Source organism: Coffea eugenioides, chromosome 2 (assembly GCF_003713205.1).
Source record: "Coffea eugenioides isolate CCC68of chromosome 2, Ceug_1.0, whole genome shotgun sequence".
In the NCBI taxonomy this organism is placed as follows: domain Eukaryota; kingdom Viridiplantae; phylum Streptophyta; class Magnoliopsida; order Gentianales; family Rubiaceae; genus Coffea; species Coffea eugenioides.
Window position 1 is genome coordinate 59,112,027 of NC_040036.1, and position 51,487 is coordinate 59,163,513.

At 35.4% G+C, this 51,487-nt stretch overlaps 2 protein-coding genes across 2 annotated transcripts; both read right to left on the reverse strand.

Annotated features, from left to right (window-relative positions):
• Positions 1-7,097: 7,097 nt before the first annotated feature.
• Positions 7,098-13,646, reverse strand: LOC113759969 (AP2-like ethylene-responsive transcription factor At1g79700). The gene is made up of 7 exons (XM_027302549.1): positions 13,459-13,646; positions 13,101-13,183; positions 12,836-12,844; positions 12,591-12,679; positions 12,278-12,402; positions 11,599-11,675; positions 7,098-8,095 (listed from the first exon to the last, which is right to left on the reverse strand). The coding sequence occupies exons 1-7, from the start codon at positions 13,644-13,646 to the stop codon at positions 7,419-7,421; spliced, it is 1,248 nt and encodes a 415-aa protein (XP_027158350.1). The 3' UTR covers positions 7,098-7,418.
• An 8,413-nt stretch (positions 13,647-22,059) lies between these two features.
• LOC113760465 lies at positions 22,060-35,804 on the reverse strand. The gene is made up of 8 exons (XM_027303047.1): positions 35,375-35,804; positions 32,552-32,740; positions 32,367-32,465; positions 32,079-32,183; positions 25,772-25,903; positions 25,192-25,329; positions 23,092-23,328; positions 22,060-22,854 (listed from the first exon to the last, which is right to left on the reverse strand). The coding sequence occupies exons 1-8, from the start codon at positions 35,789-35,791 to the stop codon at positions 22,447-22,449; spliced, it is 1,725 nt and encodes a 574-aa protein (XP_027158848.1). The 5' UTR covers positions 35,792-35,804; the 3' UTR covers positions 22,060-22,446.
• Between the last annotated feature and the right edge of the window lie 15,683 nt (positions 35,805-51,487).

Here is a 51,487-nt window from a genome sequence, read left to right on the forward strand (position 1 = left end):
TGGTACCTTGACCTTTTTATTGTTTTGAAGCCATTTTTCTTTCATTTGGTCACCATTCAAAGGGGGCGGTATATTTTCTTTTATCCCTTTTTGTATCTCTTCTATGTGATCCAACGTGTTACGTGGAAATTACATGACTATTTGCTTTCATTGCCTTTCTTTAGTTCTTTCATTTCATTTACTTTTGCTTTTATTTAAGTTCTTCTTTATGGGGTATGTGTACACCTCTTGGCTTGTAATAGATAGGGCTTGGAGGAGCATTCAATGAAGACCTATCGAAGACGTGTGCCTAGCTAGCAAATGTAATAGTTAGGGCTTTAATTGCCTATGTGTTATGTGTTACTTGCTTTAATTAGGTTCTTGCATCTAGTTGAGCATGCTAAGTGTTATGTGCTATGTGTTTATAAGTGTTTGGCATGTCTACTCGCTTTCCATGGTCATGAATGAATGTGATGGACGAATGTACGTTTCCACTAGTCCAACGCTAGTCGGAATTCATAGAATGGGCTAGTCCAACGCTAGACCCTTAGGGATTTCCCCTCGTTAGTACATGTTTGCATGTTCATTACATGTCATGCATTCTTTTAGTTTTATCATTTTGCATGCCCCTCGACCCCCTTTTCCCTCCATTTTAGGATTTTTGCATTTCATGCTAGTTATAGGGTTCATTTGCTTGAGAGTCCCCTTAAATATGGGATATAGACGAGTGTGGCTTTTTCTAAGCCTTAGCACGCTTGTATTCCCTCTATAAAAGGGTAAATTGAGTCACGATTTAGGTCTCCCCGTACCCAATATGCATGCGTTCCCTAGGCTCATGCATTCTAAATCCACTCTATCATTACACTTTCACTTTTCATTCCATTTGCACACATACACCTTTTATCCCTTCACTTGCACACGAACACTTTTGTTCCATTTTGCACACGTGCACCTTTATGTTTCTTCACTTGCACACGAACACTTTTATCATCACTTGCACACATGCACTTCATATTATCATTTCACATACCGTACCTTGCCCACTCACGTGCACATTTTCCTTTACATATTTATTGTTTTTTTATTACTTTTTCAAAACTCATGTCCTCACATTGCATACATGCATTCCATTCATTTGCATCCCACTCGCATTATTCGTGACTTCTTCAAAGGATCGTCATTGGGCTTCACAATTAATGTGATTGGCACCACTCAACCTTTGAAGAGAAATTTCCCCCAATACCCCTAGGTCTAGGGTTTGCATTCATGTAGTACATCCAAATGTAATAAATTCTTTGATTAAAACAAGAAAATCTTTGATTAAATCAAGCAACTAGCCTTGGCTAGGTCGAAGGGGTGCCTTGGATTTTATCCTTGCCTTCCCCTTCGTCAAATGTGACTCCCGAACCTTTTTCGTTGGTTTACGTGGACTAGGAGTCGTTTAAAAGGGGTTTCTTACTACTTTTTCCTATTTTTCTTTAAAAATTCATTTTTAGGTGACTTGGTACACCTTAACTCATTACCAAGTGGCGACTCCGATTTTTTATTTCAAAAAACCCTTTTTAAACTATAATTTTGGGTCAAATCGTCGCATTCTCAAACCCCCATTTAGACCCATTTTTCTTTTAAATCACAATTCATTTTCCAAATCACAAATTGAATCAAAAAATACATTTTTAAACCATTTATTTATTTTATCAAAAAATGGGGCGCGACACTCCTGACGTTTGGTTTTCCATTGTCTAATTTCATTACATGTGTCCTGGAACCATCCCGCAACTCAGCCTTGGGCAGAGAGTCATTTAAGTTCCCTTTCCTCCCCGAGGTTGGGGGGCTTATTGTAGGCGCTCACCTCGACCCTCCTTGGCTCGTCAATGTTGAGGCGGTTCAATTCTTCATGATGCTCAAAGGCCGAGTTGATTACCACGACTCCTTAGTAACTCATCTCCACCTTCCCGAGATGATCCCACCTCGGATGTACCCCCAAGTCTAGTCACTCGTCATTTGACATCTACAGGCATAGCTGATTAAAGCCAGGCAGGTTGACATGATCACCGCCATCGTCTTGCACAGACCTACCTCTGACATCGCTGCCCTAGGCTGACGCCCTACAGGTGACAGGAAGTAGGTTCTATCATTCCTCCTGTAGGTCTTCCTATTATAAATGCTCTCCTCCCTTTTTGTGGCCACAAGGAAGAGACTCCCAACTCATTTTAGTCTGATCCTTGCTCATAACTCTAGTCCAATTAGTCTTGCTTTTACTCTTGATTTCTTACACAATTGACATTAGCATCGGAATTAGATCAGGGGCAAGACCCCAGTTGTGTCTCTATCTTGGCAGGTGTGCTTGTGCTGTCAACTCGGTTCGTCTGTCCAAAAATCACCTCATCACTAACCTTGCAATTCATTTGGTTTCAGTTGATATTTCAGTGTCAAACGTTACTTTCCCTTAACACAATCATGCACTTGACCTTCAACTTATGAGTCTTTCACATCATATGAAAGACAATTGAAATAGTTTAGAGGCTTCTGCGTAGTTTATCTTATATATATATATATATATTTGTCTAAGTCCTTGGTATCTAAATATTTCTTATATATATATATATATATTTGTCTAAGTCCTTGGTATCTAAATATTTGAAATAGTGATATTGGATTTGTACTCAACTATAGTGTTTGCTTTATGATATTATTTGCCGCCTATATTGAGTATCAAGTCTGGCTGCTTTTTAGGGATTTATGGATTTTAAATAGAGATAACAAAATGGGCGGGATGGATGGGATTTGCTTGGATTTAAGATGGAACCAAATCATGAGTTTGGGTCCAACCTTATCCATATGTGTTTGGGACTAACTTGGGCAGTATCACTTTGGGATGTATTTAGATTGATCCTGCCCAATATCTAAATCTATTTTCCATATTTTTTAGTTTTATTCTTTTTTTATATATAACTTTAACATTTTTATTTATTAAATTTTTTTGATCTTATTGTGAATTTATATTTTTCTGAATTCATTTTTTCATCAAATTTCCTTTTATTTATTTTCTATTTATATATCTTTTTAATCTTCTCCAATTTGGTGCAGCGTTCCAGGATCAACTTTTCCAATTTTTCATACGCAGATAAAGCAGGGATCTCAGTAATGTTGTTGCAGCCGCGAAGATTCATAAGCATTAAGTTATTTGACACCTATAAAGAAATAGATTGCATGTATAAAGGAAAACAATGACAGGTTAGTGTCGGATGGAGATCTGAAAGTTAAGCAAATGCACATTCGCATCAATTTCCAAAAAGTTAAAAATATCAAAATATTTCATCATTTGCATCATTCCTGAAAACAGAAAAACCCAGAACATATAGACTGTCGTCAAAGAAACGGAACGAGACGCGCAATGAAGAACTAAATGTGTTATAAAGGTTTGCAAATCTTTTGGAAGAGAAGAATTTTTGGATAAATTAAATTTTTTGGTGAGATATTTGAGCCCAATTGGTATCCCAGTATTTTCCAAAATTTTCCAATAATTAATGGGTATAATTGAGATTAGTCTCATTTGAAATTCAATATCAAAATTATAATATCCATCCCGCCCAAAGTCTCTCTGGGCATGGATAGCTCATCAAGATTTGGGACAAAAGTGCCACCTCTAATTTTAAACTTACATAGCATTATGGAGAAGATTAGAGACCATATCGACAACAGTGTCTTGCCGAACCTTGTTTGGATCGTAGTTTTTCAAAGAAAAACTTTTACTTTTTTCATGAATATATTTTTAAATTATTTTTTATTTCATATACATCAAATCGTTACAATTCATTTTTTTTTTTATAAAAATTCCTAAAAATAGCAATCCGAAGGGATTAAACAACTCAAAACTATAGAAATTAGTTAGTGAAACATAAGTGCTATGAATCAACATAAGGATTTCAGGTTCAAACATTATCGTATCTCAAAACCATTTAGATTTGTTCAAATATAATTCACTAGCTAAAGGTTCAAACTGCTGGATGCCTTAACTAGGCACAAATTTCTCGATTTGTCAAGTGCATTCTATTTTGAAAATGGTGGGAGATTATTGGAGAACTTTTTGAAAGCAAGAATGTCACAATTGTACATGAAAAATTGTTCGATGATATCTATTCAAATTAATAAATAAGTCTATTGAATTATCGAAGAGGTTTTGGCCTAATGATTAAGGTTGAAATTTGAGAAATTAGAGGTCAGGCTCAATGTTGAAGAGATCAATGATGTAACTTGTAGAAGGAGATGATTTTTGATAGAACTATTCTCTTATTCTTCCTTTCTCTCCCAAAAGACAAAGGGCCTGTTTGATAACATAAAAAAGTGCTGAATCTGAATTTTTTCAGACATTCATATGTTTTGAGTGTTTGATAAATGAAAATCTATCTGCTGAACTTGTTAAGCAGTGCTGAACCTGTGTGTATTTTTTTCAGCACAAGAATCCTAACTGAATGCTTAATTCTGATAAGAATCAATAGAATTACTTCAACTATCTTATCTTATCTACCAAATCTACCCTTATTTGTTAATTATGTTCAAAATTCTTATTTAATTAAACAACCTAATATTCTCTATCTAACGATTTTTAGTTTCTCTTTTCTCCCTTTTTAATGACTTTCACATCTTCTTCATACTCCTCATATAATATATTTCATCTTTTATATTAATTTGATTTAAAAATAAATATTGTCATTTTCATACCTTACAATTTTAAACTAATTAAATCATAGATTCTATTTCTTTTTTGAATGAAAGAATATAAGGGCAAAATTATCAAATTAAACTTACTAAGCATTCAGCTATAAATATTTATCAAACAGTATAAATAGGTTTAGCATTAAAATTCAGACATTCATATATTTTTTTCAGTGTTTAAAATTCAGCAAATTAATTGTTTCAGTATTCAGATTTCAGAATTCAGACTTCAGAATTCAGATTCAGTTTTATCAAACGGAACCAAAATCTGTTGAACTTTTGACACAATTATTCTCTTATTCTTCCTTTCTCTCCTCAGACTAAGACAAATCTCTCAAATTTTTGACTTCTTATTGAATTTTTGATACAATTATTCTCTTATTCTTCTTTTCTCTCCTCAGACTAAGACAAATCTATTAATTTTTTTTTAACTTCTTATTGGATTTCATCAGTGCAAAATATAACCAAATCTGTCAATTTTTTGACTTCTTATTGGATTTTTTATACAATTATTCTCTTATTCTTCTTTTTTCTCATGAAACTAAGACAAATCTGTTTAATTTTTTTTTTTTTTACTTCTTATTGAATTTCATTAGTGCAAAACATAACCAATCATAGGTTTCATTGCATCATGGAGGTTAACTAGCAAGAATCTGTTGCACATCAATAATTGAGACGTAAATTAATCATTAAGGAAAGCGCTATTAACTTGCCTAAAAATCATCTCTTTACCCTAACAAGGGTTATTGAGTCTGTTTTTGCTTTTGTGCCAGCACTAGTTTCACTCTCGTTTCATTTGTAGAAATTTTATTGTTTTAGAAAACCAACACTATATTTGCATTCTCGAGTCCTTTGCTTTCTCTCTTGTTTAACATAAAATTGATGTGGTCTTCAAAGTAAATACCAAAATAAGGATGCACAGAAGCAAGAGGCGTTTCTTCTATACCAATTTCCTCTTTCCAAACAACAAGAGGCAAGAAAGAATGGGCAAAAAACCTCAGCGGCCATTAAACTATTGGCGGGATCATGTTTTGACCATCGAACTATTTTTTGTCAATAATTGGCCACTAAACATTTAATCCGTAAACTCGTGACCATTTCGTCGTTAATTGCTCTTTAAGTTCTGAAATTAGCATTACACGTGGCAATGCCCGAGGGCAATTTTGTCCAGCAACTATGCGACCTTCTTCTCCCCTGAATTTCTTTCCTCAAACAATCACCGAAAGGAACATTATGTGGAGGAAAAAATATGGACTCAATTGGGAGCCCCAAATCTTCAACCACAAATCAAAGATATTAGGAAGGCCGTATTTTTCCACTGAGGGATCTGAGCACTATTTTTCCATTTCCAAAAGTAATGTTCCGCTAATAACAGTATGCATATTAAGAAGAGCCGTACCAGTCCAAGATTATCAGTTAATGCATCCAGCACTTGCTCAGCTCCGTCGCATCCGGCTGCTATGTGCAGAGGAGTCAAGCCCCCAGGGCCTTTGACATCGGTCTAAATACATAGCAGATTGGACTTAATTTTTTCAGATATGCATCTGGATGGTATCTTAGGAGGACTTCAACCATGGACCTACAATTTCGTCGAACAGCTCTATGGAGCAACCCATTTTCCAGCAGTGCATCTTCAATTGAAGAGCGCTTTTCTTCACCCATGAGTTTGTTGACCAGAACATTCAAAAGCATCTTGACCATTGCACACCAGTCATGTTCGACTGAGAACTCTATAAGCCATCTGAAACGCTGGAAGGGAAATGTATCCAAGTTGGGATCTTGAAGACCCAATCTAAACTTCAACTTACTGTTCGACTGAGAACTCTATAAGCCATCTGAAACGCTGGAAGGGAAATGTATCCAAGTTGGGATCTTGAAGACCCAATCTAAACTTCAACTTACTTCTACGGAGGAGCCAACCAATTTCATGTATGAAGTCCAGAGCTTGTTTGAGGAAAGAAATTCAGGGGAGAAGAAGGTCGCATAGTTGTTGGACAAAATTGTCCTCCCATTTTGCCATGTGTATAGCTAATTTCATAGATTAAAAGCAATTATCGATCAAATGGTAACGAATTTATTGATTAAGTTGTTTAGTGGTCAATTATTAACAAAAAATAGTTCGATAGCCAAAACATGATCCCGCCAATAGTTTAATGGCCGCTGGGATTTTTTACCCAGAAAGAAAAGAAGCACAAAAGGGGTAAATAGACTATTGCTACTTTATAAGCAAGACCAAACACAACCAAGCAACTAGTAAAATGACACAAAAGAAACCAAAAAAAATAATCAATAAAGAAACTACTGCTGGAATTTCCAACCGGAAAAGCCCAAGCAAATTTTAGCATGCTGATGAACTTATCCAACTTCTGAACCTATGTTGTTAGAGAAAGTTAAAAAACAGTCAACAACTGTAATCTTGTCCCCTATGTATTTGAAAGGCATAAACTACAGGATTTAAGAATATGTTACAGATACCTATCAGCCTATGCCAAATTCTAAGACAAAACCAAAATTTTCACAAGGATACAAAGTTAAAAAAAAAAAAAAAAACACAGTCAACAACTGTAATCTTGTCCCCTATGTATTTGAAAGGCATAAACTAAAGGATTTAAGAATATGTTACATATACCTATCAGCCAACGCCAATTTCTAAGACAAAACCAAAGCTGCAGGTTGAGAATGATTCCAGATTTTTTAAGTTGCCAAACCAAAGAAGCAGCTTAGATGTTGCTACCAACAGATGTGATTGTTGATGATGATGATTGAGAAGGAGAAGTGGTTGCTTCTGGCTCTTTCTCCTCCCCCCTTAGGAATGAATCGACATCAATTTCGAATGCTGGGCTGCCTGCTGCATCTTCCTCAATAAACTCATCTATATCAAATGGAGCATCAAAAATAAAGTCAATGCTAGCCTCAAACCCTGCATCAGTGAACAAGTTTGGTAATTCTGCAGTTTTCTCGAAGGTTATGTCCGAAACTGGAAGTGAATTGAGTGCAGTATCCAAGCATAGGTTCCAATGATCCTCATGCTCATCAGCAGGGTCCATCATGACAATTTGTTCTGGCTCAGTAGCAGCTACGTTTGAAACTGTTGGTTCAGCCACAGGTTTTTTCTGTTGCAAATGTTGTCCAAGGTTGTCTTGTGACTCAGACTTAGTAGTAGCTATATTTGGAACGTTTAGCTCAGCCACAGGTTTTTCCTCTTGTACTTGTTCTTCATGGTCTTCCTGTTCATCCACTTGTTTTTCAGTGGAGGATTCAGGATTTTCTGTATGCATTTTCTGGAATGTCTTCAGCTTGTCAGCATATCTACTTATATCAAAGTTGGTTACTGCATTAGGACCTCTGTACTCTAAGGCTGCCAAGTCATATGCCATAGCTGCTTCCTCTTGAGTGCCTTAAAATACAGTTAAAACGAGTTAAAGGACGTATAGAAAATTTTGCTAAAAAACAATGTAGACCCTAAATAAGCCAAAGATAGTTAGAAAAAGAAGATGATCCTATCTATGAAATTCTTGACATCTGACCAGGCAAAATCCTACTTTACACGTGACCAGGCAAAATCTTATTTTATATTTCAAATTGCATCTTTCTTCTCAAGAGCCTGTGACATTTCAATTTAGCAAAAACTGAGATGATCCCCAAAAGATTTGATAGTACAGTTTATGACTGTCTCCATTTGAACAAGTTTAAATCTCAGTAATCAACTAAACATGCATCATAGGACATGTGAAGCTAAACTGAGACTTCATGGTTCAGACCCAAAGCCTTTTATTGAACAATTGAAGCAGATAAAGGACATTATACAGATCAAAAGATATGCACTTCAATTGAGTATTGTAACAAGGTGTAGATAAACATGGGAGAGGGAGCATTTGCAGACAAGTTTTTTATATGCCAATATTTCCTTACAAAAATGTTTAGACAGACAATCCAAAGAATTAGGTTCTCCCTCCTCCACAACCCACCTCCCCTACCAAAAAGGGAAAAAAAATCTTTAAAAAAAAATTTGAGCCCTCTAAAACACCTCTGTGTATTGATTTGTCATTCTTCTAGAACTGTAACATCTGATGACACTTTGCAATTTCAATTGTGTATGGCATGTCATGTTATATGAACCATTTCAGTTCAAAATAGGCCTGTAGAGTTAATTAACACTGAATGAAGGATGAGTCTTAGCTAGCCATAACACATGATATATACTATTGTGGATTGACACCCTAAATTTGATCAGTTCAAAGTGATTACAGAATGCACTAAATTTTATTTGGAAAAACAATTTTCTGTTCATGCCATTAGTGACTAAGTTCACTGTTCCAGGAGTAGGAAATGAGTCAAGCCAAAATGTGATTTTTTTCCTCTTTGTTTTGATTAATGTGTCGTTGATAAAATAAATCTGATAATATAGTAATATAGACTTTGTCTGAGACTGAAATAAAAAAATTATGGGCTTATTGTGCACAAAGTAAGTCCTTGCAGCCAGGTCCGACTATTCCTCTAACTCTTGTCAACCTCACTTACAGAACACCCCAAAAAAAAACTCCCACTTCAACAGAACCGATAGATGTTGACAGATTCACGGCTTGCCTTATACTTAGCGTCTCATATCTTTCTCACACTCCATGAAATAAGTGAAGAAAAGGTGTTTAAGGCAAAATGACTATTTTACATGTGCGCAGACAAGGATGTATTCTCAATAATTAGAAAAGCAGGCGCTACAAACCAGGCTAACAAAAACTTCCTTAAAGTGCCTGCTTGCTGTCCCATGTTCTCCAATTTATTAACAAACAAGAAACAGGAAAAAAAAAAAGAAAAAAAGATGAGCAATTCTTTTGGACCGGTATTTCCTGGCCTTAAGCGTCTTTGGCACTTTGTCGCAGGACAAAGAGGACAGTCTTATAGGCAATGGGGAAAGAAAGGATGGAAGCTGTATCAAATGGTTAGGTTATATTCCCAATAGATGCAATAACACTATGCCTAAAACAAAGCATAACGTTATTTTAGACGAATTTTTGGCTAGGTTCAAAGAAAAGGTTTTAAAAGATAATAAATGTATCTGAAATACTACAACCTTCTAATCGGTTATTAAATGTCCAAGTCACAATATTGTTGGCATTTCCCTGCAATTGGTACTTAACTCCTGCAACAGCTGGTGGCTTACCTACAGCCACCACAAAATCACGGTCATTGCACTTGTGTGGCAGGTGCAATTTGTAAACTATCATGTGCTCAGAATCATTTCTAGTTTCTGTGCAACTACATAACATTATAATAATGAGCAAGAAAATCCTAGTTTCCAGCAAGCTATGATAGTCGGACTTAATTTTAGACCTCAAAACATAATTCCGTGAATTCTTTCAAACTAAACTTCCCTGTCAAGCTTGTCGAAATGGATTTAGCTTACTAATCAAGTGGCTATTTTTCAGTAGACTATGTAGTTTCTAATGTTTTGCTACGATTTAGTTAACTCTCCTTCACATAATGTTCAAGTAGATAGATCGAACTCGTACTTTTCTTCTATAAGAGCACTTGCATAATTCTTCCTTTGCCCTCTCTCCACTTCTTAAATCCAATCCCTTCTTTGCATAAAAAAAATTTTTTAAACAAATTCTCCATTAGCACCTTCATCATCTGAACTGGAAATAATAACTTCCATAATGCCTGCAAGTGCAATTTGTACTGTGCAATCCCTTCGAATAATTTAAGACACTTACCCTAGAGGCCATTAACATTTCTACTGACAAACACATAATAAACCATAATGGGACGAGTCAGACTTAGGCAGATTCGAAAAATTGCTTAGCCTTCTCGGGAAACTAATGCCTTTGTTAAGTTATCAGTCCAGATTGGCAGCTGTAATTTAGTTTAAAAAAAAATGGAAGAGGGACAAGATACCCACTCCAAAAGGGAATATTTCAGTTTTATAAATTTAAAAGCGTTGAACTGTAACTCAAGTGTGTGGATACTCAACTCCGAGGTGTGTGGATACTCACAGGCCACAAAGACAAAAAGATGGATTAAAAAAATCAAATCAAATTAGCACGTGTACCGTCAGCTTTAGGACTACAAAAAATGTTGTACATGACTGACCAAATGTATACATTAATTTTGACTTGTTTCCACGTGAAAAAACAACAAATCTTTCCTCTGAACAAAATAAGCGCAGATCTCGTAGTCTCATTATTGACTAGGCTTCATTTTTTAAAATAAAAGGTTTGCTGTTAGATTTATAGGTTGGATTCATTATAATTTTCTTTTCCTATGTCACAATTTGAAAAAGTTAACGGCTTGCATTGAGCGTCACCTCAATCGACCAAATCAGGTTAAACTAAGCAACCAATAACTATCAACACTATATAAATCTCTGATTTCTAATTGACAACATAGAAATTGTTGTGATGGATGGAGAGTAAACCACTAACTTTTTGTCTCTCAATGGCCACGGAGCAGCCTCTTAGATTCCCATCCCAAGTTGAAGGTTTGACTTCTGCTTAAGCTCATTGCTTTGCGGTCAACGACAAATCAAGAGAGTCCAACACTGTACCAGTATAGCATGAATGTGCGTTCTCGCGGCCTAGTTTCGCTCATTTCCCTTCCTTGTATTAGAGCAAGTTAGCATGATTACTATCAACTAAATGGCGCGAGTAATCTAAATCCTACCCTTTCCGCTAGACTAAAGCCTAACACACAATTTTAATGTTCTCTAAGCAAAATACTTCTTTATATTCTCGAACAAACCAATTAACCATGCAATTGGTTTCCAACAATTACTATTAATGATACGAGCAAACAACCAAAACTAAGGTTAAAGATTTAATGAATAAAATACAAGAATATGAAATATTTTATTATTTGTATGAATAGGTCAAGGAATTCTTTTTAATGAGAAAACTTAATTACCGTAAGTTCCCAAGTACAGATATTTGTTCCCAAAGACACGTCCAATTCGCGCCTCCCATCGACCGTTGTGATGATGCCTGTAAGAACAACTTTAACGTAATCAAAATTTTTCGTTCATAAAAAAAAAAAAACCAAAACAAATTAAATCTTTTGCTGACGACTTCCGCACGCAAATCGCTCACCGAACGAGTCTGTCAGAAAAAACAAAGAAAAAGAATCGTGCACCGAACAAACGAGAACTCCATGAAAATAGTGGTCTAAAATGTGCGGTGCAACGTAATCTTTGACGGTCCGCACAATTTTGGTGCTTTCACCCCAACTTGAATACGTTAAAAATGACTGCCGAAAATGTGAGTTAAAAAAAATGACTGCCGCAAAAAGTGAAAAGAATATACAACATCAAAATAATTTTGGTTCTTTTTTTTTTCACCCTCCTATTCATCCTCTCGCTTCTCCCTGTACCCTTTCCACCCTCGAGCGTAGACCTGGAACCTAAACCTAGCAGTGGAGAAGACCCTGAGAGGCTTTCCGGCCACTGGAAAAATAATTCTGGTTATTAACTCATTTCTCCGAAAAGAAAATCTATTTGGCCAAAAAAAAAAATTGATAGAAATAAATAAAGAAAGACAAGTCAAAATTAAAGATAAAAATAATTTAAGACATCAATTATTTATTATACCTAGCAACTCCACGGTACTTGGAAACACCTCTAGAAAATCCACTGCTCCTCCTCCTTAGTGTGGTTAAATATTCCTCCTTAGTTAATTTCTCCATTTCTTCAAGCTCTTCCGAATAATTTTCAAGCTGCATAAATAAATTTCCTCAAAAATTAAAATTACAACCATAGATTATATATATAAAAAATTATACATTAATCAATGATAATTCATTTTAAATTGGAATGTGGGCACGTGCAGATTGTACAATTTTTTCTGCGTGGGGTACAAATTTATTTTGGCACCTGAGTTTGTGAAAGGACGAATATTAAATACCGGAAAATTCAGTATGGTTCCAGGTCCCCAGTACTTGAGGGCCGCAAGATCATAAGTACGGGCAGCAGCCTCCTCATTATCATAAGCCCCTGCATTTCATCAATAAATACAAAAACGCCAAATATCATAACTCTACTAATTATTCAGTCATTAGTAATATTAAATATAATAGAAATCATAATTCTACTTAATTTTAACCTAAAGACTTATTAAAAGGAATAAAAATATTGGGCTTGTCGGCTTACCCAAATAAACTAAGCAGCGACAAAAGCGATTGTGAACGTTGAAAATGACAGATATTTGATCACCAAACAAAGAATAAAACAGAGTCAGCAAAAGACAAATCCAGACTTAAACTTAATTAATCATATTTTTAAACAGCAAAAGGACTAAGATTTGCAGATCTCCCTGTTTTCAGATGAATTTTTTAATCTGAAAACAGAAAAGTCATTAAAAAAAATTAAAACCCAAAATGAAAACAAAATGAAAAATTTAAAAATAAAATTTTACTTTGTCGTCCTTTCTTGGTTTGAATGGCATTCCAAGTAGTTTTGTCCCAGAGATGGGCTTCGAACCGGCCGGTCCATCTGTGCCTGATCATCAGAACAAATTCCATGGTTTTTTTTTTTCCGAGAATTAGTCACAAATTTCATGCATGCAATCGAGAAAGAAAATGAAAAAGAATAAAAATAAAAATAAAAAAACCGTCAGAGTACAATGCCATTCATGTTTTGTTTCACGCTTTGTTTGTCTGCTTGCTTCCTTGTGTGTTTTGTTTGTTGGTTAGTGTGTGTTGTGTGTGTGTGAAACCGAAACCATATATAAGAAAAATAAAAAGAGAAAAAGTAAAAGTTCATTAAATGCTTGCCTGGTGACTCCTCTGTAAATGGAGCTTCTTCTTGCAGCAATGGGGGAGGAAGAAGCATCAGCACTGATCTGGGATTTCTTCTTGTCCCTCTTGGCTCTGGAGGAGGAAGAAGCATGTTTGGTAGTCCTAGACTTTTTGAGCTCAATGCATGAAGAGGAAGGTGAGCATGAAGAATGAGGCCTCTTCATTTCTTCTTTACTTTTCTTTTTTTTTTCCTCCCTTTTTCTTGATGGTGGAAAATGAAAATGATTAGAGGCTTTTTCCTATTCAATGTGTGTTTTTCTTGAAGGGCTTTGTCTGTTGTGTCTCAAAGACAGGGAATTGTGAAAGGGAGACAGAACAGAGCGAAGAAAGAGAGATGAATGGAAGGGTGGGTTGGTTTGGTGAAGAATACTGGAATCAAAAGGGGGAAAAAACAGGCTTATTTTCTGGCAACCGAAAGTGGTTTACCAAATTGAGAAGAGACCATGGGGACAGTAGGGAGCCATTAGACATATATTTGATGAGAAAATGATAGTAACACTTTAGTGCATCCGCCTGGAAATAGTACAAATGTTTAGGATCAGAGGGTTGTTTTTATAGGACTGGGAAAGAAAGGAAGTGGAAAATAGCTGAGACATTGAAGAGAAATGAAATACTACTACCAAAACTAGCTAATGGTACAAAAGTTGATGAGATGGTGTTTTACTGTTTTATAGCTTAAACCCTGTAGACTGAAAAGGGAGTTAGTTAAGGAGAAACCATGAATTTAATGTCAAGGTTTGGTTAGCTAAACTGGAGTTAATTAGCACTTTGAACACTTGGCTACAAGTATCAGCCATGCAACTACCAATTGGCTGTGCTTTGGACTGCCTACACATTTGTTCATGCTGGGAATCTATCACACTCTCTTTCTCTCTCCTCAGTTATCAGATTTAAAAAATTAAAACTAATATTATATACACTATCAACGAAGCAGATATATAAACAAAAAATGAATTTAAAATTTATTATATATATGTTATAGACAAAAAGTGAATTTAAAATTTAAATAGTGATGAATGTTTAAAATTTGTCAGATACATGATACATAGTTAAAAAGTGAATTTAAAATTTGAACACTTATGATGTGGTATTCATCTAAATTTCCTTGTGTATAAAATTTTTACACTGACAATATATAAAAATTAATCTCGAAAAATTATAATAGAGCGTGTTTGGATATCACACAATTTTTCTAAATAATATTTTACTTGTATTACAAACATGTTTTCTAATTAATTTTTATTTTACATATATTATATCACAAAAAATTTTACAATAAATATTTTAAATATTATTTCAAATAATCTTCCATTCAATTTATTTTCTTTGGTCGCAAGTAGCAACATAATAGGCAAAAAAAAAAAAAAAATCGAGGAGTGAATTACGTTTAAAGATTTGGGTTTTTGGTTTCGTGACAGCTACTTTGCGGAGTTGTGTTTATCTGGGGGAACTTGACACGTGTGGCGCTGCATGTATGTAAGAGAATGGGGCTGCATTTGGAAAAAGCTTAATTGATGGGCTTCATTATGGGGTCAATTACGAGTCAAACCATCAAGGGAACAGTGCCAAGCAATTAAGGTCTAATTTGGGGTTGCGGTATAAAAAAGTACTTTTGATACGTTTGGTGAATATCATTCTATAAAATTAGGAGTAGAGTTTTTGGTATAAAAATACTTTTAACAAAAGTTTAAATTTGGTGTTTTTAGAATAGCTTTTGTGTTTTAAAAAATAAAATGTTAAATTTAATTATTTTATCTTATTTTATGAACTAAATAAAAAAAATAAATATATTTGAAAAATTTCAAATTATACATTATTTAATACAATAAGTACTTATTGAAGTATGTATCTAATGAATATACTTTATATATATATATATATATATTGTTTTTATTAAAAGCTGCATCTGTGAAATATTTTTAATATAATATCACGATACCAAACGTGGCTAAAAGTGAATTAATGAAGAAAAAGATGGCACCGTGAATAACGTAGGACAAAGGCCATTTTGTCTATTACGCTGTATCTTTGTCGATGGTCAGACTCATGAGTGACTCATGAGGTGATGCGCAGCCGGTGGTGAAATAAAGAATCCGCTTTGATTGCTAATTTTTTAAAATTTTTATAGAAAAATGTGTTGTGATAATTTGATATATTAGATAAAAATAATTAAAAAATATGTTCACTAAAAATGTAAAAAAAAAAAAATTTTAGAAAACTGCAATCCAAACAAATTCAAATAGCTTTAGTAGCTGAGAAGTGAGAAATGAGAGCCAAAGTTAATCTTATATTATTTTGTTGCATTTTGAGAATCTGTTCAAAATTAAGAATTATAGGGATTATAAGGAACTGAAATATTTTTTTTTCAATTTATTGGAAAAGAAAGGAAGAAGTCATGCCTAAGAAAAATGACTAAGTAATTTACATTTACAAATATAATAGGAGAGTATGGTTGCTTCCAGAGTTATGCCCTGTTCCCTATAGTGAATAGTAATTGGCTTTTTAGTGTTTAAAGCTTACTTGGATGCAAATATGCATGCTGGAAGCCGTGCACTGTGCAAAATTTCCATTTTAGTCACTATTGAACTAAATAAAATTTCTATTTCTAGTTACTATGAAGTTTACATTTGTGGACCCGGTAGACTGGGGTGAGCAAAACTTGGTAGGGTTATAACCCACAGCCTACTTGGACCAGATGCGGTATTATTCGTGTTATAAGCCAATTGCAAAGTACTGAACTTAAATCTTACATTTACTGTTTGGGATCTTGATATCTGTTTTAGGGATAATTTCAGAAACCTCCATTGAGATTTCTAACTATTTTACTGCTTCCTTTCAAGTTTTAAAAATTATACTGACCACTCTTGAGATTAATTATCTTGTAACATTTAACCCCAATGGATAATTAGAAAGTGATATTGGGAGAGAAAAGATAATATGATTCTACTATTGCTCCTCATCTAATAAATTATTTAATTAATCTAATTCCAATCCAAATATTAAAGAAAATACTAGAATTTGCTGTTTTTATCATCAAGGATTAAATCACATAGGGTATCAAAAATAGTGCATCATTCTATATATTTCACTTAATGTAATATCCAAATTGTTAATTTCAATTACAAATCCATTATCAAATATGATCAACAACATATAATCAAAAAAATCTGTAATCAAAATATTATAAAAAAAATGAACTTTGATACCATAAAAATTTCAGTAACTAACCTTAATATGTTGACAAGAATATTTATGATGTTAAAGTTTGTTCTCTATAATATTTGGTTGCAAATTTTTTTGATTATTTGCTGTTGATCATATTTGACAATGGAGTATTAAATTAATTAAATAATGTAGTAGATGACGGGCAATGAGGAAATCATATTATTTTCTATATCCTAATATCACTTTTTAATTATTGATTAGATCTAAATGTTACAAGATAATTAACCTCAAGGGAAATGAGTATAATTTTTAAAACCTGAAGGGAGGCTAGTGAAATAGTCAGAAATCTCAGGAGAGGTTTCTAAAATTATCCCTGTTTCGTATGATTTTAACTTCTCCCGTTTCAACGGCTAGTTTTTCAGATGCTTTCTCTCAAAGTTTAAATCAATTGGTATAATGCCATTCACCATCCCTTTCAATTGTATTCCTGTAGGTTGGATGGTAATTCCAATGCTGTGGTAGCTATTTAGGACTAGATATTTAGTGCAATGCCAGCCGACGTAAACGCTAGAGCCGTGGAGCATGATTGATAGTCATGATCTAATTGCAAGGTACATGACTTGCATTTCACATCTGAAGTATGAAATTTTGACGAGGGGTTGCCAATTGGTTTTGTACTTCTCCACCTCAATTGTTAGCTTTTGAGACGAATTCTATCGAAGTTTATATCAATAGGATGGGCACAAATTTTCATAAAGCAAAGGTAAGGTTGCAAAATATAGGAAACTGCAATTGAACAGAAAAAGGTTTGGGCTTAAACTTGCAGGGTGCAAGGTATAATGAGAGTCAGGTAGGGAAGGGCAAGAATCTTTCCTCATATAAATCCTTAAAAGTATTTAATCATTAGAAAACACATTTTTGTTACTGGAATAATTGATCTCTCATTTCAAAATAGCAATATGAATCATTATTTTTTACATACTGTTTGATCAACCAAATTACTTTGAATGTTTTAAAACTACTAAAACTATTATAATGGATTAATGTTGGAGGTGATTTCTAACAAACTTAATAAGTATATGGTGCTGTGATGTTTTCCCTTTTTGTTTAATTAGTTTAAGGTTGGATTTGCCAATAATTGTCCTGTAGCTCTTTCTTTTGTATTTGATAATATAAAGCTTGTGACTTAGTTGTTATGCTCCTATATGAGTCAGATTTCGAGTTGCTGCAGTTTGTTTTGAAGACCTTAAGGTCCTATTTAAGTTCTTATTTTGATGAATAATAATATTGGTGTAAAATACTGATAGTTTTAATTAAGTGATTTATTAGATGGAATAAACTCAAGTTTGAAACTCATAAAGAGTGCATGAACATAATTTGCGAAGAAGTAAGCAGTTAATAAAGTTGAAATGAAGTTTCGGATGGATATTTGAACATGCCAAAAATCATAGCAAAATAACTCACCAAAAGGTAGCATCAAGGGACTAAGAAATGATATTTGTATCAAACAAGATGAACAAAGTCTCTATTCAAATATTCCATCAAACAAGGAAACTCAAACGAAGTGAAGAAAGTCTTAAAGTGGCAACAAAATCAACCAGGGGCAGATTTAAAGTGGGGCTCCATTGTTCCCCTTAAATTCCTATAATACATCTACAATTTTGACATAATTTTAAAGGTGCCCCTAGATTTTTTTTTTTAGAAAAAATCTGAAAGAATGGGTCACAAAATTTATATCATTCACTTTCCTCCTCTAGTCCCCATTTTCCCTCCAACAGAGTCAAGTATCAATTATATAGGTCATTCCTTTTGGTCCCCACTCCCCAAGTTCCCTTTACTCCTGTGGTCCCTCATTTCCCTTCACAACCGGCTCCTCTTCTTCCACACCCAAGCCAACTACTCTTTCTTTTTTAGGGTTAATTCCACTTTGTCCCCCCAAACTTTGGACGATTACCCACTTAAGTCCCTAAACTTCAAAATGAGACACTTAAGTCCCTAAATTTATAAATACCTCTCACTTAAGGAAAATTGTTAACAAATCCTGAATGCTGTTGGTGGTTGAAGTGTCCCATTTTATAAGGGTTTAGGGATTTAAGTGTCTCATTTTATAAGTTTAGGGACTTAAGTGGGAGGTATTTATAAGTTTAGGGACTTAAGTGTCCCATTTTGAAGTTTAGGGACTTAAGTGGATACTCGTCCAAAGTTTGGGGGAACAAAGTGGAATTAACCCTTCTTTTTATCACTTCATCCAATTATCATTTACTTCCTTTGTTCCCACTCCCCAATTTCCCTTTCCTCCTCTGGCTCTCGGTTGTCCCCACTCCCCAACATACATACGAGAGCCACTTTTTCTTCCACAACCAAAGCTTGTTACTCTTTCTGTTGATCACTTCATCCGATTTAGAGATTGCACCAGAATCAATTGATCTTCTAGGACCTGAGTCCGCCACATTTTGCAACTCTTTTCACCAACTTTAGGAGACCATCAAAATCAGGTTCTAAACAATTACTTCTTATTATTATTATTTTAAATTTGTTTGCAAATATATTTCTAGAGCATGAGATTATTACTGTTTTAAAGAAATTTGAAAATTGATTAGTTAATATAATAACTAATAAATGGGTTATTTGATAAATATTTTAACTTGTGAAATGGTGATTTTATGCATGAGATTTTTTTTTTGCTTAAAAAAATTAGAAAAATAGTAGATAAAAAATTTTAGTGTTATTTTTGCCCCTATTAAAATTTTTTTCTGGCTCCGCCCCTGAAATCAACTCAAGTGACAGTTGCAGAAAGCCAAGCAAAATGAACTACAAAACCAACCTTTCACTTTCAGCCGTCCTAAAGATGTCTCGCCCATGGAAAAGAGTTTAGGACGTTGTCTCGAGCGATGCAAACCTCTCCGGGCATCTGAATTTGGCAAGCCACACAAGCCAAAAATCTCTGATCAAATTCACGCATGAGTGTCTTCTACAATACTATCTAAAGCAATTAAAGTGAGACTTTTAGACATCAATCATATTGCAAACCTATTAAAAAGGGATAATTTCAGATACTTCCCTTGAGTTTCTGATAATTGTGTTTAAATACCCTCTAAAATTAAAAATTACACTCACTTCCCTTTGATGGACACATTTGATAAATATTGTAGCCCTTGTCATTAAAAGAAAGTTAAAAGGGTGGGAAAAGGTACTGACACACAAAATTTTGTCAACTTTACCCTCTTTATGTTCCGAACGAAACATTTGTCACTTTGTTTATAAAAATTAATTAAAAAAGAGAAAAAAGATATGAAAGTAGTAGGGATCCTCTCAATACAACAAAGTGTACATCTGCAATTCTGCGCTTTTGATAGTCAGAAGTAAGAAGAGTTGGATAGGTTGCAATGGCTTTATCTTGGCAGCATATAAGTTAGTTAAAGTGTAAAAAAAATGCATACTATTTTCAACTCTTGGCATTCTTCCTCTCCATGGTAGTTGAGGAATAATAAAATCAATTTTGCTTCTTGGAATGACAAAATCAATTTTACTTTTGCATATGCTCGCACCAAGAAGCAAATAAAAAAAATATTATTGACGCAGGCAATTTTTTCCTCACATTTTTGCAATAACATTAGCCACAACATTTTGAGGGCAAGTTGGTCATCAGGAGGCTTTTGGTGCTGGCATGTTGTCATATCCGTCACAGAGGGGAGGTGAGTGTAATTTTTAATTTCAGATGATGTTTAAGTGCCATTGTCAGAAACATTGAGGGAGGTATCTGAAATTATCCCCACTTAAAAAACAGTAGTGTTGGACTTTGAAATATGATTTTACTTTTGTTTGATGTTCCTTCAAGTGAAGCTACTATTTCGCAACAAGTTTCTTTTCTTTTTCAACTACAATAAAAACCCTTCTGAGATCAAATTTTGTTAATTCTCTGACTCTCGTTGAAAAAGTTACTTTCTCTCTGTAAAGACTATAGAGAATCAATATGACAACCAAGTATAATTCATGGACATGTGAACCTTGATATTATTCCAATAAATGACCTTTTTCCTTGATCGTCTTGTCCTCGTAGATTCTCTATTAACCCAACTAAAAATTTCTAAAGTCAACAGCAGTTGCCTGTAAGCATTGGCAAGGTACAGAGAATCATGGATGTACTCAAAAGAGCATCCTGAAAGTCGTAGATGGCTGATACTAGGAAACGATGATACGTTCTTGCTGCCAACTTATTAATTATTATATAACGACAAAAATATGCATATGTAGTAAAAAATTAAAAATTTTTGTTTTCTCTAAGTTGATCACCCATAATTAATTCCATTCGACAAAGAAAGAGTTCACAAAGATTACGTCTAAATTGATGGAAATTTCCTGAGAAACTCAAGTTGGTGAAGATTATATCCTTTTTGAAAAAGCACCAAGTAACTTGCCTTTAATGGTAATCACACAAACTTTCCTCGCGGTATTCTTGAAAAATAGATATCCTTCTTATCTACAAATATAATTCTTATGCCCCCTTCTCCCCCAAAAATCCTTCGGCATAGTAGGTAAATGTAATCTCAAATTGATTGGAAAGTTGAACAAAGGACAATTAAAGCTAATGGTTGGAAGCACGGAGAGTAGACATTGCTTTCATGTGTGATTTCTATATTTGTGCAGGGTAAGCATCAAGCCATTGACAATTATGAACTGATTGAGGTAAAGGAAACTGTTTGGACACTATTTTCAATATTTTTGAAAGAACAGAACATGTGCTCTCAACCAACGATTTTCTTCCAATTTATTTTGCAAACACCATCAGTTACATCAGGATGTATACAAGAAACCTTAAATCACCAAATAATTACGAGTTCGATTATGTCCTAATTTGAGAATCTACATGACCACCAAAATTCAATTCTAACTGGCATCATAATTGAATTTTCAACAATATTTCACACTAGTTTGTCCACAAAATCGTGCATTGTTAAAACTAATGAAGAACCATTCGACAGGGTGGTCGAATTTTCTTCCCCTTGATAGTGGTGATTGAGTTGACAACTCATAAAAATACAAACTACACACACACACACACACACTGGGCACCAGTTAATTTTTAGTCTTTTGCTTCAATGACGAAACTATGAGAACCCAATATGTAGTTGTCTGATAGGAAGTTTAACACAACGAGGACACCAAAAGGGGAAAGCTGCGAAACAGTAATTTCATTTCAAACATCGAAGCTAAAACATATAGTCCATATGTGAATTTTTTGTTCTGCAGTACAAATATTAGTAGAAAAACAAAGTTGGATAAAGGAAAAGGCACGGAATGAATGAAAGGCCCGGACAGAAGAGGTGCTTCCCCTACACTTGAGATTAATTTTAGTAATCACTCTACCTTTTCATCAAAACAAATAGATACAACCACTTGCGAATGGCAGAATGTGATAAAGAGTGTATTTCCAACCCTTCTTATAAACTGCTTGCATTGCGGAGTCATCTCCAGCATGGCGACATAAGCCAAATAAAGACATCGTATCTACACGATCCACAAGGAAGTTTGAAAACATAATCCTGTATAAGGAAGTTAATAATGCAAAAACCCCCAATCCAAAAACATCTTTCCTTTTCATATGTTTCAAAAAACTGCAATCAAACAGGTTTCCATTGTCTTTAAAAAACTAAAACCATTTCATAGCAACAATCCCGACTCCTCATCAACTTTTCCGAAGTCAAGAACTGCCACTGAGGGAACCCCAAAATGAATTTGTCAGCCGCAAGCCAAGCAGGCCCATGGCCGCTTAAAATTGAGTTTCCCAGCTTCCAAGATTCACGGGACAGAACCAAAAGAAGAAAAGGTGACTGAACCACTTCCACCACATAAATGCAGGCTTCCAGATTCTACTCTTTTCCTGAAAAACACCCTTTCGAACAAGAAGCTTTCAAGACAACCATGTAAATCAAACTCACCAGTATCATATACCGTTCTTGTATAATCTGAGCCTGCTGCCTTTGTACCAAGGCCTCTTTCAAAATGCTTTACATAATTCGTGATGTTGTTTTGAGGTCCCGTGTTTTCTTTTGGTTTTTGAGCAAACGAAAACCGATAAGGTTCACTGCTTCCTCTGCTTTTGCTCCTTTTATCTACTTGGTCCACGGTGAGCGCATTGCTACTACTATGTGCAGTTAAATTAGAATCCTCACGGCTTTGCATCAGCTGACCATGCCCCCCCAGTGTCTGTTACAGAGAATAAGAATCAATCAAATATCTACTCGTATATAAGGTAACGATTTCAAGCTACCGCTGAAACCGGAAATTTGGATTACAGCAAGTGAAACAAGTGTATCTTCTAGCAAGCGTTACATGAGGAAACCTCTTCAAACAACATAACTGGCAACGAGTCACAACCAGAAAAAAAATGATCTTGGGAAAAAAAAAAAACAACAACAGGACATAGTCTGGATGAACAAATACCTGTTTTTCCTTCGAGAAACTATCATGTGCATGAAGAGGTAGATTGACGCTCAAACTTCCTTGAAGTACAGGCACAATGTCATGAACTGCAGTCGAGGATCCAGCAGAGATATGAGATGGATCTTCAGATGCAGAAAAATCTGAACTATCAAAGGTTGATATTGACACGCATTCATCGAAATATGCCATAGCTTCTTCTGCAAGACATTTTGATATCTTTTTCCTTTCAGTGCTTCTCTGTAATCAAAACATGCCAAGACCATCTCAAAAAATCAGAAACAAAGATGAATATAAACATATACAAAGAAGACCAAATTACAAGGAAATTGTTCCTTTTTTTGCCAGCAATTCTTTCCTGCCCTTTGTGATTAAGGTTATAGCTTCAAGAGTACCACAGCTCTTAGCTTTTGTGCCTGTAAATAACTAAATACTCCTAGCTAAAAAGGAATAAAATAAAGAAATAACGCAGATCTTCTACAAGCTTGGACATTATTGCAAAACAACTGACACATGCACCATCTCTTATTGGCAATCACCAAGACTTTCCAATTGGGATCCGTCGAGAATAAGGCCATTTTGTACGAGGCATCTGAGAAAAACTACATCTCAAGTCCTAGAAATAAGTACAATGAGCTGCATGTTAGCTAAAGAAGACTACGACTAGCACTTGTATAGAAGATAAAGTTGCTTGACCTTTAAGAGGCTACACAATTGTTCAGTTCAGTTCCTCAGGGAGGGAGAAGGATGCTCTAACATATTCTTAAGGTTGAAACCAACCAGTCACCTTGAAAAGAATCAGCATTATTAATGACCGAGATTACAGCAAAGCAAAACAACAAAAAAATTACACGTTGGACAAGAGGGATAGAACTGCAAAATTCAACCTGCATGCATCTACAAGACCTCATGCAGTTCACATGCTATTAAACCAACAGACTGCAACACATTTATTTTCCACTACTCCAAAGTCGATTTAATCTACAGTTCCTTAATACTTTTTGACAACTCTACGGTCAACCCTTATCATCAGTAAGTGCAAAGAACCACATAAAGGGACATCTATGTCTCCACGAAACAAAAATTTTTGAAGGAAAAAAGGAGGAATCTCTTATGTTTCCTTCCTCTCTTCTCTCTCCCTTTCTTTCATCGGGCATCTGTCCAGACAGCTCCAGGCTACCCACCTGACATGGTCTTCACCCCCAATCCCACAAAAGACACCAGCACTGCCTCCCAGAAAGCACACCAAAACCAGCAAGGTCCCCTGGCTAATGCCAGATGCTACAGGAATCTTGCCATTTCCTAGTTTAAATTATTATTCAATGCCAATGGTACATGTAAGGTACTAAGCTTTGAAGATGAATATTGGTACCAACATAAAAATTATTAATTAGATTACAGATTCTCTTGCCAATTTTTATTTTGTACCAGTCTGCAGATAAAATAGACGGATACAAAAGAAGAAAACTGGACTAGGAAGTGGTGAGCTGGGGTGTTAGCATTGCAGTTGACTTTGAGTGTGTAGCTGACACTTATTTACCAGTATCTGAATGCAAACCAAAGGCAAAACAATTATTACCTCAGTCCAAGACAAAGGAAAATAGATTCGTCTCAGAACATGGATATCCCAAAGTTCTTTCCAAAGGTAAAAGGCAACCAAAGACAAGGCATTGAGAAAGGGCACCTAAAAGAGGGGCTTTGGGTGAGTTGGCATGGCAGGTCCAAGGTGGCAAAAGACGGTGGTGGTGCAGAGACTAGATTTTACAGAAAGGTAGATGTGCGAAAAAAGAAGGGAAAGGACAAAGAAAAGGGAAAAGAAAAAAAAATAACAAAATGACTGTGCTGGACACAGTATGACCAAAAAAAAAAAGAATTTTCAGAGTTCCACAGACCGAAGGAAAGAGTTTTCTTCATATCAAGTGTTTATAACTAGGCACTACGACTACAACTTTAACAGTAGAAAGAAGTTGGATTCTCTGAATCACTGTTAATGGCTGAAACTGGTATAATAAACTATTAGTCAGGAGAGGCGTGATTTCCTGTCTCACACCACATAAAAATTCCATACGTTCAGAAAATGACAGGCAGAAAGTGAAAACATACTTTTCTTCCAGCACGGGATTTCTGAGGATTAGATGTTCTTGGATCAGGAAGTGTCTCCTTAAGTATTCTACTAAACTCCTGCCCACGGTGCTCTTCTACAGCCAGATCTGCTCTAAGTTTTCTTGCTCTTTCTTCAGACTGCACCATCAAATATATATGAGTTGGACAAAGTTATTCAGCTCATGATAATTTTCTCAAAAATGTGGAAGAAAGAGGGACTAAAATATATACTATCCAGAAAAAAAAAAAAGAGAACCATACCCCGTAATTACTAGACCTCATGATAGTTATACAAAAATCCACTACAAAGCTCAGAAAAGTCCAGAAAGGCCCTCTAAGTAAAGCGTCCATAGGTGCTACAAAATAAGGTTCCAATATTGATAAACTTGGATTCTTATCACCATATTACAAAAATCAAGATACAGTGACGAACAGTACAGCATTAAGATGCGAAATTCCAGATATAAGCTAAAAGCATTGCAAGATAATTCTTCATTTAGATAAGCTTCAAGCACTAGAAAAATTAACAGTGTCCTACTTCACCATGGCATTAACAAAGGTTAAAAAAAAAAAAAATCACCTCTTCAAGTTTTTGGGCATATTCTCTTCTGATGTCCAAGACCGATTCAACAGAACCAGAGTTGACACTGAGTGGAGGTATATCAGCAATGTCTGCAGTCACAATACCATTAACATTACCCCGTCGAATAGCCTGGAGTGAAAGGCATATAAGCAACTCTAGATCAATAAAGGTCCAACAACAAGAGCAAAGCAAATATACATATATTGGACAAAATGAGGAAAGAACATTCACCAAAAGGTGGATTTGTCCAAGCATTTACAAATTGAAAGTCTATTCTTCACTCAGGGGATAGTTTAAGCCCGTGCAATGTAATCAGAAATTCATATGGTAAAGTCCTAAATATCTCAAACTGAGTAGTATTTCATCCATGGAACAAAATTCACTATGAGCATGAATAAGCCATTTGGATTCTGTAGTCTGGTCCTACCTATTGCACTCACACTTCTTGCCTATTAGCTTCCAGAAGTCAACAAATCATTTTAGCTTTATAATCAGATGGTAAACCCAAGGTTTTGGTCATGAAAATACAGCTCTAGAAAGGACTAATGGTGTTTAGGTTCACTTAAAAGCATTAATCGAAGACACAAGTAAAATGGTCTGCTAAACTAGATTCCATACACTATCTGGACCAAATAAAAAGAGTAGAAAAGATTTTAGAGCACTGTGAGGTCACAGGAAAATATGCATAAGAACCAAATCAGATAGGAGAAGGTACCTCACAACTAGACAAGAAGCATTTTGAAGTATTATTGAATCCTGAGTAACAACTTGCAACTCAAGGAATGGAAGCTAATTGTCTAAACAGTATAACCGAATATAACCCAATGTATTATATAGACAAGCTGCAATCCTCACATAAGGTTGAGATTAGCCAAAAATTGGAAGCAGTAAGGACCTAGAAAGATGGAAATTGTGAGGCAGAATAGTTCTCGCACATTGAGATTAAAAATAATTTGGAATGACCAGTATGTGAAAGCTATACAGCTTAAACATATATCTTCACAAATAAGAATAAGAGCCAAATTCAAATGCACCCTTTGTGGGGCAGCTCATTTAAGGCATGAGAATTGCAAGAGAAAGAAAAGGGAGATAGGAGGGAGAAGAGAGGAAAGAAAAGTTGTTGGATATTGTCAAATACATGAGGATCACTTCTGTAATATAAAAGGGATAATTTCAGTCATTATGATTAATGGGGGGACAAAGAGCTACAACCATTACAAATCGTGAGCCCTTAACATTTACAATCAACATGAAGAGAAGAATAAAGAAGCTGACAAGTTACTAACTGTGAGAATAAATTGTAATTCACTAACACCACCATGAGAAAAAGAAAATGGGAAAACAGACAATGCTATCGCTCCATGGTTTGGAAAGATAAAATTATCTCCATCCCTAACATTCAAAATCAACCAAAAATGAAGTCAAAACCAAGTTCTATGCTGAGTCACAGAAAGACACTCAATTTGTTTGAAGGCTGTATTCTATTTATTTATTTATTTATTCACAGATACAAGAGAAAAGCATAAAATTAAAACATGGACCTCTTATTCAATTTAACGTGTCTAACTGGAAAGAAATGAACTTGTTACATTACAAAGATGAATAAATCAAGGGAACAAGGAGAAGTAGGTGAAGTGCCTAAAAACAACTCCTACGATTCCAAGGGAACAGCCCTCACATAATTTATGTCACAGAACCGGAAAAACATTAAAACAACCAAAATTTTTTTTTTTAAATTAAAAGAAAAAATAAAAAACCTGATCAAGCAGTATCTGTATTCATGACATAAGCAGATGAGATGTTAAAAATAAATCATAATCCTACTAAATAAAAACTGAACCGAGAATTAGATCATATGGATCATCGTTAAACCTCTTACACACGTTATTACACTACATCAAAAGTAATTACACACAGTTCTCACTCAAATTCAGTTTGACTACTACTGACACTTCTACGTAGGAATAAAAAATGTAAACATTTGACAAATGCCATAGAATGGAAAGACAAGAACATGGCTGTTCAGAAAATTCCTGAAAATAACAGATTTCAGGAGTTCTATCTGTTTCTTCACTTAGTTAGTATAGCTCAGTACAACCACCCCCCCCCCCTCCCTTTTTCTTCTTTTCCTCTCTGCGCAACAAAAGTTACCTGTGGCACTGATCACCTACAAACAAGGGATTGCTGGCAGCAAGATGCATACCTACACTTCAAAAATAGTGTGTTCACTGTCCAAATCTTGCCGGCTGAGCCAACCCTTAATGGCAATGTAGATTTTATTCTGACTTTTTCACTACCAGATTTTTGCTGTATTAGAGTTTTAGCTTCAAAGACAGGTAAATAATTTCAGATTATGCTGAAATATGATATTGCTGAGAAGTGAGGTCTTTGTATCAGGATTTTATAATTTCTGAATTAGGTTTCTGATGGTGTCAAGTATTTAAGTGTACAATTTATTGGCTAGTTCTCAAGAGATCTTGGACTCCAAGACACTTGTCAACTTGCTTACTCACACCCTCGGCCTCTTTCTCCCTCCCTCCCTCCCTCCCTCCCTCCTTCTCTGTGTGTGTGTTTTTGTTTGTGTTTGTATGCAGATTTCAAATCATAAAAATTTGTAGATCCTGATTTCAAATAAGACACCAAAATTGCAAGGATAGCATCGGATTCTGTTGTGTATCGGAACTTCATCTACACTACAGTGATTCCAAATCCATGTGCTTGCTATCATCCCAGTTTGTCCCCACTTTGCTTATATATTATTGGGATGAAGTGAAATTATTTTAGTTTAACAGATTGTGTTGTGCTTTCTCTGAGCATTGAAAGCTTCCTTGGTCAATTAATGCTCAGGATATCATGGTGGAATTCCTAAAACTTCTTTTGCCTCCCTCCTAACCCCTATTGTTTCCCTCTCCAGCTCAACCCTCAAAACTTTCTCCTCCTTATTTTCCTCTTTCTTTATCTCTTTCTCCTCTTAAAATTCTAATTCTGCTACATCCTACAATGATTGCTAAAAGTTTTCTAGACATACGACCCAGAGGCAGATCTTACCTCCACAGGCATATTAGTGTTGCATCACAAAGCAACAACTAAAGGTGTTAATAAATCGGGCTGCACATAGAGAAAGCTCATTCTAGCTCGTTTATGTTGAAAAACGGCTCATTAAATTTGGTACGCGAGTCAATTTGGCACCCAGTGCCAAGCTCTTTAGTTAAATGATCCAGACTCAAAAAGCCTGTCAACCATCAAACATGCTTGTCACAAAGCATGTAATGTATAAAAGCACTACATAGCTATGGATTGAACATATATTCTCTCAGATTCTAACATCCTCTTCCTCCCAAGACCTTTTCTTGTACTCTACTTCCCAACAACCCCAAAAAGCAATGCCAAAAAAATATTTCCTTTCCATATACCATCAGCCATTACAAAAAGTTAAAAGCAGACTAAGAAAGAAGCAGACAAAGACACAACCCCCACCCCATCACCGTTGTTCTCTCTATATGTCTCTTGTCAAATATATGCTTCCAATCTCTTCATCAGTCTCTGCTCTTGTTACTACATCCCTATTACCTTCAACCTAGAGATGGATCTATGTGTGTGTAATCTGTCCATGGCTCTATACAGTGTGCTCCTAACATCTTGGGTTCATCCGTCTTAAGTTCTGATTAGCAGATCCATCTACCCTTTTCAGATCTCTGTGCATGCAGTACTTGTGAACCTGAAAGGAGAGAAACTCGTGCTAATTGTGTGAAGATTGAGTAATTTTAGTAATCTTTTGCACACTTTAGATTTTAGATTTGGTACAAAATTGGTTTTTCTCAAGCACATTCAATCGGATTGAGCTTCTCAAATATATATTAATCAAGATTGAACTGATTTTCCATCATCAAAAAATAATGGGTAAAAAACAAAAAACCCCTTGTGGTAAACCTATTATACAAATAAGCCCCCTATGGTTTCAAAATATACAACACGGTACCTCATGGTTTGAACTAAATTGTAAACCTGACTGAAATGGGTAAAATTAACAGGCACTACTGAAATGACCAAAATGCCCTTATATAACTAACCAACAGCAATTGAACAGAATCATTTGTTTCGTTCAAACCCTACGAAGAGACAGAGAGAGAGAGAGCAGAATATCTGTAGAGAGAGAGAGAGTGAGAGAGCAGCCAACAGATTCTTTTTGGTGAGGACCCACTGATATTGTTAGCAAAAGCTGTTATTGTTGGCAACAGATTGTTATGGCGTCCGCTGATATTGCAGTTCAGACGCGACCAGTTATGGCGGGTGCTGCTTCAACGGAAAATGTTCATATATCGTCCTTGAAGGATGGTGGGAAAAGTTCTTCGGCACCGGTATCTGAGGTTCAATCAGTCTCGAAGGATGGGCTGCGGGTTTCTCTGCAACACCATGTGCAGTCTAGTCAGCTTGTTGAGGGCAGCTTCACGGATCCTGAGTCTGATGAGGACCCGGTACATACTTTCAATTCCTTTGGGGTTCTTGAAAATATTCAGGATGGTATGGATGGACAGCTGCCTAAGGTGTCTCTGTCTCGGTCTCCTCCCGCTACATTATCTCCGAGAAAGACAAAGTCTATTCGTCATTCACGAAGGAACTCAGCGGGCAATCTAAAGGAGTGTGATACTACATTGCAGCATGGGTTTTTTACCTAAGCCAAGATTGTGTAGTAGCTGCTCGGTGGTTCACTTCATCCCTGAAGAAGCTTTACCTTCCTCTTCAATTGGGTGGTAATTTGATTTCTCCCAAGGGCTAGTTGGATTTCTCTCAATCAAGAAGCAAATTGAATTTCTTGACACAAACATCATTGGGAGTTTTATTGGGGGCTAAGGGGTAGAATAGGAATATTTGCTAAAAATTAAGTATAAAGAATTTGTTTTTAGCTTCCAGTATATCAGTCCCGTTAATTTTACCGATTTCCGTCACGTGTACAATTTAGTTCAAAGCATGAGGGACTGTGTTGTATATTTTGAAACCATAGGGGGCTTATTTGTATATTAGGTTTACCACAGGGGTTTTTTTGTTTTTTACCCAAAAATAATCGACCAAGATTGAGCTTAAACCATTTAATCATTGAGCCAAGTTAAACTTGAGGTACTCATCTCATTAAAAGCTCTAATTACATGTTAAAGAACACTCGTGTTAAAGAAAATATATCCCAAAAGAAATTTCAATTGAACATAAGATCGTTACTTACTAAAACTTAATTGATCCATGCAACATCAAAATCTTTTGACCTTTTGATGCAATGAACATAACATAAGCTCTTTATCCCAAGAACTAGGGAATGGCAAGATACCCCAACTAAAACTGCTTCCTACTTCATATCAAACAGGCAATAAGAAGCATCGAGACATGTCTTAAGAAATTTGCAAGTATGTTTGACGTGAATCATGTGTAAAGTACTACTAAAAGTTTCACAGCATGATCAGAGATTTTCAATTGAGAGAGACAGGAAAGACAGAGAGAGGATGATGTGAGCAGCAAAGATGAAGAGCATTATCAAATGTCATCCTGGAAGAGAGTCCTAAATTCAAGTAAAGATCAATAATGTCTACCATGTGGTGCCACAGAAATAGTTACCATAAAAGCAGTTACCAGTAAATAGTGTTTTATAGAAGCCTAGAAACTATTTCCATTTAAATTGGAAGCTCAGATTTGAGGAGATAATTACTTGTTTACGGATAAATGGCGCTGATGTCCCTTACAATATTATGGATACCTCTCTTGTTTTTCAAATCAGAGTTACCTCCTTTACTAACTTTCAGGTTTCTTGTGATGTACAGTCAACATAGAGTATTCCATTGACTGCTTCTAATACTCTACCAGTGACAGGCATACCTTTTAATAATATCAAATATTCAGAAATGACTATGTAAAATGACAATAAGCTTTAAGGCAGTTACTTTGTTTCAAAAACCAGAGAGGTTTCTCCAATAATGAACAAATCTATGGGCAGGTCAGTATGATCCACCCATTAATTATCGTACAAAGTTAGCAATCTAAATTACAATGTTAATCTAACTGTGATGACCATTTTGTAAGCTACATCTTGTTTCATACCCAAAAGAACTGGTCAATATCAAAGGTCAAAAATCACTATGTATGAAATCCCATTCATCATCTGTTGTAGCCTCAAGATAGTCATAACCATATCGTCAAGGAGGCTTAGGTTAAACTACAGGAAAAGCATTAAAGACACTCCTATTAAACTATCTCCATACTCAAAATGGCCAATCAATAAAAGGACAGGAGGACTAAACAAAAGTAGAAGAGAACTTACACTTTCAATGTCATTTTGCATATTTGAGATAGCACGTCTCACTTCTGATCGGACAGTTTCATATATTCCACTAGCATCAGCAGCATCACCTCCCCATTTGTCACCCTAAAATGATTGAAAATGACCAAAACCCATTAATCAGGAAGTTTCAAGACAATACAGTAGTTAAAGGTTTAACATTGAAAGGAGCTCAGATGAAAACTAGTAATCGGTGACCACTGCTAGTTTAACATATTTTTGGCCTTCACTTCTGGCATACTCATGCAAAATATGTTGAAGGAAACCCACCTTCATTTGTTCGCAAACAGCAATAATGGTTTTCTCTTCAGTTTCTGATAGGGAACATGTTGAAATCCCATCTTCCCAGTTTGAAAATTGAAAACTGCACTGAAAACAAGCACATCTATCAGAAGAACTGCAACTAAATGACGTTAAATAGATAAAATTCCATTGATCACCAAAATTTAACTCACAACGGAATCCTCTTCAGAACACTCAGTTGCTTGGCCATGGTTGCTTGGCATTGGTGAACTCTTGATCCATCCCTGCCTATCAGCTCCATTTTTTACTGTATTCCCACTTCTCAAATTGTTAGCAACTTGCTTAAAGTTAAAATCTTGTTGAGCATTATTCAATCTTACCAATTCTTGCTCCTTATCACTCTGTATAAAACAACAATAACTGATCATTAGTTTTGACGAATACCATTAGAAATGCTCTGATACGTATACATTAAAATATCACAAACAGTGTAATTTAATAGCTGATATCCCTTAACGACATAAAGAGCACAAGAATTAACAGCTAACAGGGGCAATAAAGTGATTTAGTACAATGGCGAATTCCCTTTTTAGGTGCAGAAGCAAACACTATATATAATTCACTACATCAAGACAAACTTTGCCCTTTTGTGACAGTACATGTGCTAACTGTGGATATGAAACTGTTATCAAGAAAAATATCTCAACAATTTCATATTTATTTAAGTTGATAACTGGGATAACTGTTTCATGGAACCACTGAGCCAAACTAAGTCTCTCTTTGGGCTATAGGTCGGGGGGTCGAACCCCACCTGCAATGAAAAAAATCCAAAAGAGGTGTCAAAGCACTCCTGTGGTCTAGTCAGATCCTTATACCTACTAGCCCCTTGTACATAGCCTCTTTAGGCTCTCCTCCTTATAGATTAGGATAGATTAGGTTATAGAAATGTTATCGTTGCCGTAAAAAAAAAAGGATAACTGTTTCACGGGGATGCACTTATCTCTTTACTTTAAATTATATCAGCACCTTCATCTTCCTATAGATACGTATATCCTTGTATGTATGTATGTACTAAACAATTTCAGAAAAGAATTGCGGATGCAATTGATAACCTCATGTGTACCAAAACCATCCATTCAGTCCTCAATAGTTCAGTCCTCTCTCTCCATTTAAAAAATTCCAGACTTACCACATTTGACAAAACCCAAAGGATGCACTATAGGCAGAGACCAAAAGTTACTCCATTCTTTTGGAAAAGTTCAGGCTTGGAAGAAAACCCTTCACTGCCTCCATCAACCAAACAGTAGATGTGTACAAGTTTTTTCAAAGGGTTTTAAGCCTTTAGAGCCTCAAACCCTTAAGTGCCTAATGTTATCTTTTGATCATTCACACCCTTGACAAAATATCAATGCTTACAGTGTACAAATTGTTAGAAAAAAGCCAAATCAGGCCTTCAATTAACAAAGGGATTTTAACACTTTATATTGTCACAGGTTTGGTACCCTAAATAACCCAGCTTTTTGGCTTGAATTTCGTCGGTTTGTTGTTAATTTCTTAATCAAAGGTTCTGAGCTTTGTCTTCTATCATCATGAGGAACATTCTAACACAAAATGTGTGCTCTGCCCATCAATCTCAACAAAGATTTTAGGCATTTACTACATTACAGTAGTTAGCCAATTTAAATCAAGTTTTACCCATCCAATCGAATGCTTCTTTGGAGAAACCTGAGGAACCAAATCCGGTATTTTTTTCCCGGGTGTCCAAACATCAAAGGCCAAAAGGGCAATTATGCCCTTACTCAATACTACATCAGCAAATTTAAAAAAAAAAAACAATATAATGTAGCCTATAACAAGATAAAACTTCTGCAGATCACATTAACAGTTACATAAATCTCAATTATCTTTATCACAATTGTATAATATCTTAAGGGAAATCATTCAAAACGCTCCACATATTTTGCAAAATAACTTTTTTTATCTTTCACTTTTGAAAGTGTAATTATGTCCCTTATAAATTCACATTGGTCAAATTTGATCCCTATCTAGGTTACCAACTAATTTTTTTACCAGAATCCACTATGTGTCTTGCATGTGATCATTTTTAAGGGACAAAATTGTCAAATCACATTTCACATAATCCAATCTATAGTCCCTCACAATTCACAAAATATATTTTTTCGTCCTCCACATTACACAAAATATATTTTTTCGTCCCTCATTGATCACATGTACTAATAGTATTTTCTTTTTTTGAAAACCCATGTATATGTCTATTTGATTTCACCTGACCACTATATCTATTACATGCTATTCATAGTGTTCAGGTAAAATCAAATAGACATATATATGAATTTTCAAAAAAAGAGAAAACTATTCGTACACGTGATCAATGAGGGATGAAAAAATTTATTTTGTGAAATGTGGAGAATGGAAAAATTCATTTTGTGAAACATAAAGACAAAAAAGTTCATTTTGTGAAATGTGAAGGACTATGGATCGGATTATATGAAATATGATTTGACAATTTTGCCCCTCAAAAATAATTGTAGAATAGGGACCAAATTTTTTTCCAGCCAATTTCCCATATCGTGGTATAGGGACAATTTTACCCCTAAAAATAATCGTGGTATAGGTCAATTTTACCCCTCAAAAATATATATGGATTCCAGCAAAAAATTAGTAGAAATTTAGATAGGGACCAAATTTGATCGATCTGAATTGGTAAGGAATGTAAAACTAAACTTTTAAAAGTGAGACGAAAAAAGTTATTTTGCAAAATGTGAGGAAAGTTTTGAATCATTTTCCCATATCTCCTGGCCCCAAAATTTCAGAACATTATGCTTTCCAAAATCAAGAAAATGCGATCTAAACTAAAATTCTGCTACATCTTACCAATAAAAATTTTGCAAAAAGAAAGGAGCAAATTCTAGTGCAAAATGTACAAAATCAATTAAATTACCAACTAGAAAGATAATAAAACCGAGAATATTGAAAACAAGACCAAAGAAACTTAAAAAAAGAAAAATGTTGACCTCATAGGATCCATAGCGTCCTCTAGAGACGGACCTTCCACGAACTCTAGACAAGCTACGCCCAATTCCATTACTCTTCAGCCCAGCAGAAGAATTCCTCGTAACTGATCGTCCCCTCTCAGCAGCAGTTGTACCCGTCGCCTCAACAACCCTTCTCTGTTTTTCATCTTTTTCTTGATCATCAGCAGTAGAAATAGTACTATTAGCCGCCCAGAAAAGTGGGTTCTCTCTTTTGTTGGAAAATTCAGAAGAAATGTCGTTCAGGGACTGTTTGGCTCTGGAAACTGCGCTGACGCTTTGAGATCGTTGCCTTCTGATGGTGGGGTTTTGGGAATGGTGGGAATTCTGAGCGTTGGTGCAATTGGAATTTAGACTTCCCCCTCGTTTGGAGGTGGATTTGAAGGCTGCAGAGGCCATCTCTGCTGTTTCTTTTTCACTGGAATACTAAAACTTTGTTCACGGGAATATCGAGAGAGACAGGAAGGATAAAAGAAAAAACGGGTAATTTCAGAAACCTCCTCTAGGTTTCTGACAATTTCACTAGGCTCTCTGAAGTCTAAACAATTATACAAACTTCCCCTAAAGTTAAGGTTTTGATAATAAAATTAGTCCAATTAGAAAAAGTAACATTAAAAAATACTTTAATGAGAGAGATGAAACTTTTATTTCATAAATACTCCTTATGCATGTATATAAGTTGTATTAATAAAAGAATAAAAATAATTAAAAATTAAAAACAATTAATACATAAATTTTATCACTCAAAAAGTTCACATTTAATAAATTAGACAGCATAAATAAGTAACAAAACTACACTAATAATCATAAGATTCAACAAAATAGACTAGTCATTTCTTTTGATATGATGTTTGCTATGATTCTTGTGATTTTGAATAGAAAAAATTTTCTAATTTTGCTTTTCTTTTCCTTCCATTCTCCTTTATTAATATCTAATAATTAAATAATTAGAGCACTAATTAACTATTAGGAACTAATTAACGAAAATAACTACTGAAATTTCTTTAATGATGAGCGATGACATGTATTTACAAAATAACATCAATTGATATAACTAATGGAGAAATGAAGGAAAAGAAAAGCAAAATTTGAAAATTTTTCTATTCAAAATCACAAGAATCATAGCAAATATCATTCTAAAAGAGATAACTAGTTTATTTTGATGAATCTTGTGATCATTAGTATAGTTTTATTACTTATTTATGCTGCCTAATTTAATAAATGTAAACTTTTTGAGTGGTAAAATATGTGTGTTAATTATTTTTAACTTTTTATTATTTTTATTCTTTTATTAATACAACTTATGTATATGCATAAGGGGTATTTATAGAATCAAAGTTTTATCTCTCTCCTTAAAGTACTTTTTAATGTTACTCTTTTTTAATTTGACTAATTTGGTATCAAAACCTTAACTTCAGAAGAGATTTGTGTAATTTTATAAACTTTTAAGGGAGACTAATGAATTTATTAAAAACTTCAAGGAAGGTTTTTGAAATTATCCCAAAAATAAAGCACTAAAAGAAGTGGAGAGTGACTAAGACAAGGAAATGAGGAAGAAGGTCAAAAGATTTGTCTTAGATTCCTAATACTATCACTTTTTTTGATTTATTTGGGTAAATCCTCCAAAATGTACTTCACACTTTGCCAATAAAATTTTTTTTGTCATTAACTTTTAGCATATTAACTTTGCGTCTCTTTCAAATTCAAATTAACAAAATTTGGTCTAACTTATATTTTGAACTACATTTTAGTTTGAAATCACCACGTGACTCACATGTAATCATCTTTTATGTACAAAAAGATCAGATCCTATCTTTTTTATGATAAAAATTATTATGGATTGGGTTCGATCCCACTGTTTTTTTTTTAAAATAATACAGTTTAGATCAGATTTTATTTTTTTAGGCATAAAAATGAATATGGATCCGATAATTTGTTTAACTACAAATGGGATTTAATCTTTTTGTCCCCAAAAAATTGATCATGTGTGCGTAATATAATGGATTCAAGTTAAAAAGTGATCGAAAACCTAAGTTGGGACCAAATTTTATCGATTAAATTTTGTAAGGGACATAACATTATCATTTCAAAATTGAATGATGATTATATTCATTTGGTAAAATATGATGGATGTTTTGAACAATTTTCCCTTCATTTGACTCTTGGCTAGCCATTTTAGTTCTAGCTGATTTTGATTGATATTAGTGCTTTAGAAGGCGACTTTTATAAAAGTGGAGAAGAATGGCTAGTTCGATAAATTGAACTTGGTCCAACAAGAAAATCGGCAAAGGGATCGAGTCAATGAATTACTGATTCAACCAGTGCATTACAGTTGAGCTGATGAGTCACTAAAATAATATCTATGCACACAAAATAGCAACTTTAGTATACATTAATAGAATGTATACTAAATATTGTACTTGAAAAGATATATAATGAACATTTAAACATTAACAAAGGACTTAATTTCATTTTATTGTACTTATACACAAATAAATTATGTAGTCAAATATAAAACAAAATTATTTCACTTATTTTTATTGAAATAGCATCAGTTCCGTTTGGATTAGTTGTTTTTGGGATTTTTTTGAAATATTTTATTGTAATAATGTATATAAAAAATTTTTACTATAGATGTTTTTGGTATTTTTTGGAGATATTTTTGGGATATATTTTGGGGCATTTTTAAAGTTTAAAAATTTTTAGGGTGTTTTAAAAATTAACACTATCACCCATCACCACTAGGCATGTCAATGGGTAAGATATGGTTTGAATCCCTTTGATCCGGCTAATTTCTCAGAATATACATATAAAAAAAAAATCTGCCAAATGAAGCTCTGACTAGAGGTATTTCTCAAACTATATCAGCACGGCAGCAAAACAAAATTTTCAAATTGGTCAGGAACTAATTTTTTTTTAAAAAAAGTCAGCTGCTGCCGTGCCGACTGTGCACGGCAGCAGCTGCCAAATTTGTTTTTTTTTTAAAATACCTGTCCCCTACCGTGCACAGTCAGCACAGCAGGGGACAGGCGGAAAAATGCTGTGGCTTTTTGACAAAGGCGGTCAAAAATAGAAGTTGGACTACTTGTGGCTTTTTGCAGCCCAAATTCCGACAGGTTTTATCGGATTGTAAATATTTTAACCCACGATCAATTGTCATGACAAGTGACGAGAACAATAAAAAAGAAAAAAAGTAATAATCTGCAAATGTAGTTAAAAAAAATATAGAAGGAAGATTCTTGGAAGATGCAAAAATGTTGTTTCGAAAAAAATAATGATCCGACAATTAGGGCGTATTATTACGTACGCCAAGCCAAAGTAATTATAATAATTAATTCCTGCTTATCGGAATACATGAATCCTTCTTTAATTAACAACTATTATGCATTTAATAATGGTTTAATAATAATACAAAATTTAATTAAAAAATGTTACGATATTTACAATACAAAAGGCATCTTGTCAATGAATAATGAGGTTAGTTTAATGTATTTATTTTAAAAATTAATGAAATGGAGTATATTTAGGATTATGGTTAAAATCTAATTTACTCAGGTTATTTTGAAAATTAAAGTAATGAAATTTATTTAGGATGGCTTTAAAATTTTAGTTTACTAAGATTATTATAAAAATTATATAACCGACTATTTCAAAGATTATAGATAAATGAATAAAGATGTACTTAATTTACTCGTTACTTGTGATAATGATTACCAGTTATATTTTGTAATTATGTTTAAATATTTTACGGTAACCAAGCATGTAAATATATATGTTCATTAAAAAGTTTATAACACATTGTCACTTACATGTAAATTAGGCTTACTATGTCAAGCGATAACTGTATGGTACTGCAACTATATTGGGGAGGAAAAATTGTATACGCTGGAGACTCAATTTTTTACGACCCACCTATGCCCAAAAAAGTTCTCTTCCTAACAAAAATGGTGGGATACGATGAATTATTAGACAGAGTATACAATATCATGGGTTTAGATCGGAATAGGTAAATGATAAATTTGATATTTCGAAATAGCCCCCAAACTGGTATTTTTGGTGCGATGCCTTTGGTTGATGATAATAGAGTGGCTGGTATGTATTACCTAAAATCTGGTAGTTGACAACCCACTAAAATTTATGTTGAAGTGGAGGACATATCGAATTATTGTGGTAATGATAGTCAAACCTTTGAAATTGGAAGTGGGATTGAGGTCGAACCACCTTGCTATTTATTCGACACTTCGAATCTCCACTATAGTCAGCTTACTCAATTAGAGACGGTCGATGATCTCCCGTCCCGAACAGGATGACGAAAAGGCAATATGCGCTGCAGAGAAATTGACCATCTAACTACCAGTAGTCGGCCAATTATGCATAAGTCAACACTTAGGGCTCATGCTGCGGACATCCCGACTTCCTCAATGTTAGACCCTCTTCCGTATACTAATGTTGATTTAGTTGATATCGAAATTGGTTCCGAACTAGAACCGGATGATGATGATTCTGGTAGTGACGACGACCAAGATGATGTCTATCCTATTCATTCCATCCAAGCACGGGATCAGATGACATTTACCGAACCCTGTTTAGGAAGTGAAGGTCCCAGTTTGCGATATGAAGCAGGAGTTGATGCTGTAGTGCAGTTTGACCCTCTCGATACTCGAGAGGCCAAAAAGCTAAAGTTCTGGAGTGAGCGCACGAAAGAATTGGAGTTGGGCCAACTGTTTGAGACGAAAGAGCATGTAAAGCGAGCAGTTAAATTGTGGTCCATAAAGAAGAACAGGGAGTTCAAAGTTCGGGCTAGCACACCTATAACTTGGTTCGTGCGCTGTAGAGCCCGAAACTCCACACCTCCATGCAATTGGCAACTTCGTGCAACTCTCCGTGCCTCTCACAAAATGTGAATGATCGTGTCACTTGTACCCGGGCATACATGTGTTCGTGTGTGCAATACCAATGACCATCGGGGGTTGAGTGTCGATGTAATTGCCCAACACATTATTCCCCACATTATCAATGGTCCGCTATACAAAGTAAAGGAAATTCAGACTTCTATGAAAAAGGAATTTCACGTCAATGTGATGTACAAAAAAGCTTGATACACCAGACGCCGGGCAATTAACATTGTTTATGGTGATTGGCCGACATTTATTTCACAACTCCCAACATACGTACAAGAACTCCAATTGTCCAACCCTGGGACAGTTGTAGTTTGGAACCATCATCCATTGAGTACAGCATCACAGACGATTTTTAACTATGTATTTTGAGCATTTGCTCCTGCTATCCAAGCATTCCGTCACCTGAAACCAGTCATTTGTGTGGACGGTACATTCTTAAAGGGGCCATATCGGGGAAAATTGCTAGTAGCTGTTGGGTTTGATGCCTGTAACCATATTTTCCCTCTAGCATTTGCACTAGTTGATGAGGAGAACAATCGAAGTTGGAGTTGGTTCATGAGACTATTGCGCATACACATATGTGGAGATGTACAAAATGTATGCATAATTTCAAATCGACACCACAGGATCATTCACGCCATGTGGTGGCTAGAGGAGTGGAAAAAGCCATTGGGGGTCCATCGATTCTGCCAGGTTCATGTTCGCAGTAATTTCACTCAGAAATTTAGGAATGAAAGGTAATTTTTGTACGTGTCAAATATAGTCACCCATAAGAATAGTGTGACGCCCCCACTTTTTCCTAGGACGAACTCAAGGGTATCAGCGGAACGCCTGCCTAGCTCTCGCCCGAACTCGATACGAATCCAATTTAAATTTAAGGATAAACAACCAATAATAAAAGTCGAAATAAAGAAAAGTCGCTTCTTTAATTAAACATTTAAATCTTACATCATAAGTTACCAAAAGTACATTAACATTCCCCAAAATACAACCACCATAAGTCAACTAATCAATTACATTCAAAATTCTACTCAAACGGTAATCAAGTCGGCTTCTCCAAAATCTTTCCATTCCGAGCTCTTGTTAAGGAAAACAAACTAATGGGGTGAGTTAACGCTCAGTGAAACCAAGAAAACATGCAAACATATAGTTCGCGTAATAATAACACTTGTACAAGAATTAAAACTATAAAGTTCAAGTAATTCATAATTAACAATAAAACATAATCAATAAAGATACGGGAGCTCTCAGGAGCTAGATTCCATATGCTTTGCCGAGACTCAATCCAATAGCTCCACGTGATGACACTCCGTCAACCGGGTAGGTATTTAGTCCGCAGAACTCCACTTACTTCACAATCCTTTGCTCCGGGCCCACACTTCAATTTTAAAAGACGATACTACTCGAGTATGCTAAGCGAGATCTCTCAAATAGATCAAACTTATGATTTTCTCATGACTCACTAATCTTCTCGACCAATCCCATGCCGGCTCAAGTCGCAAGGTCGGCCGATGAGTTTGGGCGTCCCCCACGATTATGAGTATAAATCGATGCGATTCACTCCAATCGACATCGATTCGAACACAATTATAATTTACAATTGCAACAATTCACTTAATTCACTTAACAATTCACTTCACACAATTCAATTATAATTCACTTAAAAGAGAACGAGTGCGATAAAGTACACATTCGACTCGACAATTCTAAATCATTTAATCAACAAGAAGCAATTCAAGTAATTGGCAACGATTCATGCACTTGACACTCACCAATTCAAAATAAATGAGTAAGTGCAAATAAGGTCTTTAGTTGTCCGTTCTGAGATTTTCTTCAAGATCCTCTTGAGCGTATGAAGGAATAACGATTAGCAATCACTCAATACATTCACGACCACTTATTAATCAAGGGGAAAAGTACACTTCCTTAAAAATTAAGATAATGTCTTAAAAGAGAACGTTAATCCATCAAAAATTGAGATTCAAAAGTGAGGATTTAAAGTCACAAGAGAGACTTGCTTCCTCCATGAAATCGAGTTTAAAACGGTTTATCAATATCGAAAGAAAGTGACAAGTTCTTAAAACTCATTTCCTAAGAAATCAAGAAATTTCAGCTTTACACGATAAACTTGAAAAAATCAGATCTTGAGTTTGGTACGGCCAAAAATGGAAAACTTTATTCCGTTGGAAACCAAATTAAAAGTACTAAAACTTCCTAGAAGATACTTTTCCAAGATTTCAATCAGAAAGTATTCAAATTTCAACTCAAAGTTGCAGATTCAAGAAGACAGAACAGAACCAATCTTGGTTTTTCAGCAATGTTTGGAAATTCAAAAAAATTCACAAAAAGTGAATCAGCCTCTGAAATTTATAACACAATAAGAGTTTCAAACTAGTTTCAAACACAATAAGCGGAACTAAATTCGGAGTTTTGAGCAATAAGATATAACAGTTTGAAGTTGGTTGATTTTCGCGACCTGATCAGTGGATTTCTAGTTTTGAAGAGCAATCTTTGGGGCATTATTTGGGTATTGAAATTACGCGAAATTTGGTACACTTAAACTTCCATATGCGGACTACCTCTCTATCAAAATTTAGGCAAAAACTCACATGGAAAAGCAGTTAACGAAATGACCAAAATTTGTGAAATTTCTCAATGCTAATCTGCCAACCCTATCTCTCTTTCTTTTTCAAAAGTTTTGTCCAACGAAATCAGCCCCAATTTGCTCCATTTTTGAAACCAAGATTCCAAAAATATTTAATGAGCAATTGATGGCTAAATGACACTAAAATTTTTGACATATAACATTCCAAAACAGACTTGACCACTTGGTTAGCAGGGAAGGGAAAAATTTTCTAGTTTTCAGCTTTGTTGCAGTTTCGAAATCAAACCATATATAACTCTATGCAAATTCAAATTGAGAATGGTTTATGGCGTTAGAAACTAGGTTCAAAATGCTACAATTCATCAGAAGTCATCGATTTGAAAATATTTTCACAAGTGGAACAAAATCGAGTCACAAGATGCAGCTTCCCAGTTTCAATCGGACAAATAGGCAAAGCAGGACAGTCCACTTTGCCGACTCACCACGGTTTGCTCAAAATGAACTTGCAGGGGATTCTTATACCGTTTGAAAGCTCTGAATGTCTAGTTTTGAATACCGTAAATGGCACTCAATTTTGACGTTTTCACAAAGAGTTATGTTCAGACAAAAAACCACTGTCCGGTTACCCTGCTAGCGAATTTCCAGATTTCAAACTTTACCAAAACTCAAGTTTTATGCAGCCATTCGACATGATTTTTGAAAGACACTTTCTACATACATATTAAAATATCTATCCATCAATTTAACAGCCAACCAAGCATCAAAATTTTGAATTAAAACCAGAACAACATGAACAGAATTTCGGCCAGCTTTCTTTTCACAAGTTTTTCCAACTTTCTCTCCACTTTCTAACCATAATCATCTCATCCATCACATAAACAACAATAATCAAATAATATAGCCTCAAGTCAGCTACCTAAAGGCCTCCTCAAGACATCTAGCTTAGGATTTAAAACGAGATAATTGTTTCCTCAAGTCCGCTAGCCTAGAATCTTGCTTAGGGTTTCAAACCCATGAAAACTAACCATCAATCTTTGTATAAATTGAAAGGTTAAAGGAGGTGAAGTGGTTATCCTTTAAACCCTAGATAAAGACCAGATTTTTCACCAAAATATCGCCAAGAAACTCCACAAGATGGCTTCTTTCTTCCAAACTAGAGTGAAATCCAAGTGGTTTGTGAGTTGAATGATGAAAGCAAGCAAACTTGGAGCCAAAGAATGGAGCTTTCTCTTCCCCTTTTCTTTCCCTAAGCTGGCCGAAAATGAGAGATGGTGAGGGAGTGTTGGTGGTTTGAATTGTGAAACTTGGAGAGAAAGAATGAAGAAAAGTAGCCATTAAGTTTTGTGCAAAAATCAAATCTTAATAGTGGCAAAAAAAGTGTTGTGCACTACCACTTTCTCTGTTGGTTGATACACCTATGCACTAATCCTCCAAGGTAATTCCTTTAACATAATAATTATTCATACTTATTAGTCAAGTATTAAATCCTCAAATCTCCAATTAGTCGCGCAGCATGACTATCGAGAAACTTTCGACGTAGTAAAAGTTTAATTTCACTCACTCACGTCTAATCCCTCAATTAACTTTTCTTAGTCTATTATTAATCATTTTTAATTCTTCAAGATTATTGCACTCTTGGACCGAATCGTCTCGAAAAAATGTATTCATTATTCCTTACTAGACGAGTCGCAGAAAAATTAAATTTGCTAACGGGACGTTTTAAAAATATAAATGAGACATTGTTCCATGAAAATGAATTTAAAATGGTTGAAATATATTATTCGGAGAAAACGGGTAAATAAATAATTAAATAAGTCAATAAAATAGAATTAAAAGTAAGTAAAATTTGGGTCCTCACAAATAGCTATTTACTTCTACACGTATGGTTAGTTTGACCCGATTATCAAGTAATAACACATGTATGTGTAGGTTAAAGAGTCTCATGTGGGCCGCCAGAAAGGCAAATCAGACTCGCAAGTACGAGGAATTCATGAGTGTCATTTTTAGTCTTTCACCCGAGGCATATGCCTAGCTAACCGATGGATCCGTTAGGCCGGAGCAGTGGGCCTTATGTAAGGATGGAGGGTATCATTGGGGTCATGCAACAACAAACATGGCCGAGTGCTCAATAATTTGCTCCGAGAAAGTCGCTTCCTTCCAATCACTGCATTGATCTGATACACCTTCAACCAAACAGTTGATTTTTTTGTGAAAAATCACAAGATGGCCTGGGATCAGGTGTACCGCTTGCCACTGTATGGATGGGAGAAATATGTTAGAAATGAGCGAAAGGGCAGAGCGCACTCGGTACAGGTGTTCGATCATAGGCGTGAAATTCATTGCATAACCACTGCATGTCGCCAAACTCATGTAGGTGGTCATGCTCAAACCGTTGACATTGGGAATCGCACGTGTACATGTGAAAAATGGAGAGAACTCCGATTCCCCTGTTCGCATGCGATTGCAGCATGTTTTAGGTCTGGCGTTAATCTGATGTCACTTGTCGCGCCGGAGTATACATTTGAGGTTTATCAAACTATATATGAGAGTTCTTTCAACCCGTTAAGGGACCCAAAATATTGGCCCGTAGCAGAGTTGAAACTGAGCCTGTTAGCTGATCGCTTGAAGCAGAAAGCACCTGGACCATTGAAGACGAGTAGAATCAGGAATGAGATGGATCAAAGATGTCCTGATGCACTGCGTCGTTGTGCTAATTGCTTACAACCCGGGCACACTGCTCCTAATTGTCCATTCAGTGGTTATTTTAAAAATAACCACTGTAGCAACTGATATGTCAATCGCTGTTGATTTGTAATTTTTATTATATAAAATTACAAATTATATAATAATTTTTATTCGTATTCCTGTCTCAACATCAAATGAGTAATAAATGTCTATGGTTTGTTAACTATATAATGCTAAATTTGCGGACATCATAATATACGTTACCAACTCTCTTATACTAGGCCATAGCATATAAATCTGGTGCATAATATATGAATAATTTTTTCAAAAAAGTTTCCATGCAGATTAAAGGAGAGTTGGAATATCGGCTCCTCGGCACCGACACATCAGGGACCGTTAGACGATAGTGTTTTGTATCTACAGTCCGATCATAGGTCCGCTGTAGTTTTCAATGATGTTGGTGCAGACCTTGATGTTAGAAGATGTGACAAAAGATTCTTTCAGCCCCTACGCAATTTAGATCCACGAGTGGCACATTATATTGATCACGCAAGATTTCGTGGTGTTCGAGTGGCTGGATATCTTACTGTCGATCATGGACTCATCAAAGCCCTCGTTGAGCGCTGGAGACAGGAGACGCACACCTTCCATCTTCCTGTTATGGGTGAGTCGACGATAACTTTGCAAGATGTAGAGGTGCTATGGGGTCTACGGGTGGACGGGCGTCCCGTTACATTGCATCACCTTAGGTGAACTATACCAGAGTGCAAACAGTTGGTGAACGAGGTTTTAGAATTTTGGCCGGAAGATGCGATGCTAAATGGTGGCCGTCTAAAGATGTCTTCTATGTACAAACAGTTGACTGTTCCAGTACCGCCGAATGCTCCCGATGAACTGGTTTGGTAGTATGCTCGCATGTACATATTGATATTATTAGGTGGGCTACTATTCACAGATTCATGTAGGAATCTTGTTAGTCTGAATTGATTAGATTATGTTCGAAATTTGGATGCGATGAGGGAGTACAGTTGGGGGTCAACGAGTCTAGCCTGTTTATATTCACGTATGTGTCACGCTGCGCGTGCTTCTACTACTACCATAGGCGGCCCTTACCTATTACTCCAAATATGGGCATGAAAACGGATTCCCAGCATTCGATCGGAGATGTATCCAGCGCATGAGACCGGTGAATTTCTAATAGGTGGTAGATGGGCAGCCGAACGTACATGGGTTGATCTGTCGGGTAGGCGCAGCAGCTACTGTCGCGAGCATATTGCATTGCTGCGCATGGATGAGGTATTTTATATGTTATAGTTTCGGTTACTATTTGATAATATATCCCATTCTTTGCGAAAATAAATAATTACTTTTTCGTTATGGCAATTCATATGGATGCCATACAGTGATGAAAGATTGGTTGCACTACCACGATACTGCAGACACGGCGAGCGCATTTGGCGGGCCAAAACTCCCCTCGTATTTTGGCACATTATTGAGTTTCACTGTCCAGATCGGGTCATGCGTCAGTTTGGACTAGTTCAAAATGTTCCCAAACCTGTTGACACAAATTCGAACGGTGTTCATTAGCTCGATCTGTCTGGCTATCCTGGGAGGAATTGGGTCCAATTTTATAGGGATTGGATACAATAGTGGAATACTCGCGCTAATGCGGTGGTCACAGGTCAGCTTGCTAACACATTCAGGCCATCAAATGGTATCATGAGTACATTGTTCTATATATTTCGAACCCTAGTGACCAGAATCCGCAGATGGGCCAAATGCTTCTGGGAGTTTCTAGACAATTTGAGTATTTGGTATGCATTTACTTGAGTCTTCTGTCATTTTAAATGTTTATTTCCTGTGCGTTAAACAATTATTCCTAACAACTGGTCGGCTTTTTTTTATTGTTGCAAGATGGGTGCTATGCAGCGTATTGGTCAGCAGACACAGGATACTATCAATGTTAATGATATCGGTAACCAGTCATATCTACGTCTGTTGACTATCATGGATAGTGCATATGGTTCGATGCAATACCTTCGACGTTTTGATCATATGATTGTAGGACAGTCCGATCCATTCGATTTGGGACACTCTTCGGCATCAAATGTCCCATTTCAGATACCAGGTCGACGTGTTCCATCTCGAACAGGACCTTCGTCTAGTCGTGGTAGACATAGCAGACATGGTCAGCACGATGAGTCAACCGTTGCTGAACCTAGCGTTCAAGTCACGGGAATGGATACTCATCATCCGCAAATGCCTCCGGTTCAGCAATTCACCGCATCTGTGGATTTTTCATCAGTGCCGGGTGTAAGTGCAGGGATGCCTGCACACTTTCATGCATCTAGGGACATGTTTATTCCACCGCTGGCGTCGATGACCATTGGTGCACAAGGAACACCGTCACAATAATTTCCTCCCTTTGTTGCACCACCGGCGCCAGTTGTAGACATTCATGGATTTGATCCACGATTTCCATCTTCATCACAGTTATCTCCATATGAGTATGTCCCCAAGACAGGAGACACTTCTTCCCCTGCGGCATTACACCATATATTCACTTTTCTTAGTGGAATGGGAGGTACTTCTTTATCGTTGGAACTTCCTGATTATTACAGTCTCGAACAGCCATCGGTCTTCCCATTTACCGGCCAACCAAATTATGCATCCGGGCATGTATCAACAGGAGATTTTCTCACATATCGTTCCACGAACGATTTTGCAAGCAGCGATATTTCTGATGCGTCTCCGACGGATGACGTTGACCCTGATAGTGCTTCCAGGGATGATCCGCCGTCCCGTGATTATCTGAATCATTCTGGTGTCATTCTTGGTGAGCGTCAAAGACGACGACCGAAGAGATTTTGCTGCCCTTCCACAACGCCACAAAATGTTGGTAAGGGTAAGGGCAAGAGTAAAGGCAACATGCGCCCTAAGCATTGACTTTATAAATAATGACTGTGTTAGGTAGTTATCTAATGAATGCTAATTTCCTTAACTTTAAATTTCATTTACGTTTAATTTCTTTTTTTTCCTAAATCCTAATTACTTAAACCCTAAATCCTAAATACAAAATTACAATCCTGCCTATAGATAGATGATTAAGACAAATGTTCACAAAAAATAATTTTGGCCCAAAAATAGGTGATTGTAAAATATATTCAATAAAATATGCCTACTAATGTAAGATATTCATGGGAATAATATGTTACGTTTTAATAATTTAAATCTTAAAACATGCTTAGTAATGTAACTATATTTAACACTTATGGTTTAATAATTAATATGCAATTAATTTCTCATTTCGCACCAATGATATTAACTTTAAATGTTTCATACGCGTTAGGGCTGATTAACGTTTCATCAAATATAAAACAAATGTGATAATCCAACAAATTAGGCGATTTTTTGAGTGAAAAAATTTGTAGAACCTATGGTTTGTTAAAAAAATTATTTTTTTAATGTAAGCAATTATAGATCTTGATTTTTTTAAAAAAATACTTTACGAACTACTATCAACTTGATCTTTTATAAAATTTCTTTTAACAAATTAATCCATAGCATGCTATAGACAAATATCATAATAACTGTGATATAGTTTTGTACAGGGGTTATATTAGAACTGTGCATAGTGGACCTTTTTTTTGTTATATTCTAAGAAACTAGCCCCTAAGTCAGAGTCTTTTTAAAAATATATACATTGATTAGTTTAAATATACACAAAAGCAAAGAAAGGAAAAAAAAGGAGTAATTTGATAATGATTTGTTGATTTACAGATAAAACTAGACAAAAATTAGTGTTGGCTTTGTTGTTAATTTGAAATACTAAAATTAGTCATTGTTTGGTGTAAACTTGCAAAATGAACTTCGTATGCCTTAAAAGAAAGATACAAAATCACGCAGTCCATAACTTATATTTAAATATATTGTACAACAAAAATCCTAAACCTTAAAACCTAAAACCCTAACTCAAAAACCTTAACGCAAAAATCCTAACCCAAAAATCCTAAATCCTAACTCTAAAAACCTGAATGAAAAATTTTTTTTTTTGGCAAAAGTCAGCCGCTGCCGTGCAAAAAATTTAGCAGGGCCAGGAAAGTGTCGGCCGCTACTATGCTGACTGTGCACGGCAGCGGCTGCAAAATTTCTGCTACGCCTGGAAGTGTCAGTCGCTACCATACACAATCAGCATGGTAGCGGTTGACACTTTCCAGGCGGCACTAAAATTTTTGTCGGAAGGGAAAATTTATTTTGCAGCACGGCAGGTATAGTTTGAGAAATGCCCCCAGTCAAAGCTACATTTGGTGGATTATTTTTTTTTTAACGTATATTCTGAGAAATTAGCTCTTTGATCCAGATTCACACCCTTTTATATCTGAAAAGTAAGTCCATACCCAAATTCTTATGGATCTGGGTATCCAATGGGCAGCCATAAGTGTTTTCTGAACATACTAAAATAAAAATGTATTTAAATATATATTGTTCATAAATAATATAAATACCATCCAATTTTTGTTTTCAAATAATAAAATTAATATTCAACGAGTTGAATGCAATATTGTGAACTCAAAGAAAGAATTATTATTGACCACTTCTATATATTTTCAAATAATCAATTGCATCCATATCTAATATTTTATTTGTTTGCCTTTACCTTTTCTCCTTTTCTTGAAAAAGTTTGTACCAATTACAATAACAACTAAGATTAGTTTTTAAAAAAGAAAACAACCATAACATATATAAATATTTAGCTTTATTTAAAAAATGTAATTTTGTACTTCTTTTTCTTATTTAAATCTTAATATTGGCAGATGTTTCGCAATTCAGCACTAAAATAATGAATGAAATAAAAGTCATTTGACTAAGGACCGGTGACAAATAAATAATAGAATAAAAAAATTTATAAACACTTACTCATTTTTTTTTGATTCAATCTAATCATTAGTAGTCACTAATGTTTCAACTGTTGATCTTAGTCCCTAACTTTTGATATTTACAAAATAAATGGATGATACTAATATCTTTTCAAGATATACTTTCAGTTATGAAGCAAATCAAATTCAAAGATCAAGTGCAATTGAAAGAAACAAAAGTTGTTGAAAGTTGTCGGACTCTTGTGAAGACAGGATCGGACGTCCGATAATCATTGCGCAACTTCAGACACATGAAGAACTCCATCACCGGACGTCCGAAGAAAATAAGACATTCCCTCTAGCTCACTGACCTCGATCGAACACAAGTATCGGACGTCCGATAGAATCGTTCAAACTTTTTGTCTGCTATCGGACGGAAGTACCGGACGTCCGATAGGATCCTTCAAACTCGACGAAAGCTGTCAGACGCTCACAAAGACAATACCAGACGTCCGATAGAATTGAAGAAAATTTTTCAAACTCACTGCCTGCTGTCGGACACAAAAAATAGGAGTACCGGACGTCCAATACTCCCAACGGCCAGTTGACTCTTCAGATATTTTCTATCCGTTGGAAGCATTAATGAAGTACTTTCTTGATCTCCTATAAATAGAGCATGGTCAGAATCTTTAAATAACTTTTGCACACTGAAGATACAAAAGATCTAAATTGATTTTAGTGTGAAAATACTTTCCAAGAAAGATTTGTAGTCGTAGTGGTGTCAGGTTCATTGTAAGCATGTCATTTGTGAGTGAATACTTCATGAGTGTAACTCTGTGAGGGTTGTCCTGAGGGATAGTAAAACTTTCTAACTTGACCGAGTGGAGCTTGGGGTAAGGAGGAAGTGAGTTTTCCTTTGTACACAAGAGTGATTGTAATTCATCAATTTGAAGAAACTTGTTTGAATTAATCTACAAGTTCAAGAGGAGTTGGGTAGTTAATTGGTTTGCTATTCTTTTCTTTTTATTTACTTATTGTTACGTTTGTA

Coding starts and splice junctions, on each gene's coding strand:
- LOC113760465 (XM_027303047.1), bottom strand. CDS start 35,791: ATGGCCTCTGCAGCCTTCAAATCCACCTCCAAACGAGGGGGAAGTCTA. Junction 32,466..32,551: donor GTTCTGAAGAGGATTCCGTT/GTGAGTTAAATT, acceptor GCTTGTTTTCAG/TGCAGTTTTCAATTTTCAAA. Junction 23,329..25,191: donor AATCCCGTGCTGGAAGAAAA/GTATGTTTTCAC, acceptor TTTTGATTACAG/AGAAGCACTGAAAGGAAAAA.
- LOC113759969 (XM_027302549.1), bottom strand. CDS start 13,646: ATGAAGAGGCCTCATTCTTCATGCTCACCTTCCTCTTCATGCATTGAG. Junction 12,403..12,590: donor GAACCATACTGAATTTTCCG/GTATTTAATATT, acceptor TTATTTATGCAG/CTTGAAAATTATTCGGAAGA. Junction 11,676..12,277: donor AAGTACCGTGGAGTTGCTAG/GTATAATAAATA, acceptor TTGTTCTTACAG/GCATCATCACAACGGTCGAT.